Source organism: Vulpes vulpes, chromosome 12 (assembly GCF_048418805.1).
Source record: "Vulpes vulpes isolate BD-2025 chromosome 12, VulVul3, whole genome shotgun sequence".
NCBI lineage: Eukaryota > Metazoa > Chordata > Mammalia > Carnivora > Canidae > Vulpes > Vulpes vulpes.
This window is the reverse complement of record NC_132791.1, coordinates 171,080,545-171,152,633: the sequence shown is the minus strand read 5'-3', so window position 1 is coordinate 171,152,633 and position 72,089 is coordinate 171,080,545.

Below are 72,089 nucleotides of genomic sequence, written 5' to 3'. Positions count from 1 at the left end.
TTAAGTCCCTTGACTTCCCTTGGAACTGGTCCCTCTCGCTGGTCTTCTGGGGGAGGGGCCTGCTGTGCTGATTCTCAGGTGTTAGCACTTGGGGGAGCTGCTCTGCCCCTGCCTGGTGCAGGGCTCAGTGGGGGTTGTTTACCCCGTGAGGCCCCGGGAGGAACAACCGCAGTGGCGGGGCCAGCTCTGGAGCCCTGGATTCAGCCCCCGCAGTAGCTCCGGGGCTCTCCTTCTGCAGGGCCTGGGGGCTCCCGGGCGGGGCCGCTGATCTGCTCAGCTTGGGGCAGGAGCGTCCTCGCTGTCCTGGGCCCTCCCGGCCTCTGCCTGTTCCGGGGGGAGGCCGGATCCTGGGCTGTGTCCCGGCGCCCTGTGCTCCGGGGCCTGCGCTGTTGGATTCGCGCTCCTGCCGCGCAGCCCCCTCCGCGGAGCCGCCGCCCGAGCCCCTCGGAGCTGCTCTGGGTCCCGCCGCACGCTGCAGCCCTTAGGGACCTCGGCGCACTCTCCTGCGAGCGCCGCAGGTGCCTGTTAGTGTCCCAGGGAGCCCGAGGGCCTCCCCGCCCTCCTGGGTCCTGCTCCAACTCCCTGTGAGGCCTTTCCGCGGGGAAGGTCGGTGCAGCTCCTGCTCCTTCGGGACGGGGCTCTCCTGTCCTGGGGACACTCGCCCCGGCCTCAGCCCGGCTCCTCGCGGGGCTACTCCCCCTTGGAGGCCTTTTCTTTCTTTCTTTCTTTCTTTCTTTCTTTCTTTCTTTCTTTCTTTCTTTCTTTCTTTCCTTCTTTCCTTCTTTCTTTATTTCTTTCTTTCTTTCTTTCTTCTTTCTTTCTTTCTTCTTCCTTTCTTTTTCCCCCGTCTTCCTACCTTGATAGAAGCGCGAACTCTATAAAGAACTTATTAAACTCAACACCAAAGAAACCAACAATCCAATCATGAAATGGGCAAAAGACATGAAGAGAAACCTCACAGAGGAAGACATGGACATGGCCAACATGCACATGAGAAAATGCTCCGCATCACTTGCCATCAGGGAAATACAAATCAAAACCACAATGAGATACCACCTCACCCCAGTGAGAATGGGGAAAATTAACAAGGCAGGAAACCACAAATGTTGGAGAGGATGCGGAGAAAAGGGAACCCTCTTGCACTGTTGGTGGGAATGTGAACTGGTGCAGCCACTCTGGAAAACTGTGTGGAGGTTCCTCAAAGAGTTAAAAATAGACCTGCCCTATGACCCAGCAATTGCACTGTTGGGGATTTACCCCAAAGACTCAGATGCAGTGAAACGCCGGGACACCTGCACCCCGATGTTTATAGCAGCAATGGCCACAATAGCCAAACTGTGGAAGGAGCCTTGGTGTCCATCGAAAGATGATGGATAAAGAAGATGTGGTCTATGCATACAATGGAATATTACTCAGCCATTAGAAACGACAAATACCCACCATTTGCTTCAACATGGATGGAACTGGAGGGTATTATGCTGAGTGAAATAAGTCAGTCAGAGAAGGACAGTGTATGTTCTCATTCATTTGGGGAATATAAATAATAGTGAAAGGGAATATAAGGGAAGGGAGAAGAAATGTGTGGGAAATATCAGAAAGGGAGACAGAACATAAAGACTCCTAACTCTGGGAAACGAACTAGGGGTGGTGGAAGGGGAGGAGGGCGGGGGGTGGGGGGGAATGGGTGACGGGCACTGAGGGGGACACTTGACGGGATGAGCACTGGGTGTTTTTCTGTATGTTGGTAAATTGAACACCAATAAAAATTAATTTATTAAAAAAAAAAAAAGAAGCGCAAACTCTTCTCACTGTAGCATTCCAGCTGTTTTCTCTTTAGATCTCAGGCCGAATTCATAGATTTTCAGGATGTTTTGAAGGTTATCTAGGTAATTTGGTGGCGCCAGGTGATTTGGGGACCCTACTCTCCTGCCATCTTGCCCCTCCTCCTCCACATTCCCACATTCTTGCACCATTTCCCATTCACTTTCCAACCCGCTTCCCCGGCCCCAGGTAAATATTGTTGTTCTTTATGTCACTGTAGATTAAATTTGTCTTTCCTAGAGTTTCATGTAAAGAGAAACATAAAGTATATGCTTTTGTGTCTGGCTTCTTTGCCTTACCACGATGTTTTTGAGATTCATTCATGTTGCGTTTATCAGCAACTCATTGTCTTCATTGGTGAATGATATTCCACTGTATGGATATCTCAGTTTATTTTATTCATTGGACATTGGGATTGTTTCCAGTTTTTGGCTACTATGGATAAATATAATTACATTTCTACTAGCATTCCCAGTGGTTCTGATGCTGATGGTATGAAGAACCCCACTGAGTTTTAATGTTATTTTGGAGGAGAGTCCCTTCTGGTATGTCTTATATCACTCTTGTGTAACATGTTTAGGTTAGCTTGGAGTTTTAAACCATGATCACAACTTGAGAAGATAGAGCTTTAGTCTTCTGTTAACTCATCTGTGATTTAGGTGATTTCATCAGACCTTTTCCTGGGTCTGAAGCTCTCCAGTCTAAGATGTTTCTCAGCCTTTGAAAGTGGTCTTATGTCCCTTTAAATTTCTTGAACTGTCTCTGTGCCTGAGATTCTGCCTCTAAATTCTCCAACCAGCCTGAGGATTTCCTTTGTATTTTCCTTTTTTTTCTTCTTCTCTGTGAAGGAAATCATGTCAAGCTAAAGTTATATTTTTCCTTTTCTAAAACAGTGGGCATATAATCCCCTTTTGTGGCTCATGTTTTATTACTAAGCTCAGTGGAAAAATAAGCCACATTTACTTTTTAATTTTAAAGAACAGAAACTTACAAGAGCAACAGAATATGATTGAATTCTCATCCTATTCATCATCCATCTCGTCTTTTCATTTAGCTTCCCTGTTTCTCCCCACAATCCCTTACCATTTCTCCTTCCTCCTCCTCCTCCTCCTCCTCCTCTTCTTCTTCTTCTTCTTCTTCTCCTTCTCCTTCTCCTTCTTCTTCTTTGATTTTAATCATTTATGAGAGAAAGAGAGAAAGTGAGAGCAAGAGGGAACAAGAAGGGGAAGCAGCAGGGGAGAGGGAGAAGCAGCCTCTCCACTGAACAAGGAGCCCAAAATGCAACTCGATCCCAGTACCTGAGATCATGACCTGAGCTGAAGGCAGCCACTTAACCAACTGAGCCATCCAGGCGCCCTCCCTTACCACTTTTATATGTTAATATTGTATCAGCTATGATAAAACATAACCTCTGAATTTCAGAGTTTATTTCTTACTCCTGTCAAACTCCGGTGCAGGTTTTCTCATTGAGAAACCTTCCCCTAAATGGTGATTCAGGGGCTCGGGCTCCTTCTGTCTCCTGATGCTGCTATCTTCACTAGGTGACTCATAAGTTGCTACGGGGGTCCTTTCCATTCAAGACTACCAAAAAGGGACAAAAGCATGGAGAGTATCTCATATTGGAAGTTCTTATGGGTCAGACAGTCCTGTGGGCACACACACCTCCAAAGAAGGCTTTGTGCCCAAGAGAAAAAGGAAACCCTGGCCACAATCATGGTGATGCTTCTAACCTTCTGTTTTTAGCCTTAGGGCTTCGACTGAGCATTTGTGCAACACAGGGCAGGGGATCTAAGCATTTTCTTGAGTCTTTTGTCAACCCTCAGGGTCAGCCTTTGCCTCTGGGTTCCTTGGGGGAAAATTTCAACAGCAAAAAAAAGTTACTGCAATGTAATGTAATTTTCGCAGGAATAAAAATCTTGTCTCCTTTATTCCATCTTGCATTCCTGGTACATAGCATAGCTCCTGGTATTGAATGGGTGCTCAGTAAATGTTTTTCGAATGGATTTTTGTAAAATGAATTTATGAGTTAAATTTTATCTTGGCTGGTTGCCCCTAGAGTGTGTTCAGGCCACCAGTAGGTGGCAGTGTGGTTTGAAGTGTGCACACAGGAGCAAGGAGGTAAACTTCCTGGTGGCCGTGCTCCTGCTGGATCATGGGTACCATGTCTGGTGTAGGTATGGGATGAATGCAATAGAGTAATAATTATTGGGCATTTACCATGTGCTGAGACTACACAAAAGACTGTGCTATATTGACCCTGTTAATTCTCCCAACAACCCTATGCAGTTGGATGGGTTGTTATTCTTATTTTGTAGATGGAGACACTGATTCATGGAGTGATTAACTTATCAAAGGTCATGTAGCTAGAAAGGAGCAGACTCAGGATTTGAACCCCGGCAGCCTGATTTGGGAGCCTTAACCATTGTGCCAAATTGTCAAGAAGGCAGTTAGATCTGAGGGCTCAAGGAAATTACTCACCCTAGGGGGAAGCTGGTCAATATGCAGGTCAAGGGAGCCTTTTTGGGCATTAAAGGTCAACCAGGGGTCTGGAGAGCACAGGGTTAGGGGTACTACTATAGTCAGGCCCCTCCTTATTGGAAGTGGTGAGGCAGTGGGGGCCAGAGGGAGAGCAGAGCCTCCAGGCTGGTTTGGTACCAGCTGCCGCAAGGAGACTAGTGGATAGATGCCAGGCAGGGACAGACTCACAGATGCATGTGGGGGGACAGCCACAAAAGACTAGATCTGGAAACATGCTAGAAATTCTGGAGAGAGTATTTCAGCTATATGAAAGGGCTGACTTGCAGTTTCCAAACTACAAATCTGGAAGAACTCTGAGCTTTTAGGAGACATTTGGGTAGCCTGTGGTACTGATGGGGAGAGAAGAGAGAAAGTAGGAATGGTCCTGGGCCCTCTTTTCAATATTAGCTCATGAAAGGCTACATTTACCTCTTTTATGTATTGGGATTCCCTGTAGGAGTTTGTTTAGTTTCTTTTTTTTTTTTTTAAAGTGTTTTCTTTGGAAACTGTCCAGCTGAATGGCTTCTAGAGTCCTCCATTTGATACCTGAAGTGGAAATGGTATTAGAACTCTGTTGACATAAAGATGGAGTTTATTCTGTGGGCTGACTGGAGAGTCCACTTAGATGGCCTAGGATGAGACCTTTTATACCTGCTCTTTCTACCCTCACTGCCTGCCCTGTCTCACACTCCTCCTCAGACATCATCTAGAGGAGAAATGGCCATGATGGGCTCAGCCAGAGGGAAATGTGAGCATCAGCTCAGAAACTTTCTGGTTTGGGCCATGTAGTCTTGTTTCCATCCCAGCCTGAGATCCATATAGGCCCAGCTCGAGAGCATGCCCGGCTCATTATCTGAAAGAAATGGCCTGAGTGGTGGCCTGTGGAGAGTGAGGAGGAAAAGGAGAAATAGTAACATTGATTTATTTGGGACAGAAAGATCCACAGGCTGGGGAAATAGGGAGAGAGCAATCATAAAGCTGGCTCAATTCTGCAACCTGCCGGGGGCAGAGACCATCACAGTGCATGGTAGAGAAGGCAGACGAAGTGGACATGGAGAGAGTGGTCCCTTCCTCCTCATCACAGAACAATAAAGCAGGAAGTCAAGGATGAAATAGATGGGCTCAGAGCCCCTAGGACCTCAGCTAACGGCAGGCCTAGCATCTACCTTCTGAAAGGCTGCCTGCATTTTTGTATTGATGTGCTCGCTGCAGCCGCTCTGTAGGAACTGTTTGATAAGAAAGGCTTGGAATGGCAGACAGGCTTTTCTCTCCATGTCAACCTCACTACTCAGCTAGCCGTCAGCTCAGCTAGTGCCAAGAGGCCCACCTTGGCTGCTTCTTCTTTGGGGCTCCTGAGGCCTCAAAGGGTGGAACTTGCCAGCTGGGTGACGACTCCTGGGTTGTGTCTGTCTCTGGGATAAAGGGTCTTCTTGGACAGCTCTGGGACTCTGCAGGCCCAGTCTGTGGGGTATGAGAGGTCAAATGAAGGAGACTCCTCCTAACCAGGTCCATTTGGGGACTCAGGGACCCCATGGCCCATTTCATCATATACCAATTCTGTAAATTGCTGCAATCAGAACAGGGAAAGGCACTTCTATTTTATTTTTTTCTTTAAGGGTTGGACAAGCTTTTGCTGTATAAGTGGAAGCATCTCCCCAGGTGGTACTTTCAGTGAGACTGAAGGACATGCAGGAATTGCAGGAGTTTTGCTTCCCCAACAGTTCAGAAATGTAGTAGGTGGCAGAAAAAGAACACCCACTTGGAAGTGTCCAAGATATTCTGCACTGCAAACCTTGTACCTGGAGATTTGTATTTGAGCCATATCCAGTGACCTGGCCAGAGAGTGATATCCACCTGAGCTGCTTTTGTCCCATGGGATTGGGACCCTGGGAGCAACATGACTAAACTATCTGAGCATGAGTGCATATGGGGAGTACAGGGTCACAGGATCTGTTCTTGGTTCTGAATTACCATTGTGTGCTAGGGCACAATTGTTTCCCCTAATCCTGGAGCCCTGGGGAGCCCTGATCATTCTTCCCTGGTGTTTGTTGATCATTTTCTACCCTGACTGGGGTGGGAGATAGACTTGCAGCCTAGAGGTAGTGGTTAAGAGTCACTAGAATACCTGGATTCCTAGCCCACCTCAGGCTTTTGAGCTGTATAACCTTGGACATGTTCCTTAACTGCTTCAGACCTCAGTTTCCTTATCTGTCAAGAGCAAATGATAATGGTCATTCATTGGATATTTTCCATTTGTACCTCTAGATTCATTCCCACCCATCTCTACCCTTCTTTGTGCTGAGGAGGTTGACTTATATGGGCTGCATCAATGGGTTTCCCATGGAGTCTAAATGGTTCATCCAATGGGAGTTGTCAACAGGAAATTGGAGAAAGGGAAGAGAGTGAGGTTGAGGAATTTATTCCACCATCTCATTTCTTTCTGGGGCACTGTGAGTTGGTTTCATCTCCTTTCCCAACTAGGGTTACTTCCTCCAGCTGCTGGAACCTACTCTTCCCCTTGCAAGTTCTTTCAGACCCAGGGAAGTGATGGCTTCCTGCAGTTGCCATACCACTGCCTGTTGTCCCCTGGGACACTGCCTGCACCTTGTTAATGGTCTTTTATTAAGCTGTCCTCAATTTCCTCACTTGAACATGCCATCTGCATCCTGCCAGGACCCTAGAGGATAATGATACCATCAGAGGATGGCTATGATGACAAAATGAGCTCATGCATGTCAAAAGCTGAAAATAGTACCTGGCATATAGGATGGGTTTGTTCAATGTTAGCCACTGTATAAATCTTAATTCTTCTTATATTATTATGCTATTTCAGAGTAACAGAAGTGCTTTAGATGATTGAGGTGCTTGATTTCATGGCCACTTGGCTATTCTGTTGTGTTTCTGATAGTTACATGCTCTTTCCCTCTGAGGTTTGGGTTGATGGGTGGGTGAGCATGTGCCACTCCTGAACTCACCAGTCTCCTTCTCACACTATGCTTGGCTATAGCCTCTTTACATGGTTCTCTTGAGCCCTGTGTTATGACTCAACCTATCCTGAGGGTCAAACACAGAGATGGAGAGCATAACCTGTTTGTAGTGATGCTCATTCAAGCACACAAGACTGAAGGGTGTGGTTGGACAACCATGCCTGCTTTATAGTTTTAGAATATTTCCATCACCCAAAGATATCTCTCATTGTTGTCTGAAGTCATCCCCTTTTTCTCCCCTACTTCTCAGCCCCTGGCAAGCATTTACCAGCTTTATGTAACTGTAGATTTTCCTGTTCCAGACATTTCATATAAATGGAATTATTCAATATGTCATCTTCTGTGTCTGTCTTCTTTCACTTTGCATGATATTTCAACATTCATTCATGGTGTAACATGTTATCCGTACTTTATACCTTTTTATTACAGAATAATACTCCATGGGATGGATATATCACATTTTATGTATCCATCTTTTGTGAATGAACATTTGGATTATTTCCACTTTTTGATTATTATGATTAATGCTGCTATGAACAGTTGCATATATCATGAGGTTATTTATTTGTTGCTTATTATTGTTGACTTGTGTGTGTCATTAGAATTTAAGCTTGGTGAGGGTGGGGCGGGACAAGATGGTGGAGGAGTAGGGTCTCCAAGTCACCTATCCCCACCAACTTATCTAGATAACTTTCAAATCATCCTGAAAATCTACAAATTCAACTGTATTTAAAGAGAAAAGAGCTGGAATGATACAGAGGGAAGAGTTTGAGCTTCTAACGAGTACAACTCGTTTTTAGCCACTCTGCACTGAGCAAAATGAATAGAAAGAAGAATTCACCACAACAGAAAGAATCAGAAACAGTACTCTCTGCCACAGAGTTACAGAATTTGGATTACAATTCGATGTCAGAAAGCCAATTCAGAAGCACAATTATAAAGCTACTGGTGGCTCTGGAAAAAAGCATAAAGGATTCAAGAGACTTCATGACTGCAGAATTTAGATCTAATCAGGCTGAAATTAAAAATCAATTAAATGAGATGCAATCCAAACTGGAGGTCCTAACAATGAGGGTTAATGAGGTAGAAGAAAGAGTGAGTGACATAGAAGACAAGTTGATGGCAAGGAAGGAAGCTGAGGAAAAAAGAGAAAAACAATTAAAAGACCATGAGGAAAGATTAAGGGAAATAAATGACAATCTCAGAAGGAAAAATATACATTTAATTGGGGTTCCAGAGCGTGCTGAGAGGGACAGAGGACCAGAAAGCATATTTGAACAAATCATAGCTGAGAACTTCCCTAATTTGGGGAGGGAAACAGGCATTCAGATCCAGGAGATAGAGAGGTCCCCCCCCCCATAAAATCAATAAAAACCATTCAACACCTTGACATTTAATAGTGAAACTTGTAAATTCCAAAGATAAAGAGAAAATCCTTGAAGCAGCAAGAGACAAGAGATCCCTAACTTATATGGGGAGAAATATTAGATTACCAGCAGACCTCTCCACAGAGACCTGGCAGGCCAGAAAGGGCTGGCAGGATATATTCAGGGTCCTAAATGAGAAGAACATGCAGCCAAGAATACTTTATCCAGCAAGGCTCTCATTCAGAATAGAAGGAGAGATAAAGAGCTTCCAAGATAGGCAGAAACTGAAAGAATATGTGACCACCAAACCAGCTCTGCAAGAAATATTAAGGGGGACCCTGTAAAAGAAAGAGGAAGCCCAAAGAAATAAGCCACAAAAACAGGGACTGAATAGGTATTGTGATGACACTAAATTCATATCTTTCAATAGTAACTCTGAACGTGAATGGGCTTAATGATCCCATCAAAAGACGCAGGGATTCAGACTGGATAAAAAAGCAAGGCCCATCTATTTGCTGTTTACAAGAGACTCATTTTAGACCTAAGGACACCTACAGCCTGAAAATGAAAGGTTGGAGAACCATTTACCATTCAAATGGTTCTCAAAAGAAAGCAGGGGTAGCAATTCTCATATCAGATAAATTAAAGTTTATCCCAAAGACTGTAGTAAGAGATGAAGAGGGATACTATATAATACTTAAAGGCTCTATCCAACAAGAGGACCTAACAATCATGAATATTTATGCTCCTAATGTGGGAGCTGTGAAGTATATCAATTAATAACTAAAGACATACTTAGATAATAATACACTAATACTGGGACACTTCAACATGGCACTTTCTGCAAATAACAGATATTCTAAGTACAACATCTCCAAAGAAACAAGAGCTTTAAATGATACACTGGACCAGATGGATTTCACAGATATTTATAGAACTGTACATCCAAACGCAACTGAATACACATTCTTCTCAAGTGCACATGGAACTTTCTCCAGAATAGACCACATACTGGGTCACAAATCAGGTCTCAACTGATACCAAAAGACTGAGATTATCCCTTGCATATTTTCAGACCATAATGCTTTGAAACTAAAACTAAATCATAAGAAGAAATTTGGAAGAAATTCAAACATGTGGAGGTTAAAGACCATCCTGCTAAAAGATGAAAGGGTCAACGAGGAAATTAGAGAAGAATTAAAAAGATTCATGGAAACTAATGAGAATGAAGATACAACCGTTCAAAATTTTTGGGATACAGCAAAAGCAGTCCTGAGAGGGAAATACATAGCAATACAAGCCTCAAATACACAAGCTAACTTTGCACCTAAGGGAACTGGAGAAAGAACAAGTAAAACCTAAACCAAGCAGGAGAGAGTTAATAAAGATTCCAGCAGAACTCAATGAAATAGAGACCAGAAGAACTGTAGAACAGATCAACAAAACCAGGAGTTGGTTCTTTGAAAGAATTAATAAGATAGATAAACCATTAGCCAAACTTATTAAAAACAAAAGAGAAAAGACTCAAATTAATAAAATCACAAATGAAAAAGGAGAGATCACAACCAATACCAAGGAAATACAAACGATTTAAAAAATATATTATGAGCAGCTATTCACCAATAAATTGGGCAATCTAGAAGAAATGGATGCATTTCTGGAAAACCACAAACTACCAAAACTGGAACAGGAAGAAATAGAAAACCTGAACAGGCCAATAACCAGGGAGGAAACTGAAGCAGTCATCAAAAACCTCCCCAAACACAAAAGTCCAGGGCCAGATGGCTTTCCTGGGGAATTCTATCAGACGTTTAAAGAAGACACAATACCTATTCTACTAAAGCTGTTCCAAAAGATAGAAAGGGACGGAATGCTTCCAAACTCATTTTATAAGGCCAGCATCACCTTAATTCCAAAACCAGACAAAGACCCCACCAAAAAGGAGAATTATAGAACAATATCCCTGATGAACACAGATGCAAAAATTCTCAACAAGATACTAGCCAATAGGACCTAGCAGTACATTAAGAAGATTATTCACCATGACCAAGGAGGATTTATTCCCGGGACACAAGGCTGGTTCAACACTCGTAAAACAATCAATGTGATAGATGATATCAACAAGAGAAAAAAATCTTCTCAATAGATGCAGAGAAAGCATTTGACAAAATACAGCATCCATTCCTGATCAAAACTCTTCAGAGTGTAGGGATAGGGGGAACATTCCTCAGCATCTTAAAAGCCATCATGAAATGCCCACAGCAAATATCATTTGCAGTGGGGAAACACTGGGAGCCTTTCCCCTAAGATCAGGAACACGACAGGGATGTCCACTCTCACCACTGCTATTCAACATAGTACTAGAAGTCCTAGCCTCAGCAATCAGGCAGCAAAAAGAAATAAAAGGCATTCAAATTGTCAAATAAGAAGTCAAATTCTTCCTCTTTGCAGATGAAATGATACTGTACATAGAAAACCCAAAAGACTCCACCCCAAGATTGCTAGAACTTATACAGCAATTCAGCAATGTGGTAGGATACAAAATCAATGCCCAGAAATCAGTGGCATTTCTTTACACTAAAAATGAAACTGAAGAAAGAGAAATTAAGGAGTCAATCCCATTTACGATTGCACCCAAAAGCATGAGATACCTAGGAATAAACCTATATGCTAAAAACTACAGAACACTTCTGAAAGAAATTGAGAAAGACACAAAGAGATGGAAAAACTGTGTGGAATCAGAGAAGACCCTGACAAACCAGGGGAATATTGAAAAAGAAAACCAGAGCCGGGGGCATCACAATGCCAGATTTCAAGTTGTACTACAAAGCTGTGGTCATCAAGACAGTGTAATACTGGCACAAAAACAGACACATAGATCAATGGAACAGAGTAGAGAACCCAGAAATGGGCCCTCAACTCTATGGTCAACTAATATTAGACAAAGCAGGAAAGAATATCCACTAGAAAAAGGATAGTCTCTTCAATAAATGATGCTGGGAAAATTGGACAGCCATGTGCAGAAGAGTGAAACTAGACCATTCTCTTACACCATACACAAAGATAAACTCAAAATGGATGAAAGATCTAAATGTGAGACAAAATCCATCAAAATCCTAGAGGAGAACACAGGCAACACTCTTTCTGAACTTGGCCATAGCAACTTCTTACAAGATACATCTATGAAGGCAGGGGAAACAAAAGAATTTAAGCTTGGTGAAAGTCAAGTTTGTTCTGTATCATATATAACAGTATATCAATATATATATACAATTAGTATATATATACAATGAGTATACATATACTATAATATATCATATGTATATTTACATACATATGAGGAGCTGTGTTTGGCATTTGGTGGCTTGGAAATTCATACTAGTAGAGAATATTTCTCAATGGCATCCTGGAGGCCCTCTTTCAGCATCACTTGAGGGGTGGGGTCAGAGAATTTGCATGTTTAGCAAGCTCCTCCTGATGTTGGAGAAGCCCTGAGCTTTCTGCCTCTTGGAAAAGCCTGTCCATGGGTGGTGAAATGAAGGAGAGTCCCTCATTTGTTCCTTGCCGAATATTGTACTTTTTCCACTTTGTTTCTGAGAAAAACAGAATTACATTCCTCCCCTACTGATGATCCCACGTGGAACATCTCTGTCTGGGTCAGGTTGAGGCTGAAGCATTTTCTAAAAGTAATTCCAGTTTTCTTCTTTTGCTCTCTGTGCCAACTCTCTCACAACTCATCTGTGGGGTACGGGTTTTCCTTTGTTATGGCAGATGCTGGACAATTGAAGAGGCAAATAAAGAAGGAAGCTCAGAACCATAGACGTAACCCTGGGGAGCCATAGAGCCTTGGGGCTTGTAAGTAAGCAGGGTTGGGTGTGTGAGAACCAGCCATCTGCATTAGCAGGAAGGGGCTAACCCCTGTAGAGGCATTGAAAGGCAGCGCTTCTGGATTTCAACACACAGGCAGGCTCGTAACTCTCCCTTGTCTTGTATTGAACCAGACACTGTTAGCTTGCTTTTCAACTGTGCAGAGATATACCAGACTGTCTTTTCTGGAAGAAGTTGCTGCTGGTTTTTAGAGGAAAGGTTTGCTCTTTACTTTGATCTGACTTCTGAAAGAATAAGGCATATTATTTTTTACAGCAATGGAGACTTCTAAGAACTTTGAGTATTTAAATTTGAAGGCTCCCTCAGCATGTGAAAGCAATATTAGTGGCAGTTAGGTGTAACGGATGAATAGTTAATGTAACAAGAGACAAAAGATCTGAAAAAGATCCATATCCAAATGAAAACTCATGTTTGAGCTAAACTACTGGCTTTTTGCTACTTATTTTTTATTTGATAATGAGCATTAACTACATATGGGCACGGAGAGGCTCTGTGGGTTAAATAAGGCATATGTCTACCTGATAATGCATGTGAATCCAGCATAGTGCTTAGCCCTTTTCTCTCCCTCAGGATCCTAAAATAGAATGAGGAGGACTTACATGTATCTTTGTATTATACAAAGTAGAATAAAAAGCCATTTCCCCCTTTATACCCTAAATTGTGTGTTCTCCTCTGTTAGCACTTATAATGGACTGTGATAATTTACTTTCTTAAAATTTATGAACTATTTATTGGGTACCTTACTCAGTGCCACCAGGCACTGTGTTAAGCTCTTCATATAAGATATTTCATGTAGGGGTGCCTGAGTGGCACAGTCGGTGAAGCATCTGACTCTTGGTTTCGGCTCAGGTCATGATCTACCAGTCATGAGACTGAGCCCCGTATTAGGCTCTCTGCTCAGCACAGTCTGCTTAGGATTCTCTGCCCTTCCCCGTGCTCTCTCCTTCTCATCCTCTCTCTCTTTCTCAAATAAATAAATAAATATTTTTTAAAAAAGGTGTTTCATGTGACCCTAATCACAGCCCTATGAAGTTGGAACTATCATTCAACCTGTTTTACAGAGGAGGCAGCAGAGGCTCAGAGAGAAGGGTAACCCTTCCCCAAGGTCATATACTTAGCACATGGGAAAACTTTGACAGGGGCTGCTTGTGGCTGACTCCATAGCTGACTCTCTTAACCAGTCACTTGATTCCAGCAGTTCTTAAACTGGTCCACAGAGCTGAGGCTTGGGAGAGGGTTCCCTGAGACCCCTTCAGAAACAGTCAATGATGTCAACATTTTTTCATAATAATGACAATTCATAATTTCTCTTGATATTTGCACTATTGGATAAGAGCAGTGGTGACTATAAATGTAGGCACCTGAGCATGAATCAAAGCAATGTCACCAAATTGCACTACAAATCATGGAATTCTTCCCTGCCATGTATAATTAAAAAATTGATTGTTGAATGTTTGATATTATGTAATGGAATATTTTGACATTTGGAAGACCTGCATTAACTCCTTAATCTGGTACTTTCCAAATAACCAACTCATTATGTAACAAACTCATCCATGGATAGAGATCCCCTCAAAGTTAATTTTTGTGTTTTTAATGAAATTAAGTTAATATTTTAAATTTTCTCAACCTTAATTTCTAAAATGGCAAACAGTGACAGATATAATCCTTGTAAACAGAAGCCCTTTGGGTCCTTAATATTCTTTAAGTTTGCAGAGGAATCTGGAGAACAAAATGTTTGAGAATTATTGCCAAAGGCAGCTGGGAGCCATGGGAGGTTCTTGAGCAGGAGAATAATATCGGTTATATCTCTTAGAGTAACTAAATTTTATGCCCCCCCCTTTTTTAATCTTGAAAATGTCTGAAAATCTTCAGCATTGGTGTAGTCATTGGCATATGTTGAGCTAGTGAACTGGGTCAGATGAATTGAATTTTGTTGACCCAGACCTGAAGCTCTGGGTCTGTGAGAATTACCCTGTCGGTAGCACTTAGAAACTGATGGTCCACTCTGTACATAACATTACTTGTTTGCCCAAGAGCTACAGGATCTGAATATCTGGTCCTCAAATAGTTTGGCTCAATCTGGAGAAGGCTACTACCGTTGTGGGGGCTTCATTTTTGGGGTCCATGTGTAACCAGCAAATGAAGAATTATAGTCCCATGTACAGGACTGGACTGGAGAGGTTAATTATGGGCAGGTCGACCTCATGGAAGAGGAAGGGTCATGTAAATCAAGAGTTCTAGTGAGATAGGACCCTCCCTCACCCCCCATCCCCTGCCCGAACTGCTGGGTAAGACAAGGAAACGCTGGGGTTTGGACTTGTCCAAGGCTAACATAGATCCGAAGCTAGCTGTTGTCGAGTGTTGCTGAGAGGTGGTGTTATTCAGATATTGCCAGATACTGTGCTAAGCTGTTTTCAGGTATTATCTCATTTAGCCTCCGCAATTATCCTGCCAGTTAAGTATCATTGCTATCTTCATCTTACAGATGAGAAAACTGAGACCTAAACAGATGTCTGAGCCAGGCTTTGACTCCAGTGTTGCTTTTCTTCAAAGCCTCTAGTTCTTAACTCGGTTGCACTTCTCCCCTTAAGGGAAACAAGAAAGTCAATTAGCTGGATGGCAGCTGGAAAGCAGTCTAAATATAAGAGAAAATGGGTGAAAGGTATAGAGGCAGGAATGGGAAAACTGTAGAAGGAACTGGACGTGGAATGGGAGGGGAGGGGGCTGTGTTTATTGTTGCTGCCAGAATGTCTGTGTGCCTAGAGCCTCCTGCCCTGCAGGGAGTTACTGACCTGAGGCCAAGTCCTACGTGTGCCGGCTGCTCTTCAAGATGCAATATCACTCTATGGAAACCAGACAAAACCAACATCCTGATTTTCATGCAATCAGAAGTTTGGAGGCCAGGCAATGGGCCGGAAGACTCCAGGCACAGTGCCGAGAAGGGGGTTGGACAGCACAGTCCAGCTGGGAAATATCCATGGCAGATCGTGGCTACGGCAGAAGCAGAAGCAGCTGCAGAAAGGGACTTGAGTCCTAGCTCTGCCCTGTGGGTTCAGCATTGCTCTCTGCCCCAGAGTCCTCATATCTAAAATGCAGATGGTCATACCACTTGGAGGACTGGCAGGAGAGTCAAGAGAGGCAACGTGTAGGAAGGCACACCAGGTATTCAAATCTTTCTTCTCTCCCTCCCATCATGTGGTACCAGGTGAGCTAATTCTGTTTGAGCCCCTGTCTCCACCATTCTTGCTATCTATCTATCTATCTATCTATCTATCTATCTATCTATCTATGCCACCAGTAACTCATTTGAGATGTTCTATTTTATCATTCTGGACTTCTATTTCTTTGCGTCTCTATGCACCATTCAGTCTCCATTCCAGAACTCTGGAAAAGGATATCTCAGACTCCTTTAATATATAATATATATATAACATATGTATATAATAATTATATATTATATATTAATTATAAATAAATGTAATATAAAATATTTTTGGTAGTCTTTTAAAGACATCATTTATGCAGTGTTAGAATATCATTTGGGAATCAGGTTGCCTGGGCTCACCTAGTGCTTGATATCTACTTGGGTTTAGGCAATACACTTGAGTCTCCTTGTCTTACTTGCCTCACCTATAAAGTGATAGAACAAAAGCATCCACCTGTAGGGTTGCTGTGAGGACAAAATGGCATGAAACAGCGGTAAAGCACATGGCTTGACACACTGTATGAGCTCAGTAACTGTTCCTTATCTTCATTATGGTTGATATTTGATAAGCGTTGTTCTGGGCACGCTCTAGATGCCACATTGTTGAGTCTTGGCGACTGTTCAGTGGGACAGGCACCGTGATGCCCACTTCACAGATGAGAAAGCTGGCTTTAGGAAATAGGGAATCAGAATGCAGATGTAGACTGGGGGAGCTTTCTCTTCTGTCTCTCCACTATGCCAACTGTGGGCTCCCTTGTTTGTTTTATCCTTGTTTGTTAACCACTTGGCTGTGGCCTAAGCAACTTCAGAGCCAGAGTGAGGCTGCTTTTTATTTTCCCATTAATAACCCCCCAATAATAATCACAGCATTAAAGACCCAACAAGATCATGCGTGTGAAAAGATGATGCAAAACTTGGAAACACTCTTCAAAATATTTGTTTTTTATTTATGTAGGCCCCATCAAGTTCCAGAAAGGGATTTGAAGTAGCCTATTAGTTGTCATTAGAGTGATGATGATTAATGATTATAATAACAAGACGAGTGTAATTGGTTCAAATTGTGCCTTTTGAAATGGCCTCCATGGAGGCCAAGTGGTGGGGAGGGAGCCCGCAGCCTCTGCCTCAGGGAGCTGAAAAGATGGGCCTAATTGGTTAAAAGCAGCTTTGCTAATTGCTTTGGCAAGAGCTTGAGAGAAAGCTTTGGTATGATTATACATGAACCAGGGTCCCTCGAAGGCCTGTGATTTCAGGCTAGATCTGTTCCTCAAAACACAAGCAGAAAAGAGAACAGATGTTCAGCCACTTGACAGAGATTTAATAAGACACTTAGAAAAATTACCATGTTCACTTTGCCCCTCCTGACCTCTGGGTTGGAAGCTGGAAGAAGGCCTGTTTCAGGAGGCTGATGTTCTGAGCTGGAACCTAAAGGGGCATGTGCTATACAATTTTCCATTTATCTGAGATCCTGCTGTTCTCTGCCCCTCCCTCCCACCCCCACAAAGGATTTTCAGTGGTTAGAGGAGGAAAGGTAACAGGACAAGGAAGAGGCTTGATTATAGAGCAACCTATGTGTTTTACATTTCGGTTGAGGGTAGAAAGGGTGTGATTGAATTATTGAAATATTCTACTTGGGGTGCAAAGGAGTACCGTCAGGCTAGCTCCTAACTTAATGTGGTAAGTCTCTGTGGCCCGAGCTGAAGCACCCAGGAGGGAGAGAAGCCCAAAGATAAGATTTTTCTGAAAAGAAGCTCCCCCTCTCAAATGGTGTTAATTATAGCACAAAGACTGGCAGCTCCAGAGCTCCTATGGGACTCTGCTCTGGTCGGGGGAATCCAGAAGGCTTGTCAGGGACTACCAGTAGCTATAAGAGGTCGAAAGTGACCACCCACCTTCGAAGCTGACTCAACTCAGCCATTAGAAACAACGAACACCCACCATTTGCTTCAATGTGGATGGAACTGGAGGGTATTATGCTGAGTGAAGTAAGTCAGTTGGAGAAGGACAAACATTATATGGTCTCATTCATTTGGGGAATATAAAATATAGTGAAAGGGAATAAAGGGGAAAGGAGAGAAAATGAGTGGGAAATATCATTTGAGGGTGACAGGATATGAGAGACTCCTAACTCTGGGAAACAAACAAGGGGTAGTGGAAGGGGAGGTGGGCGGGGGGATGGGGTGACTGGGGGACAGGCACTGAGGGGGGTGCTTGACGGAGTGAGCACTGGGGGTTATGCTATATGTTGGCAAATTGAACTCCAATAAAAAATATACAAAAAATAAAAACAATTCATTGGTTATATACTCATGCAAATCACCTAACCACCCCGAGCTTCAATTTCCTCAGTTATTAACTCGTACCTTTCAGGGAAAAGATATGGGCAGAGTTTACAGGGAATCCAAGGTGAAGGTGGGCAGGGGAATTTGTGTGTTTCCAACAGATACATGGGATGGTGGCCAGTGGTTCAAGGTGCTCTGGGCTAATTTCCTGCAAGTCCATATACATCTGTGTTCCCACTGTGGGCCAGGTACTGTGCTAAGTTTGGGAAATTCATAGTGGAGAACTAAAAGTATAGCTTGTATCCTCCTGAAACTTACAGTTTAGAGGTGAAGATGTTCTAGAGATGTTCTTTAAAAAAACCAACTGAAGATATAAAAATAAGTTGTGTTAATCACTGAGAAAGACCAGCATAGGGAGCAGCTATGAGGGGCCAGCTATAATGGGGTCTCTGAACTAGTTGGGAGGAAGGGGGTGCCAAGGAAGGGTTGCCCTGAGCCCTGAAGAAGGGCATATGAATTGCCTGCTGAAAGAGGAGAAGGACGTGACCAGATGTAGGATGGGTTGGAGTAGATGGAGATGGGCAGGAGTACATGGGTTGATCTGAAGTGTGTGTCAGCATCTTTGAGGGCAGCCCTGCTGTTTTTTCCTACATATCCATGGCAGAAGGGGTTGCCTTCTCTCCAGCTCCCATGAAGATAACCAGTCTGTCTGCTCTAATTCTCTGATTGGCAGTATGGGGCCAGATATATACATGGTGGTCTGCAAAGTGTTTTGATTTTTTTTTGTTTTGTTTTATTTTTGGAAGCATTGCCATGATTTAATATTTGGAAAAGTCACATACAATTTTGGAGCTCCAATTTCTCTTGCAAAATCAAAAGTTCTGGCAACATTGGCCTTCATCTCTTCATGACAACCTCCAACGGAACCTAATGTAGCAACTTCTGAATGCAAAATACAGAGACCCCATGGGCCCCTTCTCTCTATACTCTTCCTTCTTGGCTCCTGCAGGCACTTGAGTTTGAGAGCCCTGATCTCAGCTCTACTGAGGATGGTCAGATGGGAGAGAACAGACCTCCTTGGTTCTTTGGAGGAGACTGTTTCAAATTAAAGTCCTGACACCCTATTAGGAAGACTGGTTTGTTTATTTATTTTTATTTATTTATTTTACCTCCCTCCTCTAGGAAAGATGTTCATCTCTCCATGTAAGGATTCTCTTAAAACAGGGCACACCTGGATGGCTCTTGGATGGGTTTCCTTTATTCTTTCTCTTTCTCTCTCCCATATCTTTAAAAAATAACAATGAAACCCATTTGGCAAAGAATATCTTATGCAAAATCCCAGTGTAAGTTTTGGATCAAAGCGAGTTGGCTTAAACTGAATTTGGTGTGTCCACTCTGGAACACTGGCTGCTTGACTTTCTCTCATTTTCCTCCCCAAGCTAGCTCTAGGACATCTCTAGGGAGACCCAGGGTTCCTCAGAATACGGTTGAAGTCCCCTCTCTAGAGTGCTAAGGGAAGACTGCTGCCTGTTGGAGAGATGGGGTAGAGCTTAAAAAAATTAAAAAAACAGACAAAGCTTCTGTTGGTTCCTCAATTTTTAATTTGGGGCCAGCCTGAAATAAGATGACATGCAAAAGGCAAAACTGGGTGTCCAATTTCCTATTTCCCCTGTCTCTGGACCCCCAACAGCAGGGATTTCTAGGCAGCTCAAGTAGCAGCTGGTGAACATTAGAGTCACCTCTTCAAGTATGCAAGATCTGCTTTGTGACTTTGTGACTTGGAGGAGATCTGGAACTGTATTCTGCCCAGAGGAGTGCGTGACTTCCTGCAGCACACAGCATGGAAAAGCAGTCACTGTCCCTCTGTAGCTCTGAAGTGGAGGCTGGCTCTCCTTTACCTGGTGAGGTACTGGTACACAGAACTCTGGGACTGGCGCATTGGCCACACTGCAAGAATTGCCCAGAGTATTCCTGACAATGAGAAGAAGGTTTCTGAGCTTCCTCAGCTTAGCCTAGCAGCTGTACTGTCACATTATTACAGATGCTTGTCACTGAAGCATCACTGTCTGCAACCTTGACATGCACCATTTCAGATTCATTTTTCAAAATTGCTTTGAAAGCCCAGGGCCTGTCCCATCCATTAGTGGAACTCCTTTATGACAGGTGCTAGGGGTGATGAAGGTGACAGAGAACTCCATGTGCACTGCTGATTCATAGAAGACACATGCAGAAAGCCACAGCCTGGCTGGCATAAAGCCTCCATGGAGGTTTGCAGGTGGTCTCCTCCTCAAAGGAGGGCATCATGCTCCTCCAGGGGTGCCTGCCCTCTACCTGCAGAAACAACTTCCTGGTGACAGAGCCTGCATACTCCCATCACATCCAGCTTCTTTAGATCTGATTACTTCACCTGTCCACACTGTATGCTCTTAGGCAAGCTCTTTGGGTTTCTGTTTCCTCATCTCTGTAAAGAAATATATAATCCATCTCCCAACCTCATCTGTATAATAGAAATCATATTATCCACCTCACAGTCTTATCTGTTTAATAGAAAGCATATACCCGCCTCTCAATATCAGCTGTATAATAGAACTAATCATACCCCAAATACCCAATTTCGTTGTGAGAATTAGAAAGAATACACATTAAATGCCAAGCAGTGCATTTAATATATAATAGGCACAGAAACTCTTAGCTTTCTGGAGGCTGGAAGCTTCACATTTTTGAGCCTCCAGGTATGTTTAAAAAATGAAGAAATTTCAAAGTTGTTACAAAAATGCTACATTTTAAGTGTTTACTTTGGACAGATGAATGCTTTTAATAAACCTACCAAGAATAGAAGGGACTGTGTAAATAGCCTCATTCAGGGTGACCTCCAAAGTGTAAATCTATACTCTTAAAGAGATGGGGTGTGGGTCAAATGTGTCATCCCCCAAACCCATTATGGGCTTTAAGTAAGTGTTAATAAATGATAGTCATTAGCATGATATAATGATATTACATCTATCCCTTGAGATTATAAACAATATTTTCATCTCCATCTGCTTATAAATCAGCTGAATTTCTCTCAGCTTTAAAACACTTTGTGATGGGCCAGTGAGCTGTGGTGGGGAAGCTTTTGGTAGCTGCTGGGAGCCCCTGTGCCCCCAGATGGGACCCACATGTGTGGCTGTGGAATTTTTTTGTACTGAATGAACAAGTTGACCTCCACAGACCAGATTCAGTTTGTGCTCTAGAGGATGGGATACTTTGGGGATAAGAAAATCCCTGCTGGCTACAAAGTGTCCCAGGCTGGATAGGGTCAGACTGGGAGCCTTTTAGCTGTTGCCTTGGCAGCAGGGGGACTCACACAGGGATATCCAGCTAGATTTCAGGTGAGGGCCTTGTTAAAACAGCCTTCTCCTTCCCTGGACTAGTCATCCCATACTTTGTCATTGGTGAGCCTGTGCACACCTTATTGAGGAAAAGGGTCTTCCATTCTTGGATTTTGCTGAGATTGAATATCCAAGTCTCCAAATGCTAACCCTAGAGAGGAATCAGTGTCTTATCACAGATCTAGGAGAGCATAAAAGTACCTCCTTCTTGTTATGCAATGACAGGCAGCTGTCCTGAATTAGGCTGGAGAAGACAAGTGTTCCAAGGCAGCTGGACCACCCTGACTTCTGAGTTCTCAGACCGTCTAACATTTGGGTGTCAACCCTCATTGCCAGAGGCTGGTGATCATATTTATGAACTAAATGTAAGAATTTTAGTTTGGCTAATATCTGAATACTCATGAGGACAACAGGGATGGAGTATTTTAAAATGAGGGGCTCTTGAGAGAATCCAGACCCATGATCACAACACGTAGAAGTGAGTACTCAGAGCCTGTCTATCTGAGGCGTAGGCTACCAGCGAAGAGCATGCTGTTTAGGAGTTCATTTTGGGACCACTCAGTACTTTGTAATCACTCCTTGGACACATCTAGAATTTACTGTTGTAATCAAATGGAACTTACTACAAAGTTAATTTGAGATTATATTTAGTGATATGCTTTATCATTGTTGTAGTGAGTGGTAATTAGGAATAAAATGGGAAACGGTTCCCATAAAAGATTGTGATTAGCATTGATTATGCGGACGATGTAAGCTTTTCTACTGGCACCTCGTTGCTTCCTCCTTCTCACTAATTAGCAGTAATTTTGCCTCCTCCCATGCTCTAAGACACAGATTCTAGTTCTAACTCCACACCCAGGCTCCTTTGCCTTGTCACTCTCTACCAGTGGCTCTGGATTGAGGATCAGAATACTAATTTTGTTGTTCATGTGGCCAGACCCCTCCCTGGTTTCCTATTTCTAGAATTCTTGAATTTCTCCTCTCTGTCACTTACCTGCTCTGGGTGGCAGACAGAACAAGGAAGGCTTCCAGGGGAAGGCAGCTAGTGACCCTGGTGTTGGTGAGGGGTGAGAGGTATCCTGAGATTAAGTCTGGGAGAGAGAATGCTAGGTTAGGGGAAGAAGAGCAGCAACCATTAGCTGGGGGCTTCCTACAGAAAATAACAAGGAGCATTGGATCTTTATTATGTCATTTAAAGTCCAAGCCAATGAGAGATACAGTAATAGTTAAGAGGCAAAAAGAACAGCCCTATCTTCCTCTGTCTGCAAACCTCTTCACTTCCTATTTCTGATGGCCTCGAATTCCTAACTGGAGACAGACATTTCATTGAACATTCAGGGAGCTCAGGCTTACACTATAAAAACTGAGATTGTCCACATGCCGATATGAAGACTTTCAGGCTCCAGGCTGATTGCCACATTAGACCCTTGTGCTTTTGGGTCAAAGTAGGGGCCAGAGAGCAGAAGAATGCTGAGTGTCTCAAGGGGTGGGGTTGGAGCGGGGGGGGGGGGGGGGGGGATGCTGAGTGGCAGAGTGACCCAGAGGGAAGAGGCCTGGAGGGAGAGAAGATGGAATGCTGGGACCCCTGGGTGGCTCAGCAGTTGAGCAGCTGCCTTCAGCTCAGGGTGTGATCCTAAGATCCAGGATGGAGTCCCGTATTGGGCTGCCTGCGGGGAGCCTGCTTCTCCCTCTGCCTATGTCTCTGCCAATCTCTCTCTCTCTCTCTCTCTCTCTCTCTGTGTGTCTCTTATGAATAAATAAATAAATCTTAAAAAAATAAAGAAGATGGAATGCTGAAGTCTGCAGAATTTATCCTGAGAGGATGCCAGGGTGCTGCGTTTCCCTTGTCCAGTTTGACCACTGAGGAACTATAGCTGAGACCAGGGCCCTGGGCTGCCTGTAAGGCTCTCCAAGGCTACAGTGTCTTTCTGGAAAATTGTTAGAGCACTTCTGGCCCATTCTATCTGACATGAGTAGTGAAAAGGTTTGGGGGTGGAGTGGAGAGGCCCCTACACAGAGGCCCCATGTGGCTTCCATCCAGGTGTGCGTGGGTCTGCAACTTTTTCCATTCCCAGCCTGGCTCCAGTTCTGGATTCTAGATGCTGACTATCCCTGTGGAACCACCCCTCTCAAGAGGAGGAAACTCTGGAATCGCTGACATCTTCTCTGCCTGCTACACAAGCAGTTCTGTGTCTGTGAACTTGGGACCCTTGAGACACAACGTAACATTGACCCCAGGCTACGGACCATATGGGCGGGAGCTTTGTCTTCCTCTGAGTGGGTCCTGATTGTCTGCTCTTCTGGACTTTTGAGTGCAAGAGAGTCTCTGCAACTTCCTTTACAGCATCTCTGAGCTAATTTGGAATCCATCCTTTTATGATGAGCAATGAGATGGACTTAAGTTTGAGCTAGAATTTGCCTTTATAAAGGAGGTCATTGAAAAGGATAGAGATCATTGACGTAGGCACCTTGCCCAACGTTTTAGAAGCAACCCCTTTCCTACAATTAATTGACATCCTAACAGACAGTATGCTAAGCTGGCCACTCCGGTAGGTTCCCTGCAATGCCTGTTAGGCAGCATGGCTTTGATATGGATCCTTTGGTCTGACAGGTATTCAAAAGCCATAAGTTTTCATTCCAATAAAAATATTCTGTTAAAAAAAATGTGTGTGCATGTGTGTGTGGGGGGGTAGATGGAATGATTTCTCTTCCTCAGAGGTAAAAAACAACTGTCACTAGAACACTACTCCACTCTGTCTTAAATCTGTCTTCTACTTGAGCTCTTAAAATGCAAAGGAGATCACACCTTGCCCCAGTAAGGACCATCTGATGGTTTCCCAGTACTGTTAGAATCAAATCCTAGCTCCTTCTTTCAAAATGCTGTTTGATCTGGTCTTTGCTTCTCTTTTGGTGTTATCTTCCAATTCTCACTTCATTTGTCCATAAATCTTTACTTCCATCCACTCATCCATCCATGCATCCATCCATCCATCCATCCATCCATCCATCCACATACCCATGCACCCATGCATGTCTCCATCCATGCACCCATATGCTTTGACTCAGACACAGTTGTTTTCTTGGTCTTCCGTAAGTGCCTTTAGTTCATTCCTTCTCTGCATTTCTGCATTGCATACACTTTCCCTCACATTCATACAGCTTCCTTGTTCCCTTCCTTTATTTGGGTCTCTCTTCTAATGTCACTTTCTCCAAGAGAACTATCCCTCATCATCTAGGGTTATGACTGGAAGGGATATTGAGGGGCTTCTAAAGTTTGGCCTTCTGTTTCTTGACCTGAGGCTTGTAAAATTTTTGTGTTCACCATATTAATATTCAGTCTGCCATAAACTGACTAATATACTTCTCTGTGTATATGTTATGCTTCAACAGAAACTTAAAAATAAATATCCTCACACCCATCTCACTCTTCTTACTTTGCTTTATTTTTCATCATGGTCCTTATCACTACCTGACATTGTCTTATATTCTTCATTGTCTTATATTCTTGTTTGCGTTGTCTATCATCCCATGCCATGTGTAAATGACATGAGGCTAAGGACTTAATCTAGTTTCCTGTTCTGTACTCAGTGCTTAGCCCCATGACTGGCACGTAGGAGGAAACCAATCATTGTTGAATGAATACATGAGTAACTGGTTGGATACCTTAAGCAACTGGAAGGTGTAACATAGAAATGGGGAGCAAGCCATCTAATTCATCTGACAGTTTAAATTATAAGGGTCTGAGACAGCCCTTAGCTTCCACAGGATCTCCTCTTTCCTCTTGGAAACATCTGCAGTTTTGACTTTGGGACTTAGAACTTGGCTGGTTCCTTTCCTCTAGATGCCTCTCAGCACACTGGTCTCATATGTAAACCTTATCACCAAGGGCTGAATGTAGAGCATCCATGGCATGCCAAGTCAGTTGCTAAATAACAAAACGTCTTAGAAAAGACTTGGGCCAATGGGTCACTCCTTCATCCACAGTGAGTGCGATGGGTAAGAACACCAGCTTTGAGGTCCAGAAACCTGTGTTTTAATCTTAGCTCTACTTGTTCTAACTGTGATCATGTGATCTTAGACAATGCACTTAGCTAGCTAAGCCTCAGTTTCTTATTCAGATAATAGGACTGGTGATCATACCTGCCTTCTGGGTTTGTTCTGAGGATTTACTGAGGTGTTGTGCATCAAGCCCTTGGCACAAATTTTGGCACCTCAGTTACTGTTAAGAGTGTTTGGTGTTCTTAAGCATTCAGTCACTATTATTGATTATTACTGATATCTGTGTCCCTCTTATGTTATGATGCCACATCTCTTTCTATTTTGTACCTTTGGATCTCCCCACTGAGTCCTTACCATGCATCTATCTTCACATGAAGTATGATATTTTGAGAAGTGAACTTGTGATTTTCTTGTATCTTAAGCAAAATAGCATGTTTGAAGGTACTTGGAAAACCATAAAGGGTTTCATAGATATATGTGTGTACTCAGAGACTTCTGTTTGTGTGTTAGCTTCTTTTGGAGACAGTGTGATAGAAGAGGACTCCTCTGGGTGTTGGTTGGCATGACACCAAGCAATCATTTAACTTTTCAAAGACTCAATTTCCCCATTTGGGGATTAGTGACAATAACAAGGCCCACCTACAGAGTGATTTCATGTGTCCTTGGAGGTGGTAGATATGAAACACAGGAAATATGGCAGAAATTCAAATGTTCCTCCCACCAACTCCTCTTTTTCTCTATCTCATTTGTGATTTAATTATATATGTATAATTTAATCTATACATCTATTTAATTGTATCTCATCTCTCTTATACAAACTTTTTCCAAATACTTTTTTTTTTTTTTTTTTACTAGCTATAGAGAAATTTCTTTAAATTTTTTTTCTGCCTTGCCCATTGGCCTTCTTACCAGTTTTTGTTCTGAGGTCCATGGAGGAGGCCCCTTGGGATGGACAATCCTGTGCAAAGATTCTGCACTGAGCCTTGTGCTACACTGCATATACGTTCTCCTGTTGTTTGGCGGTATTCTCATTCCCTTAAGCTGTAGCTTTTCCACACACAGCACATTGGGCTATTGTAATCATAGCAGCTGATTGATTTTAAACCATGGGTGTCCCATTGCTCAGAGAACATCCAGTAAGCACTGGTTGACTGACTTCCAAGTTAGAGAAATTCGCATGTCTGGAAAGTAACAGGATGAGGATATGCTATGTTTTTGATTTTGATTTTGTATCTGTAGTTGTCTAGAGAAGTGGATTTTTTTAACCCCTTCAAATATCCTGGAGTTTACTCTCCTCTCATATAGTCAGTGGACCTCGGCAACCTCATGGTCAAACTATGGTCTGGACTGGCAGGTTCAGCAGCAGCTCTGAACTTTTTAGAAATGCAGAACCCCAGGTCTTAGCCCAGGCCTACTGAATCAGAAGTCAGAATCTGTATTACTACCACAATCCCATGATTGTGGTACATGAGAAGGATAAAGAAGTACTATTTTGTAGTACTGTGGTCCTGCCTGGATGTAGCAGGGCCTTGGCCCAGCATCAGCTTTTTAAGGCATTGGGAACCTCTGGGCTCTGGGGTGATATGCAGAGAAGTGACACAGTTCTTTAGAAGACCAGCCACTGAGGTCAGATAAAACCTTTACACATGTGGAACTTTCACTTCTTTGCCTGGTGCCACATGCCTTTGGCCTGACCTCATTTTCCCTGTCTCTGTAGGCCTGTGGTCCCCCTGGATACCAATCACCATAGCTGCAATGTTGTTATCTCTTTTGATGCCCTTAAGAGCTTGCTGACTGATTCAGTTAGAGAAATCCAAGTATCAAGAAAGGAAGCACAAATTAGTTTGTTTTTGCCTTGCTTATCTGTCTAGAGAAAGCATCTCTGCTCTTTCAAATGTCTGATAAATGGACTTGATTATCCTCTTCAAGCAAACACATGGTTGAGAGGTGGGAGTTGTAGGCTGTTGGAGAGTCTGCTGTCTGCCAGCAAATCCTCCTCTTTGAGGTTTTCTTTTCCATCTTGATGAAAGAAATTTTCTGAGACACAAAACCTCCAGGTTTATGTTTGAGAAACCCTGGTGCAGGTTTCTCTCATCTGCTTCCCATGAAGTCGTGGCCCATGTAGGAGTGGGAGTGTCTGAGAAGAGGTTGGTAATGACTGGGAATTGGAATCAGCAGAGCTATTCTTTGGTGTCAGTTTATTACTAATAGAGTTATTGGTTTGTCAACTTGATTTTTCTATTCATTCAACCCTTCTCATAGATGTTAAACTCATAGCATGGTACCTCTGGGGCCATTCTTCCTGGGTTTGCATCCTGGCTTTTCATTTAGGAGCTATGAGGTTTCTGACAAGTCATTTAACCTCCATGTCCCTAAGTTTCCTCATTTATAAAATGGGGTTAATAAAAGGATCCATTTCAAAAAAAAGATAAAAGGATACATTTCAAAGGGTTTTTCCTCCCTTTGGATTCAGTGAATTAGTATTTCTATATATTAACTAAGTCATTCTTGGCACCTAGTGGGCATAGTTTGAGTATTTGCTGTAGTGTTAACACTGTAGGTTGGGCACATTGGTAGGTAGAAGCATAGAGCAAGGGCCCTTCCCTGACAGAGTGCATTTCCCTTGGGGAGATGAGCAGTATATCACATTGCACCAGTGCAATATTTATAGGAAGTGCAGGGAAAGAGATATGCAGGGTGCAGTGAGAGTGAATGCTGGTGCATATGGCCTTCTTGAAGCATGTCCTGGAAGTTGTCCCTAGGAGGTGACATTTGTGCTGGTCTTCAGGAGGCTAGTAGACAGCCTCAAGAGGGTGGAAGTAGGCCAGTGTGGCTGGAGGGTAGACAGTAGGGTGTGGGGAAGGCCCAGAGCTGAGAAGACAGGTAAATCATCAAGTAGAAATTCTTACTTAGGAATTCTCAACTTTTAATGAACTTCAGAAATGCCTGGAGAAGCTGCTTAAAAATGCAGAACCTCTAAGGGTTCTGATTTAGATGATTTGGGGTGGCAGTCTTCATTTTAACGAGAATCTTTGGGGTGGTTGACATAACAGATTCATAGAAGATAGTGCCGATAGCACAGTGAGGCCATGTTAGAGATACGTGTTTTTATCTTAATCTTGAGAGAATTGAAGAATCACTCAAGAAGTTCTTTGGTACAATTTCCATACAGATCACATTCACATTTTTAAATTCTGTGGGTTTTAGCAATTGTTAAATAAGAGTTAAATAATAGTCATATAACCACCAGCCTATCACAATCAAGATCTAGAGTATTTCTATCAGCCCCAAAGTTCTCTCATGCCCTTTTTGTTGTCAAGCCTTTCTCTCCTAGCTCTGGCAATCACTCATCAGTTTTTTTCTACAGACTTTGCCCTTTTCTGAGTGTCATATGAATGGAATCATACAGCGTGTAGACTTTTGTGTCTGTCCTCTTTCACTTAGCATGACGCTTTGCCATCAATCCATGTCATTTCATGTGTCAGTAGTTTATTTCTTTTTATTTATGAATAATATTAAATTGAATGTATCAGTTTGTTTATCCATTCAACAGTTGATGGACACTTAAGCTATTTCGAGTTTTTAGAGATAGTGAATAAATCTGTTATAAAAATTCTTATGCAGGTATTTGTGTAGATATGTTTTTATTTCTTTTGCATAAATACCAAATAGTGGAATTGTTCTATCATATAGAAAGTACTTTTTTTTTTTTTAAGAAACTGCCAACTATCTTCCAAATTGGCTTTGTATTCCCATTAGCAATGAGTGAGAAATGCTATTGGTCTATATCTTTACCAGCACATGGTATTATCAGTTAAAAAACATTTTTAAGCTATTTATTATGGTTTGAATTTGTAATTCCCCAGTTGTTAATGACACTGAGCATATTTTCATTTGTTTATTTATCAGTGCATTCATAGATCTTTTTTGGTGAAGTGTTAAGTATTTTGACCGTGTCAAAAAAATTGTATTGCTTTACTCTTATTGAATTTTGAGAGTTCTTTTTTTTAAAAGATGTTATTTATTTATTCATGAGAGACGCACAGAGAAAGGCAGAGACACAGACAGAGGGAGAAGCAGGCTTCCTATGAGGAGCCCAGTGCAGGATTCAATCCCAGGGCCCTGAGATCATGACCTGAGCCGATGATAGATGCTCAACCACTGAGCCACCCAGATGCCCAAATTTTGAGAGTTATTTAAGTATTCTAGTTATAAGTCCTTATCAGTGATATGTTTTGCAAATATTTTCTTCTAGTCTATGACTTTTCTTTTCATTTTATTAATACTGCCTTTCAAAGAGTTTAAAACTTCATAAAGTCCAATTTATCATTTTTTTCTTTTATAGTTCATGGTTTTTGTTCTTTATGTAAAAAATCTTTGCCTAACCCAAGGTTGTAGAGATTTTTTTTTTAGAAGTTTTATGGTTTTAGGTTCTAAATTTAGGTCAATGATCCATTTACATTTATATCTATGATTTAGCCTTTAAGTGTGGTATGGGTCATGATTCCTACCAGTGTACCTTTATTTAAAAAAATCAATTGACCACATATACTTGGGTCTATTTTGGGAATCCTGTCCTATTTCATTAATTCATATGTCCATATTTTCACTAATACCATAATGTAGGGGTTGGCAAACTATGGCCTATTGGCCAAATTTATGCTTCTACCTCTTTTGGTAAATAAAATTTTATTAGAACACAGTCATACTCATTTATTTAAGTATCCTCTGTGGCTGCTTTTGCTCTATAGTAGGTATAACAGAGACTGTATGGCCTGCAAAGCCTAAAGTATTTCTATGTGGCTTTTTTTTTTCTATGTGGCTTTTTACAGAAAATTTTTGTTGACCCCTGCTATAATGTTCTAATTACTCTAATTTTATAGTAATTCTGAAAATCAGGTAGTATGAGTCATCCAACTTTGTCCCTTTTCCAAATTATTTTGGCTTTTCTAGGTTCTTACTTTTTAATTTCAGATAACTTTTAGAGCCAGCTTGCCAGTTTTTAACAAAAACCTAGTGGGATTTTGATTATGATTGTATTGAATCTTTGGATCGATTTGGGGAGAAGTAAAAATATTAAATCTTCCGTACTAAACATGGTATATCTTTCCATTTATTTTTATTATTTTTATTTCTCTCATTAATGCTTTGTAGTGTTCAGCATACATATCTAATACTTACTATGTTAGCTTTATCCCTAAGTATTTCATGTTTTTGGATGTTATCCTAAATGGCACATTAAAAAAAATTCAATTTCCAAGTGTTCATTGCTAATGTATAGAAATACAATTGAATTTTGCACATTGATCTTATTTCCTGTGACCTTGTTAAACTCACAAATACATTCCAGCGACTTTTTAAAAAAGATTTTATTTATTTGCACAGTGAGAAAGGGAGTGTGAGCACAAGCAGGGGAGTGGCAGGCAGAGGGAGAGGGAGAAGCAGGCTCCCTGCTCCACAGGGAGCCTGATGTGGGGCTTAATCCCAGGACCCTGGGATTATAACCTGAGACAAAGGCAGAGGTTTAATCAACTGAGCCACCCAGGCGCCCCTCTAGTGACTTCTTGGTAGATTTTTTGTGATTTTCTATTCAACCATGACATTTATAAATAATTACAGTTTTCTTTCTTTATAATCTATATGCCTTTTATTTCTTATTTTTCCACGTTGTACTATCACTTCCAGTATAATATTGAATGGAGTGGTAAGAGTGGACATCTTTGCCTTGTTCTGACTTAGGGGGAAACTAAAGTGTTTTAAACAAGGAGCTGATAACATCTGACTTTAATTTGGTATAGCAGCATCCAGGCTCATGTGATCAGTGCCTACCTGTTTTCAAAGGATGATACTGTGCATGTATATCTCCTGTATCAGTTAGCTTTCATCATAATAATTCTGTGTAACAAATAACCACAATATCTCAGTGGTATACACATCACAATAGACATTTAGTGTTTGCTCCATATCTGTGCATTAGTTGGAGCTTAGGGCTTTTAGGCTGGGTTAGGCTCTAGGCTGTGTACTGGGCTAAGTTTATTCCATGTGTTTCTCATCCTCCTTGAACTGTGTCTACCAAGGGCAGGGTTTTCTCTTGTGTAAGGCAGGAGCACAAGATGGCAAACTCAGCTGTGATGTACATTTCAAACCTCTGCTGGCATTATTCTGTTAATATCCCATCGGCCAAGGAAGTCACACGATCAAGCCTACCTTCAAATGGACTTGTCCCACTATGAGGCTAATGAGTAATATTACTCCAGGATAGCAAAGAACTGGGGACTGGGGCCAATAATTTCATCATCATATCTCTTAAAAAGGAAGTAGTCAAACTACATGTGGTAGACAAGCTGAGCACTTCGAAGACTATGAGTGTTCGCTTTACCTCTCCCTGTATCCATCTGAATAGCATAAAATGCCTGCCTCATCATAAATGCTTAATACATTTTTGTTGAATGAATGACTGGAATTTGCTAGTAGTTCACAGTTAGCTTATTTTCTACTGCTAGTCAGGAGATTCTTGGTCTGGCATGAACTTTACTTCTCATCTGTGTTTATACATCAGCTCAATAGGCTCCAGAAAACTACTTCTCTATGACAGTAAAAAGGATGGGAAAAATAACACCCTTGTGTCTGAGCATAGGCTGTTCTCATTGGAAAGGGCCTGAAGTGAAAATAAGGACACCTGGTTTTGTCTTCTGGTTCTGTTCATTAGCTATATAACATCGATCAGTTTATGTAGTTTTATCTGTAAAATGTAAAAATTCTTTACCTATAGTTTGCTCTGCCCACCTAACAGGACTTTTGTGATAATGTATATGAGATATATGAAATGTCTCTACATGATATACATGAGGTTGTAACGTATATGAAATCATAAAGAGCTATAACTATGAAAGGCTATAAACTCTAGGGAATTGCTATTCTGACATTAACACATTATAGGGTTGATGGGGAGACATTTTCAGCTCTGAGAACAGCAACACTCTGAGGTTCTGATGCTCCAAGGGAGGAGCCGCATAGCTTTCAATATTCTTTTTACAAAATCACAGCCTTTTATTTTCCCACCCCTTGCTTAGTGCTCCCTGCTCTCCATGGTTTTCTCTTCTTCGCAGGGAAACTTCCAACTTTCTTTTTAACCTCACATCACCTTTCTTGAGTCCCCTTCTCACCCTCTACCCTTGAGCCACATGAGCTTCTTTCCTCAAATGTACCAAATGCTTTATCTCATCTCTTAGGCTGGGCATGTACTGCTGCTTGTGCATGAAATATATTGCCCCTTACCCCTGAACATGTTAAATCCCACTCACCTTTCAGATCTCAGCTCCATCAACAAATCTTCCCTGTTCCCCACATCTAAGTCAATCATCCTTTTATGAGTTCCTATACACCTTGTGCAAACACATTCTGTTTAGTACCACCCTATGCAGTACTGTTAAATGCTATTTGTCTCTGAAATATATCCTAAGACCATATATAAATAATAAAATATTTCAGTATGAAAAATCCATTATATTACTCTGTGTGTGTGTGTGTATCTTCTTGATCACATCTTGTACCTTAATGTCTTTCTTTCAGTCAATGAGAGCTAGAGGCTGGGCAGACTGTTCTCTAAACTCTTGACAAATGAATGTCAAGGTACACTTTTGGAATGTTCTCTAGTGAGCACCTACAGCATGATCCTAAAGTAGGCGTGTTTGGCAATATACAGAGACTTTCTCCCTGCCATATATGTATTTTGTATTCTAGAGAACAGTTCTGACCCCAGTGACTGAGGACACATGACAGTGATGATGCTGCACCTGGCCCAGATAACCCAAAGAAGAGTATCACACTGGAGGCTAGCATACACGTTTGGTTAATAGCTGGAGTTTGTGGTAAGGCAAATGGAGGGCAGAGACCCAGCAGATGTTGTGGGAAGATTGGAAGCCCTCTGACATTATGATATCATGGTAAAAACTTGGGAGGATTGTCCAACAATAGCTTGAGACCAGCCACTGGAAGAGATTATGAGTGCATGACAAGTCATTATGCAGAAAGTTTGAAGACCAGTTGCCATGTATGGGCCACAAATCCAAATAAACTACGGTAGAAGGACTCAAGATGGTGCCAATGCAGTTACCACTCTTATTTCAGGAATATGTTCCTCCATGTGAAATGGATACAAGTGTGCATATATATAATGGCACCAACTCTACTGCAAATAATTGATTCTCTGTGTACTGTTCTGTCTCCCTCTCACCACTGGATTATAAGCTCTGTGAGGGCAAACCTCTTGTCTCTTTTATTTACTGCTGCAGTGAATGCTGTGGTCTACCAGCTATTTCCCTTTCAAGAATTATGTGTTCATTTTCTGGCTACTGAATGTGTTTGTTGCCTGTTGTTGGTTCACAGCAGAGTTACTCTCTGGGCTTTGCCCTGCTATAGGGAGTTGCTTTGTCCAAGGTTATGTCCCTTCTCTGTGATCAGCCAATGTTCAGTGAGTTGTAGACTGTGATGTGTGTGTGTGTGTTGGTGGGTATATACTAAGGCCTGCTTTGCCTCAATCTAGGACCACTCTGAAGGATCTAGCAGTCCTAAAGCTCCCATGTGATTGACTGAGATCACTCTGGAACTGAATAATACTTCAAATTCTCTGTCTAATCTACCTTCCTCTACCCCTCATAGGGGTTGTTCCTGAGAGTGCTTCCTAATAATCTTCCTGCATGCAATTCTTTGTCGCAGAATCTGTTTCCCAGGAAATCTCCCAGTGTTTGACCCTTTTGCAGCCTTTCAGGGTCAGTAAGTAGTTCCTCCATTATGATAAAATGGAGATTCAGTGCACTTCAGTGACTTGCCCAAGGCCACCCAGATTGCTACATGCTGAACTGGGAAAACACCTATTTCAAGGAGTTGATGGCTTAAATGAGAATGTATAAAAGTAACCTTGAAGGATAGGTTCTCGTTAAATGCTGGTGTTCTTTTTCTAAAGGGTTAGGACTAGCCCTGCAAAGCTGGAGGAGTAAGGAAGTCAGTTTATAGAGAAGCATGACTTGTAATGAAACGCCCTTGGGGGCCAGTTTCCACCCTTGCCCCCACTTGAAGATTAGGCCTCTATCCCTGCCCAGCTGGTCTATCTCCCTTTCAATAGCCTAACTTCATAGAAAGAACACTTCTTTGCAATCATACTCGGTATAAAAAGACATTAGCCTATAAATTAACTACTCCCTAAAGACTCCTATTTGCATGTACTAGAATATTTTTGCTGTTGTTGTTAGAAAATATTTTGACCACACACTGAGCTGATTATCAATATAATTGTACTGTAATCACATCTGTGGAAACTACCTAGCAAATCAACTCTGACTTCACCTACGGGGGCGGGGGGGGGGGGGGTTGAGAATCAAACCTGTCAAATCAGAACACAGGAACACGTGGCCTCATTCACAAAGAGTGATGCTCCTCCTACCACATAGCTCTTTCTGTGGGTAGAGTGGCTGTAGCATCTAGAGGCATCCACCTAATACATGCAGAGAATGTTTACAAAATTTTTAAAAATATTTTATTTACTTATTTTTTACTTGAGAGAGAGAGAGAATGCACGCATGTGAGCTGGGGGGAGGGGCAGAGGGAGAGAGAGAAGCAGACCCCCTGCTTAGTAGGGAGCCCAATGCAGGGCTAATCCCAGGACCCTGAGATCATGACCTGAGTTGAAGCAGATGCTTAACCGACTGAGCCACTCAGGAGCCCCATGATTTTTGTTTTGTTTTGTTATTTATTTATTTAGACAGAGAAGGAAAGAGAAAACAGGGGTAGGGGTAGAGGAGGAAGGAGAGGGACAAGAAGACTCTGCACTGAGCAGGGAGCCCCACAGGGGGCTTGGTCCCATAACCTTGAGATCATGACCTGAGCTGAAACGAAGAGTCTGCTGCTCAACTGAATGACCCACCCAGGCACTCTGTTTGCGAATTGAAAGCAAATGGCTAGTCATTCTCTTCAGAGATTTATGGTGTAGGTAGTTTATGAGATATTTCTTTTTTGCTAGTTGTAAGGACAAAAACAGATATTAGGATGTAAGGACAAAAAAAGATATTAGGATGATAAGGAATTAAAGGCAACACATTCTTAGTCACTCAGTATTAAACTTATAAATTCAAGAGATCTGTGTTTGGATACCAATGTGCTATGTCATTCTGGAAAATCTTTTCAATTAGGTTAGACAAGGCTATGATGTAACAAACAAGCTCCTCAAATCTCCATGGGTTTACTTACAGTCACTCACAGAAAGTACTCTGCTTATCCAAGTCCTCATGTTATTTCTCTTTTAAGCTATGACTCAGGAATCCAGGTGGTTACATCCTGGGGCTCTTCTTGACAAGTGGATGCTCTAATCACTGCATTAGGGGAAAAGAGAGCAGGGAGCATCCCCATCCATTCTTTAAAGCTTTGACCCTGAAGAGATTCATGTTTTTGTTTTTTTCCCCTGCTCACAGCTCATTGGCCAGAACTAATCACATGGCCTTGCCTGCTGAAAGGAGACTGGGGAATGTGGGGGAACACAGAGATATTGGGGGAACAATAAACATTTGTGTCATAACCAGGTCTCATAATTTATATCTCCAACCTAATTAATCTATTAATTATTGCATGCGTTAAAGAAATAGTACATGCCTTTTAGGTTTAGTCATTGTGCTAAGCTCTGTCCATGTAGTGGTGGGCAAGATGCACATAGTCTGCCTTCACAGAACTTCTGTTTTGCAGGGAAGTCAGATGTGCAAGCAATCAATGACAGTAAAGTGCTGTGAGTGCTCCAGCAGAGGAAATTGAGGGGTACAATAGTTTATTGCTCGAAGCACCAGATCTGAGTTAAGGACAGCTTCTTCTAGAGGAGATATTATCTTAGCTGAAATCGGAAGGACGATTGAATCTTAATTGGAAAGCAGAACCTTCTGAGCAGAGAGATTGCCATAGTGAAGGCCTGAAAGATGGGAGGCTATCCTCCTAGGGTGCTGGGAGACTTTCATGAGATTATACATATTTAGAGTATTTTTGCAAACTGCTAAGTACCCTACATGCTTGGAGGGGTTACTATTTAGTGATTTGAGCAGAAATTTCATATAATGGCTATGGCCGGATAGAATCAGCTTTATGGATGCAGAAGAAATGGCAGTCAGGAGTTGAACCCAGGTGTTCAGACTCATGAGCCCAAGTTCTTAACCAAGAAGCAACCTGTTCAGAAAGCAAGTTCAAATGGAAGTATAAAACACATTATTGTAGGGATAACCACTAACTTTATCCAACTTATACTTTTTAAAAATATACTTTATTTATTTATTCATGAGAGACACAGAGAGAGGCAGAGACACAGGCAGAGGGAGAAGCAGGCTCCATGCAGGGAGCCTGATATGGAACTTGATCCCAGACCCCAGGATCACACCCTGAGCTGAAGACAGATGCTCAACCGCTGAGCCCCCCAGGCGTCGCCCAACTTATACTTTTATAGAAGAGTAGATAGTATACCACTTCTGATAGTTCATTTTTTATAGCAGATTGTTATGTTTTGATTAGTTATTAATCAGCCTGAAAGCAATGAGGAGGGACACTGCAGTTAAATCTATAAGACTGGACTGGATAGCCAATCTGTTTGTCCATAGCCAAGCCAGGGACAGGGGAGTATTTTCTTTAGACTTAGTGGATCATGTCTTTCAGGTCTAGAAATCATCCTTATTTCTATCAGACCCAGCTATGTACCCGCCAATTCACAGGTGAAACAAACATCTCCTCTCCACCCCCACTCATTTGAGGCTCTTGGGGAAGTAGAAGCCAAGGGGTAAGTAAGGCAGGAAGTGAGAATGAATGGATGAAGAAAATCTGTTGTACCAAGGATAAATTGATTCTCTTTGCAAAACCCTGGCCTGTCAATTTTCCACTCTTCCCAACTCATTTTGTCTCCATTGTTATGCAGGGACTAAAATATTCATCTCATGAAGAAATTGTCAAACTTTAGTGCTTTGAGATAATTGATGCATTTCATCAGCTCACCAAATTGAGAGAATGACTTGATAGAGGTCTGCCATCAGGCAGTCTCAGCCGAGAATTCTTTCATAAGAGTCACGCAAAGATCCTCCTTGGAGATGCTGGTAAATGGCCCAGTAATCGGGAGACATTGGAGAAAGCACACTCGCAGAACAAGACAGGGAACAAAGGGCTTTCTCGGCCAGGAAACGCTCTCACGGGGGACTTGTCGGTCCCAGACTCTGGCTCTGATTGGAAATGTAATCACTTGGCTGTGTTTAGCTGTGTCCAGTAAGGGGCCATTGGCGGCAATGCTCCACTAACTAGAAATCTCCTCTGCAATCAAATTAAACACGGCCACAGCTTCCTTGTGATTCATGCTGGTTATTCCAGAGACATTTTATTGCAGAAATGCTTTCTAAACATTAATTACGCTGCACATAATATGACCCAGATAAAATATGGGCGTATTATGACTTGTCTATGGCTTCAGGGTATGCTGTTTAATCCCTGGAAGAGTTTATAGAAAGATGGTAGGTCAGACCTTTTGTTTTGGATTTTCATTCCTGGGGCATTCTAGGTTTGCACTCCAAAGGTGGCTGCAAAAAGGTTTGGGTTTTTATTGCTCACCCTGAATTAGCCTTTTCCTTCTCCTACACTCCTATGTCTCTCAGGGGGACCACAAAGAGCCCTCAAATTTCCTGGGAAAGCCCTGAGATTTACTTGGGGACTCATGCTGTAATGACCCTCTGCCTGTGCCAGGCACAGCCATCCTGTCTCCTGTAATGTTGACACCAGTGTTTTCTGATTGGCTGCTTCCTGTGCTTCACCATTTGCTAAATATTGTTAATACTACCCCTGGAGGTATGTATCATCTTCATTTTTCACATACAGAAATTGAAGCTCTGGAAACATATGTTACTTGGCCAATATCTCACTGTTAAAAGCAGTAGAGCTGGATTCCAGTCCATTTCTTTCTGTCTCTGTGATCTTTCCTCAGTGGTTTTAAAACTTCTATCTTAGCCCTAGAAATCTTTCTTTAGAGGCACTTTTTTTTTTAAAGTTTTAATTTAAATTCCATTTAGTTAACATATGGTATAATATTAGTTTTAGGTGCACAATCTTATGTGAAAAGTTCAGAACTAAAACGAATGCAGATGGAGCTGCTCCTGATGAGGGGCGGGGGCCCCCAGAGCCCTCACAGTGCCCCTTCCCATCATTTGCTCTGGTTTCTCCCAAGGTGCTTATCTGGAACCTCTCAGTGTAAAGATGACTGCCCTGTGCTGTACTCTCTCCTAGAGGGCCCCAAGACAAATGAATCCCTCTCCTGCTGGTTCTTTGTTTGTGGAGCCCATCCCCTGTCCCAGCACTCTCTCATGTTCAAGGGAAATGCTATGGCCCAAATTAACAGTCGTCCCTGCCTTCTGGGAGCTTGCCTTCTCCCTAAGCAAATGCAGACAAAAACAAACAGAGTGAAAAAAGTGTACTCTTCATTAAGATGGCATAAGAACTATGAATTTAAAGCAAAATTGGACTGGGAGATGACACCTGTGGGAAAGGCAGTGGAACAATATTCAGCAGGGTGACCAGTAAAGGCCTCACTGGAAAGATGACATTTGAGCAAAGGGGGTAGGTTATCTGGTAAAGGACAGATCCTATCATCCATGGGAAGAGCAAGTGGAGGGGCCAGTGGAGTGGAGAGCACACCTGGAGTTGAGGAAGGAGTCCAGGGGCCTGCATCCCAGTGGGTTGGGAGAGTGGGAGGAAGGCAAGTGAGGTAATAGGGTAAGTCTGAAAGACCCCTTGGGCCATTAGGTCCTGAGTGAGATGTGACAGCATTGGAGGGCTTGGAACTGGAAGGAGGCTTGAGGTGATTCACATTTCACAGGGTTTTTCTGTTTTCTGTGTGAACAGGCTAAAGTTGGTACAGAAAGAGTCTTGGCAAAAATCAGATTTGTCTTGAGAATGTCTTGGGGGCAGATAGCTCCAAATATTGAACCTTTTTGTTTCAGTATCCCTGTTATCTTTGAGGTCTACCTCAGTTTGAAACTGAGTGTGAGGTTGAAGGGAAAAATGAAAGCATGTGTGTGTGTGCCTGTGTGTGCACACTCATGAATGAATGCGTGAGAGTATGAATGTGCGAGTAAATGTTAGTACATGTTTGAGAGTGTGTGTGTGAGTGTGACTGGGTGTTTGGGGAGAGAGGGGAGTATAGACTCACTGCCCAGGAGCAGATCACACGGCAGCTCACTCTGGCAAAGTTCTCTAAGCTGATAATGGCAGCCAGTGGAGGGATTGTGGAACACAGGAGATCATGAGGCAGCTCAGTGTGAGTGCTGGTTGCTGGTGGTTGTCCCAGTGTCCTTCTCCACGCAACAGCATCTACTTCATGGTCAACAATCTGATTCCCCAGAGTGATAGGTGTGGGTCATTCTCTCCTGGTCTACTTTGGCTCTGTGTCTCAAGGTGAGCTTCCTGTTTTGACCATCTTGAACTTTGATGAGGTATTCCTGTCACCTCTGTGACATGGTAGATTTCTTGAGGGTTTCAACCATGTCTTATTCATTTTGGTAAGCCCAGGGCCCAGCCAGTGTCTGAGACTTGGCAGGAGCTCAATATTAATAAGACTAATGAGGATCATTCTTCTTTTTATGAAAATTCCCATCAGAAGTATGTCTACGATGCCCCAAAGCTTTACTGTTCCCGCCAAATAGATTTTTCTTTAAAGCTTTCTTAATGATCAGCCACTAACCAGTTGGTCTTATCAATTTGCCTGGTCAGTCTGAGTTGATTGTAAGTTTAAATGGTGGAAAGAGACTGTTTTGTGGTCCAGTAATTGGGCTTTCTTAATAGTGACACCGGATCTGAGCTGAGTGGCAATGAAACAGCAAAGGGTCATTACTTAGGCTTGGTCTGAGCCTTAGATGATAGTGCCTTATCCATGGGAGACCGTCTAATGCTCAGAACCAAATAAACACTATGGGAGAGCTGAAGCGGTGTCCCTGAAGAAGAAGTGCAAAAAAAGGCATTTACTTATCATAGATCTGGGAGAGGAAACATAATGACCTTGGGGAGGCAGGGTGATAGAACAGCCTGGTGGCAGGTAGAGCTTTGGTCATCTCAGGCTGTAACTCTGGCAAATTCTCACTGGCCCTTCCAGAGTGGCATCTTGGACTCCTGCAGGAATCATTTGGGTTGTGGATTTCTGCAATGTCTGTGCACTGCCTTGGGAGTCATTTGAAAGAAGGATGCTTGGTGTGCATGACACAGCACAGAGGATGGTCCCCATGTGACTTACAATAGAATCTGAAGCGCTGGAGGAATTGGATTAACAAGATTCAAGGCTGGAGAGAAATTGGGTCATATGCTGTCCCAGGAAGTAGGAAATCAAGCTGTCAGCTTCGGGCACAGTGTACCTGTGGATGTTCCACATAGGGAGGTGGTTGTCATGTCTGCAGGTCAGGGGCCATCCCAGAGTAGATGGGAGCCCAGTGATGTTGGAAGGGTATGGGTTAGGAACACCTGGGTGGCTCACGAGTTGAGCATCTGCCTTTGGTTCAGGGCGTGATCTCGTTCCCGGGATTGAATCCCACATCAGGCTCCCTGTAAGGAGCCTGCTGCTTCCTCTGCCTATGTTTCTGCCTCTCTCTGTGTGTCTCTTGTGAATAAATAAATACAATCTTTTAAAAAAAAGGGAAGGGTATGGGTTGTAGTCAAGAAACTCATGTTCAAATTCTACCACTGCCATCTGCTTGCTACCTGTTATGGGAACCTGCATCTATTGAAGACCCCTAGTCTCTCAGAATATGGCTGTATTTGGAAATAGGGCCTTTAAACAAGAAATAAGGTAAAGTGAGGTCCTGTAAGCACCCCTCCCCAATCTGACTGGTATCCTTATAAAAAGAGGAGACTGGGACTCAGACATACATGAAGGGAAGATTATGTGAAGACATAGGGAAAAGATCTACAATCCAAGGAGAGGAGCCTGGAAGAGAGCCTTCCCTCATCGTCCTCAGAGAGAACCAACCCCACCAACATCTTGATCTTGAACTTCTAGGCTCCAGAATTGTGAGAAAATAAATTTATGTTGTTTATGTCATCTGGTACTTTGCTATGGTGGCAAAGAATATACTACTGAATGACCTTGAACAAGTTATTCCACCGTTCTGGGCCTCAATTTCTCCGTCTATAAAATGAATATAATATTGCTCATTTCACAGAGTTCTGGAGAGGACCTAATGAAATAGTACATACAAAAATGATAGGTGTTGAACAAATGATTGCTATGATTTACAGTTTTTCTTGAGATTGCACCATTTACTCATTGTTTATTCTTCAAATATTATTGAGTGCCTATCACGTGCCAGATTCTATTCTTGTGGCTGAGGTTACAGCTGCAGAAGATAAAGATGAAAATATCTCTGGCCTCCTGGAGCTTTGCATTCCAATGGTTACTGGATAGGGGAATGGGAGAGTGAGAAACAGTGAACAACCTAAGTACGATATGTGGTGTACAAGAAGAGGATGGATGCAGTGAGAAAGTAAAAGCAAGGAATGGACCAGGAGTACTGAAGTGTGAGTGGTCAGGAATTTAAAATAGTATGGTTGTAGAAGCCTTCTTGAGAAGGGGAAATTTGGCAAAGACAGGAAGTAGATGAGGGAATAAGCCAGGCAGATGTGGGAAAAGAGTGTTCTGCAAAGAGAGAATAGCATGTGCCAAGGTCTGGGGAACTTTCAGGTACTTATAACCCATAGATCCCTGATTTAGTTGGCCTGGAGGATGCTGTGCACTTAAAAATTATATTTTATTTATTTATTTATTTATTTGAGAGAGAGAGAGAGAGCACGAGTGCACATGAGTGGGGGAAGAGCAGAGGGAGAGGGAGAAGCAGACTCCCTGCTGAGCAGGGCCTGATCTGGGCCATGATCCTAGGACCTGAGATAATGACCTGAGCTGAAGGCAAACACTTCACCGACTGAGTCACCTAGGCCCCCTAGAGGGTGTTGGGCATTTTGGTAGGTGTGTGATCAACACTTTTTTTTATTGTATGTGTTAACCCACATGGTCATTATCAAGGTGATACTGCTACCTATAATAGGAGAAGAGGTTTAGGGATCCTGTCTTCTTGTTTGTTGGGGAGGAGATCAAAGGAGGAGAGGAACAGCTCAGGTAGACCTTGGTAGTCAGTGACCCTCCTCTGTGAGGCATGCTACTCCTACAGTTGGGTGGATAAATAGCATCTCTCAGAGCTGAGAAACAAAAGAACAGAGTCCATGTGACCTGGGGAACTATAACAGAGATGGGATTTGCATTTTTTAAAAAAGATTTATTTATTTATTTGAGAGAGAGATCTCACATGCACAGGAGCTCATAGCTGGGAGGAGGAGCAGAGAGAGAGGGAGAGAATCTCAAGCAGACTTCCCTCTGACTGTGAGGCTGACCCTGAGATCAGGATCCTGAAATCTTGACCTGAGTCAAAACCAAGAGTCCCCTGCTTGACCAATTGCATCACCCAGGTGCCCCAGGAAAGTTTTGCATTTTCAAAGAAAGAAGAGAGTCTGTAAAAGTTTGTAAGCTCCATAAGCTCAGTGTAAGCTTGGGTCCTCTTAAGGAAATTGCAGCCTCATGTACAAACTATAAATCACAGAGAAGTATGAAGTAAAAGAGAATAAAAGTCACTCCCAGGTGCTGGCCCAAGTAGATGTTTAATAAGTGTTAAATTGTGGAAAGAGTGACTGTTGAATGGGAATTGTAAAAATGAAAGAAAAAATACTATTACCCTGATTTTTCTGGCTATGTTACCTAATCTGTTATATTTTTAAAAAAGTTTTCATTTTATATTTCATATCCTGATTTTTTAATCTTAAAAATAAAAGAAGCACTTCTTTTTGTTATTATAAACTTTCCCTAAGTATTGCAGCATTGTATTTCATTGAATGAATGTATCGTAATTTATTGAAGCATCCATCCAATATTAGCATGCTATTGTTGTTCCTCATATTATATATAAGACTGTATTAAACATCTGTGTATAGTGTTTTTCTTCTTATTATTTCTTTCCTCTTCCAACATTCTTGGGATGATTTTCCTGGAATCAATTTCTAGAGGTAGAAGAGAATTACTTTAGGAAAGGGTACAATTTCCTCAGGGCTGTCAAAACCAATGTGAATCATCTTTATTTTATTCTCTATTGGATCACTTATTTCTCTCAGTTTTGTTTCCCTTGTAAATTGGAAAAGCTTTCTTTCCATCTTTATCCAAGATGCTACTAAACATGTCGAGCAGAACAGGTTCAAGGATATGATTTACTCCATTTTGAAAGTTCTTTAAGTTTGAGATCTCCAATTCTATAAATTGTAATACTCTCTTCCTTCATGTTAATTTAAAATTTTGTCCAATTAACTTGCTTAAAGGGAGTTGCCTGAGAATAGCCTTTGATGTATAAGTGTGCAGCGTATGTTTTCCTAGTAGTGAGAATTTCTAAGCCTGATGTATTTAAAGATAGATTTTAAAAAAGCATTTAGCACTGGTATCAGATTTATTTAGTTTTAATTGTTTTATGTGAGTTGAATTGGTATGACTAGATTTGCGATGTTCTTTGCAAAATTCATTCCTTTTTTAGCAGGGCACATTTCACAAGATAATCTTGAAATGGCTAGACGTCCTTATCTTTTTAAATGGTTTTTAACTCCTATTAGCTATAATGGGATTTCCACAAATAAATTGCTGCATTTTGTTGAAAGATACTAGAACCCAGCTGACCCTCCCCCAAGCATCGGAGATTTTGAGCCACACTCACACACATACCATTTTTCTTTCTACAATGCAGCGCAATTTTAAAACCCAGTTAAAGAGCAGGAACATATTTACTAGACAACGATGTGATTCTGGTTTTTGAAGGCTGACAATGTGCTTCCATCAGTGCATTTGGCTGACTGGGAAAAACAATTCTTTAAAAGCTCCCAATAAATGACATAAATAAACCAGTGAGGAGCCAGGGGCCTGCTCAGACTCTGCCGAATTATATGTCCCTGTGACAAACTGTTGTTTGAGGACAATGACAAACATTTCAGACCATCCATAGAAATCACTGGGGGGACTTTTGTTTCTCTCTAATAGCCCCTGAAGCCTTTATGGCTAATAGTGTGTATAATGAGTATGGTTTCCAGCCCCTAAGAGGAGAGGCTGGGTTGCTTTACTATGGGCAGGGAAGGCCTCTGAAGGTTTGTCCAGCAGTGGTGAAATTTGGTCTTTTGTAAGGAGGCACACAACCTCCTCAGCTGGGGAAGCTGGGTAGAGAGGGAGAAAAAGTGAGGATCATAAGCCAAGAGGCCAATCTAATCCTTAAATCTGGAGCCCAAGTCAGAATTAGGTGTTTAGTTTATTCAGAGCATCACAACCAGAGAATGGAGGGCAAGTCCAGGGCAGGGATGCTAACCCAGGTAAAAGTAGCTTGGTAGATGCTGATGACATACTCTGACATCTAGGAGGCGCACTAGTCACCTTCCCTTCCTTGTTTCCCCTGGGGATCTCTATGCCACAGAAGGTCTGGGTGAGATTCCAGATCTCCTTCCATTTTAACAAACTCCTTAGATGATTCTGTGGCACATTTGAGCTGGATAGCCACTGCTTGGGTTTGGGCCTGCCTAGAAGTGGGAAGGTGGTATTTATTCCCATGTCTGCATGGATCTCTGTAGTAGGAATTGGGAGACCAGAATCCTAGTGCCAGATTCCAATTTTTTTTATAACATTTTTCTTTCTTTCTTTCTTTCTTTTTTAAGATTTTACTTATTTCTTCATAGAGATGCAGAGAGAGAGAGAGAGTAGCAGAGACACAGGCAGAGGGAGAAGCAGGCTCCATGCAGAGAGCCTGAGGTGGGACTCGATCCCAGGTCTCCAGGATCACGCCCCGGAATGCAGGCGGTGCTAAACTGCTGCGCCACCGGGGCTGCCCCAGATTCCAATTTTTGTTTGTGAAACTCCGACATGCATGCCATTGTTCCAAGTCTTGGTCTATTTATTTGTGAAATCAAGGGATGGGCTAGTGGCTCTCAACCCTGGTTGCACATTGTAATCATCAGGGAAGCTTTGAAAAAAATGGAAAAGCTGGGGTATCCTCCCATGTCCATGAATTGGAACATTTATCTGCTGGTGGAAACTGGGCATCTATAGATTGTTTATTCCAGCCCTGAGTCCCAGAGGAGTAAAGGCATTTGGCCAAATTCTTCCTACATATTTATTTATACAGATGGGCTTGAACTGAGGCCTTCTCTGTCCTGGAAGAACTCATTATTATCATCATCATCATTCTAATAAAAATAATAATAATAAAAGATGAATCAGCAGTGCAGGTGCCAAAGTCAAGTTGGGAGCCTGAGATCTGGGCTTCCAGTAGAGAGAGGTACAGAGGATTGGAACACTATCCTGTTGGTTTGGTTACATAGGATTGGGACCTCAGCATCGGTGCTAGAAGGCACAAAGAAAGTTGTGGATGGGTGGGACAGGACCTAAGGGAATTTAACCCAATTCTAGGACAGACACTGAGGTAGTAACAACAACTCAAATCACAATGTCCTAGAAATTAAAGAGGATTCAGTCCTCTTCAGGGTTCGTGACCATCCGAAGTGGTGTCTAAGTAGAGGTCTCACAGTGAACCAGCAGGAGTCTTGAAATTGAATCAGGATAATTCCTGCATCAAGATCTTTCTGGTTTTACCAGCTGGGGTTAAGGCCAAGGTCTAGGCCGAGAAAGTAGAGGGTCTCAACCAAGGAAACTGGGATTCAGGAAAAGACTTCTAGAGACCTCTAGAGCTGAGCTTCTTAAAGCAGATCTGCAGCATCAGCATCACCTGGCTAATCATTATAAATGCAAATTCTACTGAATCAGAAGCTCTGGAGGTGGAGCCTGCAATGTGTGATATAAAGCGCCTTCTAGGTGATTCTGATATATGCTGAAGGCTGAGACCCCCAGGTACAGAGTTTAAATAAGGAGGAAAGGCAAAGCTAGTGAGGCTGGGGAGGGTCTTTGGGGGGGAACATATGATATAATGGGCCTGTCATACCTAGTCATTGACTCAGAGACACAGGAGAAAACTTACCCAATCTCCTTGTTAGATGTGGGCCTCTAGCTCTGATAAGGGTTATCAGGGCTCACAGCTGACTAGAGCTGGGCATATCAGAAACTAGAAGAGGTAGAGGAGGAGATGCCAATGCCCACAGATGCACCTGGAGATATTCAGGTGGTACCTCCTCCTTCAGAACTAAGTGAGAAAAAAAAAAAATAAAATTAAAAAAAAAAAAGAACTAAGTGAGAACAGTGTGCTCACCACAGCATCTGCCTCCCTCTCTGAGTCCTGCCAGGTCCAAGTGAGAATAAAGTCAAATATTTTCAAAAGGTTCTGTGTCCAGGCATACTCAGATGATACTCCTGCCACACTGATAACATCTTCATTACAGTCAATAAAAATGATGCACAGCAGACTGTGGAGTTATTCAACACATAGTTTTCAAAGATCTCTTTTACTGCCCTCTGTAAAATCAAACAGAGATTCCTTTCGCTGAGAGGGCAGCAATCATACACTTACAGTGATTTGGTAGAAATAAATGAGGCACACATTGTGTCAGGCATGGTTGGGTCCACCATTCAAATGGATTATTTTGCTGCTTAGAAAGACTCATAATTGAACAGGCTTAAGATAGGCACAACCTTATTTCTCTGAACACCACATGGAAGAAACTTTGAATGCTTTTTTCTAATATGATTGTGATGACTAATTTTATGTGTCAATATTATGGGGCTAAAGATACCCAGAAAACTTCTAAAACATTATTTCTGGGTATGTCTGTGAGGGTGTTTCTATAAGAGATTAGCATTTGAATCAGTAGACTAAGTAAAGAAGATCACCCTTACAATGTGGATGGGCATCATCCAATCAGTTGAAGGCTTGAATAAAACAAAAAGATGGAGAAAGGGTGAATTAACTCTCTCTCTTTGAGCTGAGACATTCATCTTTTTCTGCCTTAGGACATTGGTGCTCCTGGCTCTTGGACATTTGAACTCAGACTGGAACTTATACCATGGTCCTCCAATTATCAGGCCTTTGGACTCAGACTTAAGTATACCACTGATTTTCCTGGTTCTCCAGCTTTCAGATGGCAGATCATGGGACTTCTCAGCCTCCATGACCATGTGAGCCAGTTTATAATTAATCTCTTATATTTACATCTATGTATATCTTATTGGTTCTGTTTCTCTGGAGAACCGCAATACAATGATAGATATGTTTGAAGTACTAATGTCTGAGAAGTAGCTATTGGCATTGAGAGCCCACATTATGGAGATCTAGTCCAAACTGACCACTTGAGAAGGAAATGAGTAATTCCTAAGTTCCCTGTGGTTTTTGGATACCCAAGGGGGCTGTCTCTAATTAGAAACCACACCTTTGTCTTTGATTCCAGAAGGTGGAGATATGGTGTATTGGCTTGAGCCAGGATGTTATTAAAGTCTTTGTTTCATTTGAGTGTAAATAGATATTGTCTAGATCTTTGTGGCTTGATGGAACCTTACTTTCTTTAACTCACCTTGGCATGGTGTACAGAGCCTGACTTTCTTGTATATTTTTGGCGGGAACTAGATATGTCAAAACAGTTTCCACTCTGGAACTGAATTTCCTGCTTTCAGGAAATGCTAATGTAGATATATCCACTTGCTTACAGTGAGGAGACTCCAGAACCCCAGTCTCCGCAGATGCCTGGAATTATTTTGGAACTTTCTATTATGAAAATGTTCAAATACAGACAGAAAATGACAAAATAGTACAATGAAGCCCCATGTAACCATCACCCAGCTTCAACAGTCCTCAAAAGAAGTGTTGTTTTTTTTTTTTTTTAAGAAGTGTTTTATTTCTACCCCACCCACTTCTCTCTACGTCTCTCACACTGACTGGTTTATTTTGAAGCAAATCTCAGCTATCATCTCATTTTGTCCACATATATGTCAGTATGTGTTTTTAAAAGACAAGAACCCTTAAAAAAAAAAAGCACAATCACAGTATCATTATCACATGTAAAAAACATGACAGTATCTGCTTATTAGCATCAAATATCCAGTCAGTGTTCACTTCCCTGATTGCATTATAAATGGTGTTTTTATTCTTGGGTTTGTTTGAATCAGGATCCAAACAATTCTATCTGTTACACTTGGTTGATACAGTCTAAGAAGGCGACTTGAAATCATTCCTCATACTTAGCATGCTTTGTCTTCTATTTGGGCTTAGAGTCCTAAATAAATGCTTGAGGGGCCAAGGCCATCATATCATCCCTCCAAAGCCCAGTGATTGGCCCAGCAAGCATATCATCTGCCAAATTCTGGCAGCAGAGGCCAGAGGGGCAGGTGGTAGAAAATAAGATGAGTATAGGTTGCCAGGATCCCAGCCTGAGCCTAAGCTGTGTTCATCCTAAAATTTGGACATGCATTTGGCACTGGCAGGGAAAGGCCACCATGGAGTCTACTTGATGGGAAAGATGAAAGAATTGCTCCAAAGAATAGGTTAGAGGGATTGGCTACCATCTGGCCCAATGCCAATGATCTCACTTATTTCCTGGAAGTATACGGTATGACTCAGTTCACATCCTGGAAGGATGCAGTGTGATGGCTCTGGGTTTGAAAGCTGGTGAAGGACAGAGCCTATTAGGTCCTTTCCTCACTCAAGGTCAGAGGCTCACTAAAACCCCCCTATGACTTTGAGAATTCAAGTTGCTAGCACCAGGAAATCAAGGCAAAGTAGTTGATGAATTTGATTAAAATCTATAGTCTATGAGTTGGGTATCATTGTTTTGGCATCTCTCTCCTCTTTGAAGGAAGATAAGGGAGAGCACACATATTTATCCTTCCATACATTTACCACCCCCCACCCTCCGCCGCCAGCAACCTTTCTGTTTTCTCTACATTGTGGTTCTTCTTGTTCAGCAGACAAGTTATTTCCATGTGGCTAGGGACAATGGCTGTTGGTAGCCATTATTCAAATCAACACAGAGGGGATTTCTCTCGTCCATCATCAGTATGTCAGTTCTAGTGAAGAAATACAACTGGCCTTTCTTGAATCCCATGCCCTCAGTCACTGTGTTCAGTAAAACAGGATACTCCAGTAGGTAAGCTCATGTCAGGCATTTGCCCTGTGAACAGAGGAAGAGGAGAAAAAGAGGAATATGTAAGGCAGGAAAAACAAATTTAAAAAAACACAGTATCTATCACACTCTATTCCACACTTCTTCCTCTCTCCCAATGACATGAGTAGAACTCCAAGTTAAAGCCTCCAAGATTGATGAAAAGGCAATATGGATAAGTATTACTCCTACTTTTTAAATTTTGAACTTTATTGTTTAGCTTATTCAATTTTATTTAGTGTGACTACCTTATTTCCCACCATATTGATTTATTTATTGAGCCTCTCTCTAACAGAACAGAAGCAGGAGGTAGAGAAAAGACTATAGTTTAACTGATGGAAAAATAGTTATATCCATAAAATCAGCCAATACCAGACTCTTTTATTTATCCTTAGCTTCACAAGCCATCCCCAAGTCAAAGTAAGTATCACCTTGTCTCCCTCTCCTGTGCACCAACTCACATTTCTCTATGCAGGACTTGAACCAGTGTGATCAAGACAGAGAGGAGTGAGGAGGTGGGACAGTGGGATGGGGGTGTGAATGAAGCAGTAGGCAGAGAAATCAGAATCTGAGAAAGCAGACTTCTGGTTCTCCTGTGTACAGGTATACACACCTGTACACACAAGCACATGCACATGCATTCCCTGACCAATGCTTTGCTAAAAAAAAAAAAATTCTGAAGTTGAGGTAGTTTTATGACAACTGATACGATCATGAACACCATCCCTTGCTCCAAAAAACTTATAAGGGGATAAACTAGCATTTGGTCAGTAATCTCTGAGAAACTTTAAAAACAAAATAAGACTGTTCTCAACTTTCTTTAAAAGTCTTTCTAAATCTAAAGAAATCAGCCCAGTTGTTAACCAATGGGCAGTATATTGGTTCACATTGGATGTAATGATAATCTTAGTGTTTGAAATATTTGTGTTCATTTTATAGAATATTTGTCTAATGTTAATTATCCAAAGAAGTTTATGATTGATCTTTTCTTTTACAACATATTTGTTATAGCTATAACTTTTCTGATGCTCATCATTGGTCAGGAAACCTTACCCTTTACAAAAATGTTTCCAAGAGAAAAAAAGTGTTTTTGTGCAATGATCTTGTTTAAAAACAACTTACGGGAGCATTCTGTAGCAAACAATTGGGAATTGCTGGTACTCTTCTTTAGATTCTAATATAAACATGGTCAAAAAGTCTGGGCATGAGTTAGAAACAACTGAATATTAAAAATGCAAATGGAACAGCTGAACTCAAGGGAAATGCTTCATAGGCAGACAAAAGTACCATCAAAATGCTGTAGTGGTGTTATGAAATTTTAATTCATGATCAAGAAATTTTCTCGCAAGTCCCAATACTTCTTTCCAATATATCTTTCAAATTATAGTGGGACCCAGTGGATAACTTTTTAAATATCCCTTAAATTGCAAGTAGATGAACATTTGGCCCAAATACTTTAAAATTCTTACTGTGGCTAAGCTTGGGGATTCAGTAGGAAGAGTTATATCAGCATAGACCAGCCCTGCCTCTTGTATCTTACATCTTCTAGCAACCAGAATGTGTTTCAGGCACGCACTCTGGAGTTATGTTTAACAATCCCGAGACATCATCTCTATTCAGCCTCACAACCTCCGGTGGAGATGAAGGGAATATTAAATAATCCAAAGGGCCTGCCGTGAAATCCTGCAGCTCCTGGGTAAAGCTTAGCATTAGGGTGACTGTTTCTTTTTTTAAAATGGTATGTTTGCATTTTGTTTCAGAAATAATATGCTTTAGGCGCTTAAAATGAGCATTTCTGGGTGATCAAGGCCAGGTGCAACCTTGATTATTAGTGGAGTGGTCAAAGAAACTATGGTTTAACTTTGTGAAAAGTAAATTCCATTGGTCTATGCTGAAAAAAATTTGCTCAGGTGTGACTGAACTTGCAAGACCTCAGGCAAATCATCCACACTTTACAGTGGTGTGGAAAGAAAGTGGGAATAAGTGGAAAGCAAATGTTTTGAGGTTAGCAAAGGACTTGAGGTATTTGTGTGACTAGAGGTCTGTTCATGGTTGTCTCAGTCTTCTATGGCTGTGTAATGAATGACCGCAAATGTAGCAACTTAAACAACTCCCATTCATTAGCCCATAGTTCTGTAGGCTGGATGTCCACCTAAGTTCTTTGCTTAGGGCTGCACCAGACTGGAATCAAGGAGTTGGCTGGGCTGAATTCTAACCTGGAGGCTCTAAGGATTAATCCACTTCCAGTCTCCTTCTTCTTGTTGTTGGCAGAATTCAGTTCCTTGTGGTTTTACAACTGAGGTTCCCATGTCCTTGCTACTGTCCTCTGGGTTGCTCTCAGGATGCCCACATTCCTGGCCACGTGGGCCCCTCCATCTTCAAGTTAGCAATGGCATGTCAAATTCTTCTTGGGCTTTGAGGCTGTGACCTCCTCTGAGGCTGACATCTAGACCCAGATTTAAAGGGCTTCTGTGATTAGGTCAGGCTCACTCAGATAGTCTTACTATCTTAAAGTTAACTGGTTTGGGATATACTCATATCTGAAAAATCTGTATATAATGTAAATAAACATTAAAAACATAAACATGGCAGTGATATCTCCTCAAATTCACAGTCCCAGAGATTAGACAGGGCATATATACCAGGGGACAGGAAACTTGAAGGACATCTTAGGCTCTGCCTACCACCATGGTGTTTGTCCAGATCCTCACCCTGAAACAACAGGCATGGCCTTTTAGAAGACTGAGCTTCTTTTTTTTAAAAAATAAATTAATTTTTATTGGTGTTCAATTTACCAACATACAGAAAAACACCCAGTGCTCATCCCGTCAAGTGTCCCCCTCAGTGCCCGTCACCCATTCCCCCCCACCCTCCGCCCTCCTCCCCTTCCACCACCCCTAGTTCGTTTCCCAGAGTTAGGAGTCTTTATGTTCTGTCTCCCTTTCTGATATTTCCCACACATTTCTTCTCCCTTCCCTTATATTCCCTTTCACTATGATGAGTCTGTTAGAAGGAGAGGGACACAGGAATGATGCTTCAAGGGGAATTACCTAGAAACCACATGTGCCATCTACCAGGTCTGCTTACTAATGCAGCAGGCATTTCATCAGATCCTTCGTAACACCTCAAAGAATAACATGAACTATCTAGAAACCATAATGAGTGAACATATAAATCTAGCTAGAGATGCAGGAAAGATTCTGACTTCCTCTTCTTGCCACTGCTGGGAATCCATGAAAATTGGGAAAAGATGTAATCTAGTTGGATACAGTTTTGTGGGTACCACTTGGTCAGTTATCTATCAGACCCAGGTCAGGCCCACTCACCTCTCAGCAGGGCACCTTGTGCACAGTCATGAGTAGTGTCCCCGTGTAAACTACATATCCAGTCCAAATGGGACTGGGCCAGTCTGGGCAGTAAACACAGTGTTTTGTTGAATCTAGTGGGAGAGAGAAATACATTCACTGGCAGTTCACACAGCAAAGTGCAAAGGGCAGAGGGAGGGGTTTCTTACCTCAGTACCAGTGACATTGGAGTCAGACAATCCTTTGTGGGAGGGGCTGTCCTGTGCATTGTAGGATGTTAGCAACACCTCTGGTCTCAGTAACATGTGTCCTAAATTGTAACAACCAAGGACATGATCAAATATCCCTTTACAGGAAAAATCATTCTTTGTTGAGAATGGCCATAGATGTCTAAATTCTATAACATAGATGGAATGAAGAATTTGGAAAATCCCTCTAATATTCCATGGAGACTTTCTATCTTTTAGGACTGGGAGTGAGAAATGTAAATATTGGAAAAACCATAAGCATTTATGTGACTATAAGGTAAAATGTATGAGAGAAAGAGACAGAGAGACAGGGAGAGACAGAGACAGAGACAGAGACAAGAGAGAGTGATCTCTTTGCTGAAGCTCTGATCAAGTGGCACCTGAATACTGGATATCAGTAGTCAGTGCTATCCCCAAACTTTTAAATTACATGATCCAATATATTTCTTTTTATCTTAAGCTAATTTATGCCATTATGTTGGCTTTCTGTCTCTTATCACCTAAAGAGTCCTAATTGATATGAGAGGCATTGCAGAGAGAGTACAAAGGATTGATGATTAGGACACACCAGGGCCTTGTCGTATCATTCATGAATGGGAGAAATGAGACTAGGGAGACTGGTTGGGGTCTGGTGGTCAAAGGGCCTCGTATGCCAGTCTGAGAGATTGGAACTTTGTTCTCTACCTGCCACAGAAAGTTGGTATAATAAAGCCATTCAGCACTCCTGAAATGCTGAGCTTGAGTTTTGTAGCCAGAAGTGTATTGGAAAGCACCCCTACACACATTGTCTTAGATGTCTCACTTCCATTGTAGTAAAACAATGGAACTGATATTAGGAATGAAAATCCATAAACATCAAGAAGAATATGGATCCATGACCCATAAAGCTGATTTATAAAGAAAAATTTGCCAAGAAAACTTGATTGGTTTTATTGATAGAATGGCTAAATTAGAAGATGAAAGGATCACTGTAGAAGTCATAGATCTTACTTCAGTAATGCAGCTGATACATTATTTCACAAAATTTTGCTTGACAAATTAATTCAAATTGGGTTGGCGGAGGAGCTGTCTGCACTGATTGAAGACTCATAAAGCTAAGGTAATGACAAACAGCCATGGAGAAGCTGCTGTGAGCCGCCTGATGTGCAACTGGAAGGGTGATCTGGTTCTGGCTTCACTGAATCTCTTAATTCCTTATTGAGAGGAAGGGACCGATAAATGCAGAGCAGTCAGCCTTAGCTGACTGGGTCACTTACTGGATGGGCTGGGGAGGTTAATGGAATTGAGGAGTGACATAGAGCAGGAATTGCACAGACTGAGCCTACTCAGGTTGAAGACTCATAGGAATATCAGCAAACTGAGCTCAGAGTGGTGCTGCAGAACAAGGTAGGAACCTTCACTAGAGTGGTCAGAGAGTGGACCATGATTATAATGATAATTATTTCTCTGCATCAGGGGAGCCATATGTCCTGTTATAAAAGCACAAATCCAAATGCCTATAATAGGGCCAGGTGGAGAGATGGCAGAAAGAATGCATGACCCACACAGCAATGAAAATAAATGTAATTTGTCAACCTCAGCAAATCTCCCAACCATCATGTTGAGTAAAGTTAGCTAGACCCAAAAGAAAGGCATTTGGTAAGAGTTCATGTCCATATAGCTCTCCAAACTATGTACTTAGGGATACATACATACATGGTAAAAATAAAATGAAAAACAAGAAAATGATTATCATAAATGTCAGCATGGTGGTGACCCTAGAGGGAGGTAGAGGCTGTGATTGGAAGGACGCACAAGTCTTCTGGCAGTCTTGTGCTCCATTCCTTGACCTGGGACTTGGTTACATAGATGTTGGTTTTATAACTACTCTTTAAACTGTGATGTATTTTATGCACCTTCCTGAATATATAACATAGACCACATTGAAAAAAAGAAAGAAAAAAAGAGTCCAGGACCCTTCCAAAGGCAGCAGCCACAGTGGACTGTTGCCATGTGAGAATGGGGCCAATGTTGTCAGATCAAACTTTTCAAAGAAGTAAGATGTATGGATTTTTAAAGAATGTGAAATAAACTTGTAACTAATCCCCAAATTATTTAGACACCATATAAGCCAACAACATGGCCAGATAAAATAGGTCCAAAGGCTAGATTGAGCCCATGACTCTAAGTTTATAACTTCTGTCCCAATTCAAGGGATGGAGAGAAGGAGAACATTTTTTGCCTGGCTGTACTTAGCAACATTCTTTGCACTGTCTTTTATCTGAGGAAACTATGGCTAATTGCTAAGGAGTTCGTGGGTCTAACTAAGCATTTCTCAAACATTTCAACCATTATTACCACAATTATTCTGCTTTAGCCAACACTCAGAAAGTTTAAGCATTTTTCCCAGTATTATACAGCTGGTAAGTGAGAGGGCAGATATTTGAACCTAGGCTGATTCGACTGCACAGACTGTGTCTTCCACTGACATTTCAGGGTCTATGAGTAGGCAGCAAGTCTAGTGCCTCTTTTTCTGGTCCTCTGTTCTGGCAGACATCATTAATCTATCAGTGCTCTTTCCTGCTGAGCTGAGACCAAAGTGTGGGTCCAAGTATGTTTCACCCAGCATTCCAGGAGCCCACTCATAATTGATTGGAATTGGCAACTTAGATGAAATGCATTTTATTCTACTGACATCATGAACTACTCCCCCTTTGGTTCAGGGTCAGGATGGACAGTTCCTTCATGGTGTTGTTAGAGCAGAGAATGCTCTATGTAGAAGTCATAGACACTGGGTCTCCAGTAGAGAACGGGTCAACCTGTCTAATCTCACTAGCCTAGATTATTATTTCTGCTGTTGATGTTGGCTCCATTGCATCTGTCGGCTCCATAACCAAGATGCTGGTGGAAGCCCTCCAGAGCTTGACATGTCCTCAGTGCAGAGAAACCACCTTGAAAGCTGTTCCTCTCATTGTACCTTGAAAGAACACCTTTATCAAAGGTGACTAAATGGGGTGTTAAATGATCTTTAGAAAAAAAGGAAGGACAATGATGTCCATGACATCAGGAGGTTAATGTGGAAAAGAGAAAGGTGATGATGATCCATCCATCTCCTATACTCTTGCTAGGAAGGAATCCAGCCAGAGGGGCCACTGGAGGAAACTGTAGACCGCTGGGTCCTGATGAAGCCTGAGGGAGCACATGGCCCACCTCCCATACTTTCCAGGTGAGAGCCAGGGGTGTGAAGTGATTCATCTGAGGAGCAAGGATGCTCCTTCATACCCTGGCCACTCTCACCATGATAAGAACAAAATGTAGTGCAGTAGTTGAGAGAGTCAGCCTTGACTTTATACCCTGATTCTGTTATATTATAGCTATGTGACCTTGGGCAAGTTTCTTAACCTCTCATTTAAAGATGCCAATAACAGCAGGACATATTTTATAGAGTTGTAAGGATTATAGGAAGAAATGCAGGTAAAAGTGTGTATGTCTAATGCATGGCATAAAGCAAGGACTCAAAACCTATATATGTTTTAATATATACATGTATATACATTTATATATTTATATAAAATCTTCATATCTAATATTGTGGCAAGTAATATGCTGTTAAGACCTATACTTCTAAGGGCTTCAATAGTTAAAATTGACTCTTATTTTATGAGGTTGGATTTATATGGCCATTTCAGTTATGGCATGTGATCTTAGAAGGACAGCACTGTATCTTTTATAAGGAAATATTGCCTAAGTGTTGCTGTGAGAGGTAACGCATCTGAATAGGCCCCTTGGCCCTGTGCTGGCACCATTTTCTAAGACATAATGTTTCTTGGTACCAGAGTGGCAAATATAATTGATGGTTTCCTGATCCTATCTTAATAATAGTTGAAAGTTGTTTGAAATCAGGTCTTTATAGACAAAAGAAAAGTTCACTTAGAACAAAACATGTACTATTCATAGAAGTAAATGAACTATGTCCTGATAACCTTCTAGGGTCCTTCTTGGACCACCATGGCCATATTGGTCATTGGTTAGACTGAACCTGGGCTGGTTAAGGATAGGGTAGTTAGGTACTTACCTGTTGGGAGGAGCTAAATATCCAAGGATGGAGTCATGATCTAGAGCTGGGCAGGCTATTTGAGTGAAGGTCAAGCAGAGGACAATAAGCTAGTTGTGAGGCTGTGGGAAGAGACAGGGATACCAGGGCAGGCACAGGTCAGAGAGCTTCCCATGGCCTGTGGGATCATCATCCAAGTTGTCACTTCATGGTGGTTGTTGCTGGTCTTTCCCAGGAGGAAAGCATGTATGTTTGGGAGTAGAAGTGGGAAATCAGAGAAGGAAAGCTGCTGTTAAGGGAATGGAGTCAGTTCGGGCAACAAAGATGGACAAATAGATGGATATATAGCTAACAAATATATATTTTTGAGGCATACAATAGGTAAGTAAAAGATAATGCAAGAGATGATAATAGGTAAGTGATAGATAAGAGACAACATGTGATAGATAGATAGACGGGTAATAGATACATGGTAATAGAGAGAAGCTAAATGGATTTAATAGAGTGATAGATGGTATATTAATGTTATTTTGTTGCTGTAACAAATTACCACAAATTTAATGGCTTAAAACAACTTTTTTTTTTTTTTTTTAGTAGAGAGGGAGAAAGAGGATGAGGAACAAGGGGAGGGGTGGAGAGAGAGAATCTTAAGGAAACTCCATGCCAAACATGGAGCCTGACACGGGGCTCCATCCCAGGACCCCGAAATCATGGCCTGAACCAAAATTGAGTCGGACATCTAAGTGACTGAGCCACTCAGGTGCCCCAATAACATATTTTTATCTCATAGTTCTATAGGTCAGAAATCCAGTCAGCTAGGTTGGTTTCTCTGATCTCAGTTTCATGTGTCCAAGGTCAAGGCATTGACCAAGGTGTTGTCCCTTGCTGGAGGTTCTGGGAATGAACCGCCTTCCAAGCTCATTCAGGTTGTTGCCAAATTCAGTTCCCCCTGGTTGTAAGAACTGAGGTTCCCAGTGAGCAAGAGTAGATCAAGTCTCTCTTACTCTTGGGATCTCTCCTGCTTCCTCATCTGTCTCATATCTTCTATTTCCTCTTCTGCTTTTAAGGTCCATGTGGTTATGTTGGGCCCACAAGTAAGATCCAGGATGATCTCCCTATTTTAAAGGCAGCTGATTAGAACCTTAATTACATCTGCAAATTCCCTTTACAGCAGTACCTGCGCTTGTGTTTTATTCAATAATTAGGGGATAGGAATCTTGGAGGATACCTTTAGAATTTTGCCCATGACAGATGGATACATGGATAAATGGATACTTAGATAGGTAAGCTATTAATAGATAATACAAATGGATGGATAGTGTACTAGATAATGGAGAGGTAGATATGTGGATGGATAGATAGATAGCATTGATAAGTCAGGTATACATCAGTTCATGGATGTTATATATGTTTTATATGTTGCCAATGCTGCCATGAGTAGAGTTTTTGCATAGAGTTCTTATCTAGGAATGAGCATGATGATGCTATCAAGGTCTGGACCTGACAGTTCTGTTTTACATGGTTCTGTATTTCTTTCTTTTGGTTCTGTGTTTCTGACTCAGTTGTATGGTCACCGCTTACCACATCATATCCTGGTCTTGTGACATTTTATAATTAGAGCTGATATCAGTCGGATAGATTTTTTACTTTTTGTAAGTAATTGGCCCATTTTCCACCCCTGCTTGTTTATTCTTAACCCACTCCAAAACATTTATTGAGCAAATACTGTGGCAGGCATTGTGAGACATACTACTGATACAATGTGTAAGGCAGTTCTCACAAAGCCTACATCTAGTGCGAGAAACCATGAAGTAAACTGGCAATACTGATCTCAGGCAACAAGTACTGTGAGAAGGAGAAATACAAGGTGAAACTCATCAGATGGGCACATAGCCTAGACTTTGGGAGTCTGGGAAACTGTAGAAAAAGCAACATCTAATCTGAAACCCCAAGAATGCGTAAAGATTAGTCATATAAAGGAAGCGGCTGCCTTGAACACCAGAATCTCATCAACTCTAATTCAGTTGCGCTGGTTATTTCTGTTCCTAATTGCTACTGCACATATCTGTGCATACACTGCACATTTAGGATGTGTTGGTACTTTCAAATGCAAATGTGTTCTGCAAAAATGTCCTCTGCTTGTACAACTCAGCAAAAGTTCTCTGTGACTTTGGTGGTGTTATGGGCTTTGTAGATTTTATTTGTAATTTAATTTTATTTTTTGCTTTAAGTAGGGAAAGGATTCAGTGTTTGTCAGACTAGGGGCTGCTTAGATGATTCTTCTCTATTACCAAGAGGGTTTGGGCTCCGTCTGTCATTGTTGTATTCCTCAAGTACAGAGGTTGTTGTTAAAGCTCTACTTGTGGAAAAAAACACTGAGGCAACAGAGGTTCTTGTTTAGATCTTTTCTCTTCCCTAAATATGGGGTTGCACTAAGGGGGGTGGGCAGAGCTAAAGGTACTAGCAAATAAAGTACTAGGGATTCAAGCTCTCATTCCTTCTCTTTTTGTCCATCAAACTCTAGTTACTGATCACTTCCTACCTGACTACAGCTCCCCAGTAAGAATTCTAGTGCTGTCCAGGGGAAAGTGGGTCCTGAGAAAGGAGACGGGATGATTAGAAATCATCTTTTCCTCAGATGCTGTGTGATGTGATGGATGATATAGGTTCTTGGAATTAGCAGTGTGTGAATTTGCATAAGCCACTCACCTCTATTGCACCTCCATGTCCTCTTTCTTTCTTTCTTTCTTTCTTTCTTTCTTTCTTTTCTTTCTTTTCTTTCTTTTTCTTTCAAGATTTTATTTATTCATGAGAGACGCAGAGAGAGAGGTAGAGACATAGGCAGAGGGAGAAGTTGGCTCCCTGTGGGGACCCCCATGTGGGACTCAATCACAGGACTCTGAGATCATAATCTGAGCTGAAGTCAGATGCTCAACCACTGAGCCACCCAAGGGCCCCTCTTTTTCTTTTTTTAAAAGATTTTATTTATTTATTTCAGAAAGAGAGAGAACATGAGCGGGGGGATGGGGGAGGAACAGAAAGGGAGGAAAGGGAGAGAAAGAGAATCTCAAGCAGACTTGGCACTGAGTATGGAGCCCAATGTGGGCTTGATCCCCGGACCCTGGGATCATGACCTGAGCTGAAATCAAGAGTCAAAGGCTCAAATGCCTGAGCCACCCAGGTGCCCCTCCATATCCTAATTCTTAACTCAAGGGAGAAAGTTTACATAATATAAAGGTGTGGAATGTTGTTCTGGTTGAGAGCATTGGTTTTGTAGTATTTGAATCACAGCTTTGCCCCTTACTAACTGTGTTGCCCCAGGCATGTTACATAACCTTGTGAACCTCAGTTTCCTCATTTATAAAATGGAGGCGATATTATACCTTCTGGCACTCAGAGAAACAATGCACATCGAGTAATTAGTCTAGTGCTTACTAAAAACCTTAGAGTTTTAATTACTTTCAAATATTTTACGTGGTTCTGATTCCCTAATATAACCACTTGCTTAAAAAAAAATCATGATCTTGATTTATTGACCATGAAGAAATGGTGAGCTATGGAAAAATGTGAAGCATAAAGAGATGTTAAGAGAAGTTAATAATAAGCAAATGTAAGAATGTATTTTAGAGGTTTCATTTCTGATCTTATTAACCCAAGCTGAAAATTAAAGTTAGATATGGATGTAGCATTATTTAATTTTGACAGTGAATTTTAAAATGGGGAGGCATTTAAAAGGCATACTTTCAAATCACTTTTGCAACAGAGTTTAGACCATCAAAATTCTGCCTATGTGTGCTTTTGTAAAAAATATATTTATAGATAGATAAGCTTTATTCCAATGTCTGCATAAATATGAGTTGATGTTGAACAATAAAAGGTTTCTACAGAAGGCTACCATTTGTTTATTAGACAATAGAACTCGGTTTTGCCCTTCAGTTTGTCTCTGAATTCAGTTGATTGACACTTCATTATTATCAATCCACTCTCATTAATCATTTCACCACACACAGAATCTAAAGTCTTTGGGCGGAGCTTTCATTTCTCACCTGTGTGTGTTTTTATATCAGCGATGAAATATTGATAATTTTATAACAAAGGCTAACAAAGGGATGCCTGAGTGGCTCAGCAGTTGAGCACCTGCCTTTGGCCCCCAGCATGATCCTGGAGTCCTGGGATCGAGTCCCACGTCAGGCTCCCTGCATGGAGCCTGCTTCTCTTTCTGCCTATGTCTCTGCCTCTCTCTCTCTTTCTCTCTCTGTGTCCCTCATGAATAAATAAATAAATTCTTTTAAAAAATAATAAAATGTGTCTGTAGAAAGTGATTACATATTTTGGCAGTGATGTTAAAGGTGGCAGTTTTTGAGGAGGAGGCAAGATGGAGGGAAAGCTTAGTTTTTAGGAAGGCACCATCTCACACATCTTAATATTTGACAGAGAGGCTGTAAAGAGATGAAAGATAAACTGGAAATAGAATTGATGGAGGAGTGGAAGGGAGAACCAGTAAGATGGTGGTGTTAGCCTTGGAGAGAATTAAGAGGCTTTTTTTCTTTGAAACAAAAGTAAAGAAAATAAGATGATATAAATGTACAGAAGGAGGAAATTGGGGAATGGATCTCCCATTCTTTGGGATGAGAATTTGGATGTGATTGGCCAAAAATTGGAAAAGAGGAATCAAGTTTGTTAGTCATTGAAATGAAAAAATGTGGGAAACTAGAGATGATGAATAGAGTCTTACATTTGTTCTTTCAACTATTATTTATTATTTATGTTATGCTGGGAGCTAGAGATACAGGCGTGAATAAAACAGAGGGCCCCTGATCTCATGGAACTTGTTAAAGGAAGCTGGTATATTTAGCCTGGAAATGAAAAGACCCAGAAAGAATACCAAAGATATATCCAAATGTTTGAAGGGTTACCAAGCATGTGTTGGGAAGAAGACCTGCCTGTCCTATGTGTTAGCAAAACACAAATTTAAGACCAGTAGGTAGAATTTATAGGAAACAAAATCTTGACTCAGAATAAGGGAGGAATGGATGCCTTTGGAGGGAGGTAGTTCCCTGTCATTTTGAAGATAAACAGAGAACAGGTAGCCATTGGCCATGATTAATAGGGATGGTTCGGGCATTGGAAGGCAAGTTGTGCAGTCAATGAGCTTTTAAGACACCTTACAACTCTGTGAGTCTGTGAATCACTGGGTGTCATCACACAATGTCACTTTCAGAAATTATTGCATAAATTGTCATCCTGCCCAAACTGTTGTCAGTGTGCACTTACTTTATTTTAAGGCATGGGAGGAAACCCTGAAGAAGGTACAAGTCTATTTCCTTTAAAGTAACTACTCTTCTATTTTCTTGTGATTAAGACATTTATTTAAAACCAGCCTTGCTAGTAAAAAGGCATATAATCACTGGTTCTCTTCAGCCTCTGTCATGACAGATTAGCATTAATAATTTAGAGAACAGCAGCATTAAAAGTAATTACAAACTGTCAGAAAGATACAAGAAATATGACATAGTTCATAGCTTCTTTTCAGACCTCAAATATTATTTGAGAGGAAAAATAATTACATTTTCCTGCTCATTTCCTAATACAAATAACTTAGGAAATCTCATAATTCTTGAAATTTGCAATTAATTCATTGAAAAACTAATGTCAGTTTGAAAAAAAGGCCTCTTTGGTCACAAATTTCCACTGTGGAAAGATTCCTTAGGGCACATTCCCAATTGCCTTGTCAAATCTCATTTTAAATGCATTAGCATAGCAACATGAATAAATCAACTAGCATTTAAAAATATAAATTGTCTAAACTTCCTTTAATTGTGCATGCATTTAGCTCTTTCTTCTTTGTCTAAATACTATAGTCTCTTGATTTAGGGACGTTGCCCTACAAATTTATCTAACAGATCAGAATCCAATAAGATTCTTTCCCATGAACTTTTGTCCATCACAAGCATATTTGTCCTATGTGTGTCTGATCCAGTGCTGCTTCTCATAGGAAAAATGAGAAAGGTGTCAGTATTCATTTCTTAATAAAATTTGTTTAAGGCTTCTCCCATACTTCTTCTTTCTGTAATCCTTTTTTGTTGCATGTACTTTTACCCTGAAAAGAAAAAAGACAGTGGGCATTGTCACCTATACTTCTTTATTATTTTAGACAAAGAAGGGGTTTTGAGGTATCATTCACTTAGAACCCAGACACTAATGTACCATATGTAAAATTCACAATTCATGCTGTTGAACAAATGTGTTAGATACACATCTTGTGATAGTCATGTCATTTTATATTTTGTTGTTTTGTAAAAACAGAAAACTCTTAGAAAAATTGTTGTTCAGATTTCAGTGGAACAGTTTGACCTCAAGAACAGATTGCATGTGGCCAACAGATCTAAACAGATTGGAATGGGCTGTTGGATTGATATCCGGGATCTTTTTACCCTAAGAGTGCCTGGCATATTGCAATATATAGAATGACAGGAGCTGGCCAAGGATGTCGCTTGGAAAAAAAGAAAGGGAGGGAGAAAAGAAGGAAGAATGTTTCTGCATTCTTAATATTTGTTGGCCCTAAAAAGTCACTATATTATATGGCATATTCTTTAGGTAGAAAGGCCGTATGAGTTAGTTTTACATGCTATCATGTGAAATGCTGGTTTATATTAGTTATATTTGTATTGAATGATTAGAATCTTAATTAATCTTAATCTTAATTGGATTAACATTGTTCTGGAAAAGAGAGCTAATTTGACTGGTCAGTAATTATCATAGCATACACAGCCACTCTTGCTCTTTCTCTTTGGCTCCTCTGTGATAACCTGTCTTCTTTGGGAAGGTTACTTTTCATATAATGGTTTATAATGACATGAATGCATTAGATTATTTGGGGTTAAGTATTTATACTGGATCCTTTTAATAAAAAGTCTTAAGTTGACATAGATGTATATGTTGTGAGATAAAAATCATGTTATGTTCTCTTAACAACTGATACAACACAGCTCCAGATAAGGAAGGCCTTTTTAAATACTCTTTAATATTTATTTATGATACAGTAATTTCATATCCACCATAGAACAATTAGGATAAAGAAAACCACATGATCACAAGGAAGAAAATAAAAATTTACTATCCAGGGGATCCCTGGGTGACTCAGCGGTTTGGCGCCTGCCTTTGGCTCAGGGCGCGATCCTGGAGTCCTGGGATCGAGTCCCGCGTAGGGCTCCTGGCATGGAGCCTGCTTCTCCCTCTGCCTGTGTCTCTGCCTCTCTCTCTCTCTGTCTATCATGAATAAAAAAATTTTTTTAAATTTACTATCCAGTAATAATAACTATTATCCAGTTGATGTTTGTCCTTCCAAATTTTTTTTCATGCCTTTGTATCTTTTAAAACAATAAATCATGTTGTACATGCTCTTTGGGACCAACCTTACTCTTTCAACAATATATAATGGATGTCTTTTTTTATTGACAAATATGCAGATTTATCTCTGTTTCTGAGGATTTCAGAGTATTTACTGTGTGGCTTAATTTAAGCCATTTTGAAAAGATTTTATTTATTTATTCATAAGAGACAGAGACCACCCCAAACAGCTGAGCCACCCAGGGATCCCCCAATTTAAGCCACTTTTGATTTCAGCATGCCCTATCGTTGAAAATTCAGATAATTTCTACTTTGTTGCCATTAAAGAATTCTGTAATTTTCTTTATAATTTTCTTTATAGTTCTCCCCGTTTTCTTCTTTGCATTCTTTTAAGACACTCTCAAACATGGTCTCCAAGCATCCTCCAGGTCTTTCAGGGAATAGCTGCCATCCCAGATAGAAATGGGTCAAATCCAAATCTTAGTGCTGTGCGGACAGGGTCCAACCAACAGAAAAAGTGAACCAAACAGATGAAGCCATGGGCCAAGAAGAGTCTTCAGGACATTTTACTGTTTTTACTGAGCATCTTCTCTTTCTGTTAATTCTGTATTAATAATGGTGGCCATCTACATAATCCTTTTCCTAGGAAAGTGGTGGACTTCGTTAGCCATAGTTATTGGAGTTGGAAGTTGCATTTACTGTGAAGGGCAGTTAGCCCTGTTTAAAAAAAAACTCCAAAACTCTTCTTATATGTATGTATGTATGTATGTATGTATGTATGTATGTATGTATGTATATATGTATCTATCTCTCTCTCTATCACTTATTAATCTATTAATCATCTATTTATCTGTCAATTGGTATGTCTTTCTAGCTGAAATTTGGAAATAAAGCCCAAAGATCCTAGCATGTCCTTTTTTTTTCCTGGTGCACAATTTTATTTTACTTTTTTCAGCTTTATTGAGATACAATTGACAAAATTGTAAGATATTTAAAGTGTACATTGTGATGATTTGATACTTGCATATCCTTCCAATGTCACGTTAGAGTCCTGAGTAACAAGCCCACCTAAAGGTTATTTGACCAATTAGGGCAGAGGCCGGCAAACATTTTCTACTAAAAGCCAGATTACAAATATTTTAGGCTCTTCAAGCCATATGGTCTGTCACAATTAATCAACTTTGCTTTTGTATTGGAAGTAGCCACAGATAGTATGCAAAAAAATGTGTGTGATTATATTTCAATAAAACTTTATTTACAGAAACATGAGGCAGACCCGAATGGCGCATATGCCTTAGTTTGTTGACCTCCTTCTCTAGGGGAGTGTAATTTTGTTGGACTTACTATTTACTAATAACTGACAAGAAACACATTGTTTTTGTCTGGTAGAGATGCAAATGATTTATGTGCAATAGAAAAATAACCCCAGTGGTTATGCTTTTATTGCCTTGTAGGACACTAGGTAGTTTAGAATCTGATTTAGCAAACTTCATCCAGCAATCCCCCTCCTGTATGTATCGATTTCTGTATCCAGCTTTGTCATCCTGTTGGTTCTCTCACTGATAAGTTAAATAAAGCTTTGGCATATGCCCATTGTTTATATGAGAATCATATTTTTAACTTTTTGAAAATTATACTTTGACAGCCTGACAGCCCTTAAGAAAAAGGACTTTGCAATGCACATGACCTTCAAAGGTCAGCTCAGCCTTGCATCTGCTGCTTTCAACAGATCTCTCTGGCTTTCTGTTTGTTTCTCCCTTGCTGTGACCAGATTACTTACTGTCCCTGTAGCCTCACTCTTTGTCCCTAAGAAGCTCTACTTTTTGAGGATGGGACATCCTCATCGACAGAGGGATAGCCTTGTTTCTAAACATTTGTGACAGTTCTGATAAGGACATGCTGTGGCCAGTGGAATAGTTCCATTAGCAACTCACTTAGGAAGAGTAACACATTTAGCTAGATTATTAAAAAAAATCTTTACACTTTTTCCTGTTATGATTTCATTTTGAAAACAGAACCAAGCCTGTTAATACTTTCAGAGTTTGGCAGAGAGCCTTGTACTCAAGGGTCACACTGCAGCGCAGACCGCCTTAGGGGTTCACTTTCACTTCCAGTGACCAGGCATCTATACTTAGCATCCCCTTCTTGCTGAGAGCTTTGCTATATTTTTTTCTTCTTAAAAAGCTGTTTTGTGGTTACTATATACAGGATGTGATTCTTCACTTATTCCCTGCATCATCTCATTTGATTCCCCCCAGCCACCCTACAAGGCTACTACTATTTATCCTACCACTGCCTTGTATCTGCTGCTTTCTACCACTGTTTTTATAAAGGAGAAATCTGAGAACTCAAAGAAGGTTTGACCTTGCTCAAGGTCACATGGCCAGTAAATGGCAGAATTAGGGTTTTAACCTAGTTCTGTCTACTCCCCAACGTTTGAGCTCTTAGTCTGTAGTTCCCAACTCCCTACTCCTAGATCTACTGTCTGATCTTCAGGTCAGATCTAGTTTCATTCTTTTTATGGGCCTATATGACCATGACAGGTAAGATTATACTAATACTAAAATTTCTTTCTTCTTTTTAATCAATACTTTAGTTGTTGTTGTTGTTTAGAGTTTTAGGTTCACAGCAAAATTGAAGGGAGAGTACAGAGATTTTCCATATACACCCTGCCCCCAAACATACATAGCTTCTCCCATTATCAATATCCCCCATAAGATTGGACTGGTCACAATTGATAAGCCTACATTGACCCAACATAATCACCCAAAGTCTATCGTTTACATTACAGTTCACTCTTGCTGGTGTACATTCTGTGGGTCTGGACAAATGTATAACACCATATATCTATTCTTATGATAGATAGTCATACAGAATAGTTTTACTGCCTCAATCATCTCTCCCTCTCCCCTAATCTCTGACAACCACTGATCTTTTTCATGTCTCCACAGTTTTATCTTTTCCATAATGTAATACAGTTGGAATCATAAGTGTGTAACCTCATATAGATTGGCTTCTTTCACTTAGTAATATGTATTTAAGGTTCCTTTTTGTCTTTTTATGGCTTAATAATGCATTTCTTTTTAGTGTTAAATTATATTCCATTGTCTGAATGGACCACAGTTTATCCATTCACTTACTAAAGGACATTTTGCTGCTTTCAAATTTTGAGAGTTATAAAGAAAGTTGCTGCAAACATCCATGTACAGATTTTTGTTTGGACATAAGTTTACAACTTTTTTGAGTAAATACCAAGGAGCACAATTGCTGGATTTCATGGTAAGAGTATGTTTAGTTTTGTAAGAAACCACCAAACTGTCTTCTAAGTGGCTATACCATCTTGCATTATCCACAGCAATAAATGAGAATTCTTGTTGCTCTACATTCTTGCCAACATTTGGTGTTGTCAGTGTTCTGGATTTGGGACATTCTAATAGATATATAGTGATATCTTATTGTTGTTTTAATTTACATTTCCCTGATGACATATAATGTGGAGCACCTTTTCATATGCTTATTGGTATCTATATATTTTCTTTAGAATAATGTCTGTTAAGATCCTTGGTCCATTTTTTAATTGGGTTGTTTGTTTTTTTACTATTGAGTTTTAAGAGCTCTTTGTATATTTTGAATGAGTTATTTACCAGCTGTGTGTTTTTGAAATATTTTCCCCCAGTCTGTATCTTGTCTTCTCATTCTCTTAACACTGTCTTATAGAGCAGAAGTTTTTAATTTTAGTGAAGTCCAGCTTACTGAATATTTATTTCATGGAATGAGCACGTATATAAAAAGTCATCATTCTACCTAAGGTCTTCTATATTTTCTCCTATGTTATCTTCTAGGAGTTTATTTTTTCTGATTTACATTTAGGTCTGTGATACATTTTAGGTTAATGTTTGTGAAGGTTATAAGGTCTGTGTCTAGATTCATTTTTCCACATGTGGACGACCATTTGTTTCAGCATGATTTGCTGAAGAGAATATCTTTCCTCCATTGAATTGCTTTTGCTCCTTTGGTCCTCTATTGTGTTCTGATTAATCTATTCTTTCACCAATACCACACTGTCTTGATGAATCTAGTTTTATAGTAAGTCTTGAAATCTGATATTGTCAGTCCTGCAACTTTCTTCTTCCTCAATATCATGTTGGCTGTTCTGAGTCTTTTGCCTCTCCATAAACTTTAGAAACAGTTTATCAACATCTACAAAATTACTTGCTAGGATTTTGACTGGGATTGCTTTAAATCTGTGGATCAAGTTGGGAAGAACTGACATCTTGACAATTTTGATGCTCCTATCCATGAACATGGGGTATCTTTCCGTTTCTTTAGTTCATTATTTACTTCATCATAATTTTGTCATTTTCTTCATATAGACCTTATACATCTTTTGTTTAGTTTATTTCATTTTTTGGGTGCTAATGTACATTTTGATACTGTTTTTAATTTCAGATTCTACTTGTTCATTGTTGGCATATAGGAAAGCAATTGTCATTTGTATATTAACCTTTTCCCCCGGCAACCTCACTGTAATCACTAATTAGTTCCAAGATTCTTTGTGAATTATTTTGATTTTTAAAAAATTTTGGATTTTCTGTAAAGGTGATCATGACATCTGAGAACAAAGACAGTTTTATTTCTTTCTTCTTAATCCATATACTTTTAATTTCTTTTTCTTGTCTTATTGCATTAGGTAGAACTTCTAGAATAATGTTGAAAAGGAGTTCCAAGAGAGGACATTCTTACCTTTACTGGATCTTAGTTGGAAAGCTTTGAGTTTCTCATCATTACATATGACATTAATTGTAGGATTTTTGTGGCTCTTCTCTGTCAAGTTGAGGAAGTTCCCCTTTATTCCTAGTTTGCTGAGAGTTTTTATCATAAAAAGGTGTTAGATTTTGTTAAATGCTTTTTTGGTGTATTGATGGGATGATGTGTTTTTTCTTTTTTAGTCTCTTGATGTGATGGATTACATAAACTGACATTCAAATGTTGAGTGAGCCTTGCAAACCTGGGATAAATTTCACTTGATCATATTATTATTTTCATACATTGTGGATTTGATTTGCTAATATTTTGTTAAGGATTTTTGTATCTTTGTTTATGAGAGATACTGATCTCTTTATTTTTTCCTATAATTTATTACTTTGTCTGGTTTTGGCATAGGGTAATGCTGGCCTCATAGAATGTGTTAGGAGGTATTCCTTCTGCTTCTATCTTCTGTAAGGGATTATAGACACTTTGTATAATTTCTTCTTTAAATGTTTGGTAGAATTTACCAGTAAACCCATTTGGGTTTGGTGCTTTCTTTTAATTTTGCTTTAACTTTTGTGTTTGGAGCTAGATATGGGTTGAGATATATTTATATATATGTGTGTGTGTGTATGTGCATATAAAAATGTATGTATATGTATGTACATATATATGTATATGTGAATATATGTATATTTGTATGATTACTCCAGCATCAATTTGTCGAAAAGACTACTCTTTCAAAAAAAGAAAAACTGTTCTTCCTCAATTAAGTCACCTTTGAATCTTTGTAAAAAATTAGTTGTCCATTCATGTGTATTTCTGGGCCCTCTATTCTCTTCCATTGATCTTTTTGTCTAACTTTTCACTAATACCATATTGTCTTGATTCTTTACTACAAGTAGTCTTCCAGCTAGATAGTGTAAATCCTCCAATTTTTCTTCCCATTCACAGCTATTTTGTTTTTTTTCTTAGTCTTTTGCATTTCTAAATGAATTTTAAAACTAGATAGTTAATTTCTTTTTTTTAATAACTAAGGTTTTTATTTATTTTATTTTTAAAAAGATTTTACTTATTTCTTCATGAGAGACACACAGAGAGAGAGGCAGAGGCAGAGGAAGAAGTAGGCTCCATGCAGGGAGCCTGAGGTGGGACTCGATCCCAGGACTCCAGGATCATGCCCTGGGCTGAAGGCAGTGCTAAGATGCTGAGCCACCCAGGCTGTCCTAGATAGTTAATTTCTAAAAAAAAAAAAAAAATGTCTGCTGGGATTTTTATTAGGAATGAGTTGAATCTACATATCAATTTGAGAAGATTTTGCATGTTAACAGTATTGAGTCTTTTGGTTCATGAGCATGGTATATCTCTCCATGTACTTAGGCCTCAGTATTTCTCAGTAATGTTTTGTAGTTTTCAGCATACGTGTCTTACACATTTTGGTCAGTTTATCTCTATGTATTTCATAATTTTTGATGGTATTGTAAATGGTACTGGTGCTTAATTTTAAGCTCTTATTATTCGTTGCTAGTATGTATTTGTATTTCTGTACAATTTTAAATATATTGATCATATATCATATATTGTTCTTGAACTCTTGCATTAGTTTCAGAAAATTTTTTGTAGGTAATATGAGAATTTTTGTTTTTACATAGATAATCATGTCAGTGGTGAAAAAAGATAGCATTACTTCAATCTGAATATATGTATTTATTTGTTTATTTAGACTTACTTTGCTAGCTGGAACTCCAGGACAATGTTTAATGGAAATGGTGAGACTGCACATTATTGCTTATTTTTGATTTTAGGGATAAAGTATTTAGTTTTTCACCATTAATAATTATGTTTGCTATACTTTTTATAGATATAATTATCTGATTGAGGAGTTCTATTTTTACTTTGCTGAGATTTTTTAAAAATCAGAAATAAATGATGGATTTTGTTGAATGCTTTTTCTGCATCAATTGAAATGATTACATGATTCTCTTTTAAAATTATCTGTCATTAATTACTTTGATTTTCAAATGTTAAAGCAAACTTCTGTTCCTGGGATAATCCTCACTTGGTTATGACATATTATTCTTTATACATTGTTGGATTTAATGTGCTCACATTTTGTTAATATTTTTTTCATCTATATTCATGAGAAGACTGTGGTCTTCTTCTTCTCCTCCTCCTCCTCCTCCTTCTTGTACTGCTTCTTATTTTTAAAGCAAAGTAAAGGGCCGCATAGAATGAGTTCAGAAATATTTCCTTCTCTTCAATTCTTTGGAAAATTTTGCCTAGAATTGGTATTTTTATTCTCTTAAATGTTTGGTAGCAGTTCCCTTGAAGCCACTTAATCCTGGAGTTTTCTTTGTTGGAGTTTTAAATAACTAATTTGTTGTATTGCTATTCAGGTAATCTAGCTCTTCTTGAATAAACTTGAAAAGTCTGTGTCTTTTGAGTCACTGGTCTATCTCATCTAGGTGGTTAGCATATTAGCAAATTAGCATAAATTTGTTCACAATATTTCCTTATTATTCTTTACTATTTGTAGAATCTTTATTAATGTCATCCATTTTACTTCCAATATTGGAAATTTGTGTCTTTCTTTTTTTCCTGATGGCTAGATGTTAATTTATTGAGCTGCTAAAGGAATCAATTTTTGGTTTTATCGTTTTAGTATGTGTTTTCTGTTTTCTAATTCACTGATTTCCATGATGATGTTTATTTTCTTCTTTTTGCTTACTCTGAGTTTTGTTTCCTCTTCTTTTTTTAGTTTCTTATGGTAGAAGAGAACACTGATTTGCGATCTTTCTGTTTTTCTCATATGAG